This window comes from Solanum pennellii, chromosome 9 (assembly GCF_001406875.1).
Source record: "Solanum pennellii chromosome 9, SPENNV200".
NCBI lineage: Eukaryota > Viridiplantae > Streptophyta > Magnoliopsida > Solanales > Solanaceae > Solanum > Solanum pennellii.
The window spans coordinates 47,334,452-47,406,540 of NC_028645.1; the positions used below are offsets into that span (position 1 = coordinate 47,334,452).

Consider the following 72,089-nt stretch of genomic DNA (forward strand, 5'->3'; position numbering starts at 1 on the left):
AAATACACCAAAATATCCCTGAATAACCGCCAAACTCCTATATGTACATGGGGTGAATTTACCAATTCACCGTCGAAATTTATAGTAAAGTTGCGCAATTGCAGACTCAACCCGCGACTGCCCATCAACAAACCGTTTGTCCACAAACGGACCGTCCTGGTTTCCATCAATGTGATCAGAGAGTTTATTTTGGGAGCTTAATCTCCCTAGTCTAATTCTTGATCAACGGCCACCAACGGCGAGGCGTCAACCAGCCTACTGGCTGTCGAATGCCTCAGTCGATTGGGGGTGGCCAAGAAAGCCTTTGGCTCACACAAAGGGTCCTTCCTCAAGGACCTTTGTTTTGCCCTTGGGGAGTTTTTCCCCGACGTTTCCAAGTCAATTATGTTAGTATACCACTTAAGGACCACCCATATCAATTTCATCAAAAAGGAACACACAAAACTCAACGAAACATGCTAAGACACACAAGGTCGTTTCAAGGAAAACCTTCGAACGTCATGGACGTTCTTGGATGTTTGACGTCCAAACTTCATGAAACATGACACACTGCCTATATTCACTATGATAACCCATTTAAGGACCACACAAGAGCATTAATAATCCATAAACACAAATAAACACATATGAGGCCCATCGGTGACTTAGTCGTCGAACGTATTCATCGTCCCTTGACGTTTGACTTCGAATGCACCTAAATCTTTAGAGAATGCCTCAATATCACATTATACATCATTTTAGGACCATATAGACTTATAAAAACATTACACCAATCGTGACAAAAATGAATAAATGGGGTTAGAACATCACTTTTTTAAGTATGGAATCATATGCACATACAATATAAAAATCATGCCAAAAAGGGACATTTATTCAAAATCATACAAAGTCACTATGTAAAGACCTTATGCACATTCAATAACCAATACAAGTCAATAATCACATATTTCTTTAAGTCAATATCATGTACAACACAAGACCAACAATATCATATATATTCAAGTTAACATGCATATCTGTCACACCCGGAGAGCATACCCCGGATGAGACTGGCATTGCCGTCCTATCAGAGGACTCAGACAATACCTTAACATTCGTCATAACATGTGATCAATAAAATTTGCAGAAAAAATAAAAACTTTTAACATACTAATGAAGTATACTTAGATTTCATACTTAAGATTCATAAAGATATACGATATTCGAAAACTGTCTCACATATATAGAAACCAATCTAAGAGTGCAAATCTGGACTTAGCCAATAATAGTCAATATGCCATATAGTCCTTAATAAAAAAGAATCCAAAGAACATAAATGGAAATATAATACTCTTAAATTCTACTAATGTCTTCATAAAGCAGGAAAATAGAAGATAGAATCCCCGAACATGAGGACCTACCAAGACTTTGAGAAAGAGTTCCAAGCTTCTTCAAATCGACCTTATGCACATACAATATAAAAATCATGCCTAAAAGGGACATTTATTTAAAATAATGCAAAGTCACTATGTAAAGACCTTATGCACATTCAATAACCAATACAAGTCAATAATCACATATTTCTTTAAGTCAATATCATGTACAACACAAGACCAAAATATCATATATATTCAAGTCAACATGCGTATCTGTCACACCCGGAGAGCATACCCTGGATGAGACCGGCGTTGTCGTCCTATCGGAGGACTCAGACAATACCTTAACATTCGTCATAACATGTGATCAATAAAATTTGCAGAAAAAATAAAAACTTTTAACATACTAATGAAGTATACTTAGATTTCATACTTAAGATTCATAAAGATATACGATATTCGAAAACTGTCTCACATATATAGAAACCAATCTAAGAGTGCAAATCTGGACTTAGCCAATAATAGTCAATATGCCATATAGTCCTTAATAAAAAAGAATCCAAAGAACATAAATGGAAATATAATACTCTTAAATTCTACTAATGTCTTCATAAAGCAGGAAAATAGAAGATAGAATCCCCGAACATGAGGACCTACCAAGACTTTGAGAAAGAGTTCCAAGCTTCTTCAAATCGACCTTATGCACATACAATATAAAAATCATGCCTAAAAGGGACATTTATTTAAAATAATGCAAAGTCACTATGTAAAGACCTTATGCACATTCAATAACCAATACAAGTCAATAATCACATATTTCTTTAAGTCAATATCATGTACAACACAAGACCAAAATATCATATATATTCAAGTCAACATGCGTATCTGTCACACCCGGAGAGCATACCCTGGATGAGACCGGCGTTGTCGTCCTATCGGAGGACTCAGACAATACCTTAACATTCGTCATAACATGTGATCAATAAAATTTGCAGAAAAAATAAAAACTTTTAACATACTAATGAAGTATACTTAGATTTCATACTTAAGATTCATAAAGATATACGATATTCGAAAACTGTCTCACATATATAGAAACCATCTAAGAGTGCAAATCTGAACTTAGCCAATAATAGTCAATATGCCATATAGTCCTTGATAAAAAAGAATCCAAAGAACATAAATGGAAATATAATACTCTTAAATTCTACTAATGTCTTCATAAAGCTTAATAGAAGATAGAATCCCCGAACATGAGGACCTACCAAGACTTTGAGAATGAGTTCCAAGCTTCTTCAAATCGACCTCCTTAACTTCAATGGCCGAAACCTACAGTTTTAGTAATATAAAGAAATGGGGTTAGTATGCCACATGTACTATGTATGAGTATATGCACATAACACATAGGGACATGCATTAAAAAGGATCATTTATCATCTCTTTAGAAAACATACTAAGTTCTATGAAAGTCTTCAATGCACATAACATATATCATTTACAAGTTAAGGATTTCATCAAACTTAAATCATGGTCATAATCAAAGACATATGAACCTTTCATATTCATAAGTTCACGTAATATAACATACAAAAAACATTCCAATGATCCCATCCCCAACCTATGAGTGCAATGGTCATGTGAAGCCCTATAACCCCCCACAACCAAGTAGATAAGATAGGAGACCATAAGTAAAGCTTTGCTTCATGTAACTTGTAAAATAAGTAGTCATCACTTCATATAACAATATAACTCAATAACATATTCAGTATAAGCATTAACATTCATATAAGAGTAACATCATGAATCATAAATGTATATTTTTCATGTTATCATATTACATAAAAACAATTTCCTAGGACTTCCCTTAGAGTCAACTTGCGAAATGTCTAGGTAGAGTCTCATACCCCTACCTATACTAAGCAAACTCCTCAAGTTACCCTAGTCAACTATCATTTACTTGTCTTTCATATTAATTGAGAGAACATTCGAATCAACCGACATAGACCATGTGAGCTAAACGTGGGATTCGTGTCATGAAATTCCACACCGAAAGATGTTGGTCTACCGGCAAAAGTAGAACTAACATGACATAGATTTCTAGGTGGATCCACTAGCTAGTATCCAATGGTGACAACATAGTTCAAGAACTAGGAGATTTATTAGAGACTCATAGTTCCACATTACTTGGAAGCCTCAATCTCATGAGAATCATTATGAACCTGCCTTCGAACTAGGGAAGGGATACTTCTCATATCTAGTCCATCGGTTCTTAGCTTAAGTCCCTTTCTTGAATAACCTTTATGTTGTCTTTATCATAAACTTATCATAGGTCATAGGAGATTAACTCCTTGTATAACATGATCATAAGCTCTTTTAGATTAGATGAGAATTTCCTTTCATCATAAAACTTCATATATGAGATTAACATTACATAATCACCTTGTATAAAGCATACAAGGGATATCAGAACTTGCATTTTCATATTCTTATCATGATATCACAATTTAAATGTTCATATCCCAGAATATTCATATAGCAACATCATACATTCCTTTCGTAATCATCGCATCATAATTATAGGCTAACATAAACATTGAGAGCAATCACACTTAGAAGACTAACCTCTTGCTTCAAAGAATCTTATTCATCATCCAATATTAATAATCATACATAGTGAAATAATCAATGGCATAATCATGAACAACTCATCAAATCATGTACAAGATCAATGCATAGCGTAGGAGAAGGTAAACGGGTTGTTAAAGGGTTCATTCAGGTCTTAATTCTAACCCTAACATTTACACATTATCAAATACCATAGAATACCCATTCGAAACAATCACTTAGATAAAGATCATGTATCAAACGACATTCAAACATTATCAATCAATTACTCAATCATTCGTGCGAAATAGGATATAGAAAATGTTTACTTTACATTGAAAATCATAAATCTAGGGTTAGGAAGAAAATCCGTTTTGTAGAGTAGAAACCCTAGTATTTAAAGTTCTTGAAAACTTATCTTGAAAGGAACTCTTGGGGAAAGGAATACCAAGAGTGAAAAATCCATACCTTATAGATGAAGACTCCACGAAATCTGATTGGAAACTTCGAAACCTTCGTCTTCTCCCTGAAGTTTTTCTTGTTCTTCAATGGAGTTTAGAAAAGAGAGTGGTCTTGAGAAATTGAGAGAAATTTCATTTGATCTGATTTGGGACGTGTAAATGTTGTATAAAACTGACCTAATATCATTATATAGTCGTCCGACGAATTATCCAAAAGACCCTCCACTTAAATGTGTCTTTTAATAAGTTAAATTACCAAAACGCCCCTCCGAAATTGCCTAAAAATCGCAGAGCATTTGAGTTAGACAAATTCTGAGAATTAGCTAAGTATCTCGGGTTTGACCATGAATGTAAATTAATTAATTAAGTTGTTAATTTAATTAATTAAGTGACCTAGGTTAATTACTATAGTACCCCTAAGTAAGTAAGACCATAACCAACCCCTTTGGACCATCCTAGGTTATGTACTAAGATGTTTCTTTAGTTAGCTACTCGGCTAGTGTCACCCGGTTAGGTCTTACGATTTCGGGCACACTAGTTAGTTAATTTTAGTTATTCCTAGGTTATTTAGATAGTTAGGTAAGTTAGTTAGAACCTATGATTGATTAGGAAGCTCGGCCCCATATGGCCTGACCCAACGCGTGTCGACCCCCTAACCACCCTAACCAAATCGGTTGGGCTTGGTCGCTTGTCTCTCGGCCGGTAGCACATGTTCTTGCACATGTGTTGGCATGCACTTTCCTAACCATGCACTCTGTAGTTGCATTTGGAAAGTTCACTTCTTGTCCAAGGATCCTCACTATGTCCTTGGGCATTACTTAATTTACATGATCATTTTAAATGATCATGTGCTATGGTAACTAGGCTTGACGCTTGGATGCCTCTTACCTAATGTGTGTAAGCGATGAAAATAATAATTTTAGCTTAGGGTCTTCATTGTAGGTACAATTCCTAAACAAGCTTGGATTGGAGCATTTGAACATCAAAGCGTATTTTAAGTTACTTGTATATATAGAAATTGGCTAACACCCTTAAGCGAATATTCCCTAAAATGCCCAATATTAATCAATATTGGGCATTGGGATGCCTATGTACCTTAATACATATTCTTAAAACCAAATAGACTCCTCACTAGACAAGTACATTTTCTAGAAACATTATTTTAAGCATTATTAAATAGATTAAGTTGTTGTCTAAGTCATGGCATTTCCGGAGTGTTACAATATCAACATAATTGAGAACATAATCAACACAACTATGTCATCAAGTTATAATATCAACAAGCATGCATAAGAGCTTATGACATAATAAATTAAGCAAAACCATTACTCATAAACCCCTATTAAGTCCACTAGCGCAATGACTAGGCAAGACCCCATAACCTTACTCAATCAACCATACAAAACAAGGACCATAAGCAATGTCTAATTTTACATACCATAACATCAAGAATAGTCGTCATCATACCTAGCAATGGGGACCAACAACATATACTTAGGTGAAACAAATATTACATAGTCTCAGTAACATCAAAGATAAACATATACAACACATAAGAACATCCTTTTAAGACTTCCCGCAGGGCTAACTAGTCCAATGTATAGGTAGAGTCTAATACCCTTCCTAGACTAAGCCAAACGCCTTAGGTTGTCCTAGTCGGAGTTCAGTTTATTACTTAATTTTACATTTGCAAACATCTTGACTTAACCGACATATACAACATGAGCTAATGTGGAATCCGGTGTCATGGAACCCTATACTGATAGAAGGTGGAATACTTGCCAAGGTATTAACAAAACATGAACATAGCATCTATGTAGATTCACTAGCTAGTATTCCTATGGGGGAAACATACATCAAGAACTATAAGATGTATTTCGGACCCTCTTCATGATCCATTTCTTATAGTCTCCAACCTCATGAGTACAATAGTGAATTTACCTTCCCAGTGTGGGGAGAAACACTCCTCAATTCTAGTTCACTCGGTGCTAAGCTAGAATCCCTTTTAAAATGCCTTTCATTTATTAGCATAACTTGGTATAGGTCATAGGATACTACTACTTATATCGTCATAATCTTTAGCTCAATAGGAATTACATGAGAACAACTTTTCAACGAAATTCATGCCTGTGAGGTTAGCATATTTACATCACCATATCATAATAAGGCACATAGGAAATTCATCACTAACCTTATATCATTACGTCCTAGCCAACAACTCACAAGCCCTGAATCAAGACATTTCAATTAAACATCATACCAACCATAATCAATCTTATCATAATGGTGTACTTCAATAGATATTCATCACTAAACAGAAGTAATTATAATTGGAGCAAAGGTTAGAGATCACAAGACTTACCCCAATCTCCTTCAGAAGCCATCATCCAAGGTTTTACTATTAAAAATTCAAATTCAACCCAAAAAATGGTTTAATATCATCACAAAATAGTAATTACTACAATAATGAAGTCAATTGAATTACACATCAATTCAGCACTAGTTCATAACCTAGGATTAGGGACTTGTGTCAATTTCATGATCTACTTCACATACTAGGTTAATTAATAGAGAACTAGTATAATTGAATCACAATACATCATCATATAAGTATAATAATCAAAATAAACAATAGAAAATATAATTTAGAAGATCAAATTCATAATAGAAGAAAACTCATGTGAAACTCATCTTTTGAAATAACTTTTTGAAGAACCCTTTGGGAAAGGAATCTCAAAGGTGAAAGTATCCCGTACCTTGACCTAGCCCTTCGATGGAGTTCTTCTTTTTTATAGAGAGAAAGAAGAGAGAAGGAAGAGAAATTGTGTTTTGTAATTATGGGAGTTAGGTTTGTTTAATTAGGCTTATGTCCTTATATAAGTCCTTAAATAACTTAATTAGACTTCCACTAACCACTAATTAATTAAATAACCAAATAATTAATCAAATGAAATATCATAAAACTCACCAGAAATCTCAGGCCTGACCTACGAGACCCCGAGCTACAGTTTATAGGTCAGTCGACGGACCTAGGGACCAACCGTTCTGCAGGTCCATAGTTTGCGACTGAGACTATGTTGTTGACAATTTTTGGAAAATGTATAGGTATTCATCGAAGGAAGCATCGACTTCCTATCAATGGACTTACGCCTCGTCGCCTGCACCTCGTCGATAGCTACTATCTCAAGATAGATTTTAGCTAAAATTGAAGGGTCCTCCTCAAGGATCCTTTAGTTTGTCCTTGGGGAGTCGTACCCGGATTTTTTGACCCTTAACCAACTCTAATACGTGTTAGACACCTTACAACCAAATTTCATCAATTTACAGCTCTTAAAACCCTGTCAAATAGACTAAGGCACACTAGGACCTTTTGCACTAGTCTCCGGACGTTATGGACGTTCCTTGACGTCTTGACTCTTAAACTTCCCAAATGATTTTTATTAATTATTTTTACCTTAAAACAGTGCTACAACCCTTACACACTCATGTGAGTCTCTCTCACCTACCAAAACAGAAGCAAAATTGCACTTGGCTGAAATCGGTTCGCTTCGCGGACTACATCCTTCTTTGACCAAAATTAATTGTCTGCGTCGCGAGCATGTCGCAGACTCTTCTGTATCAAAAATTAATTTAGAAGATCTTGAACTAGCAGCTCCGCGTCGCGGACTTGTTCCCCGACAAAAATCTAAAATTTGGAATTCAAGATAGACTTCATTAAAGGGTCACCTTAAGTGAGGTATCTTTTGGGTATTTCATGGGGAGGCTATATATTGATTTTCAATCAGTTTTACCTCACATTTTCTCACTCAAATCAAATCCCAAAACCAAAACCCAAAAGGTCTTACCTATCTCTACTTTCTCTCTCTATTCAATCTCCATTGAATGAAGGAGAAAGCTTGAAGAAGAAGACCAATTTCTCTAGGATTTTACTTGAATTTTGTGGATCAATATTCCTTAAGTATGAGTTCTTCACTATTGGGATTCTTTTCCCCAAGAGATTATTTCAATGTTTATTTCTAAATCACCCATTTCCAAGGGTTTTCATCTACAAATGGGGTTTTATTCTAAACATGAAATTGATGATTGATTATGTCTAATTGTGATTACCCATGGCTAATTAAGTGACCATTGTTGAGTAACTGATTCTAATTAAGGGTAATTTCGTGAAGATCATGTACCTTCCACAATTTCCCCAAATCTTGGATCTTACTTTTGAATTGATGGGAATCGAAGAATGTGTTGATTGTTAGACTTGTCTTAACTATTCTAATTCATTCATAGACTGACTAGGGTAATTTATTGTTGGGGTTGGATATATTTCTTGAAGAATTCATGATAAACCAGTCCTAGGAGGATGTCGTTATGCCCTTATAAAGTAAATTGCAACATTTCAGAAATTTACATGTCTAGCAAAGAGCCCAATAGGTCTTTAAAAATGTGTATTCGTGGTACATAGGAATCCTAATGCCCAATATTGAGAAATATTGTGCATAATACCGAAAATTAGCTAAGGGGTACTAGCAAATTTCTATATAATACCCAAATAAGCAAAATATTGGGCATATTATAAAATATTGGCTTAAAGGGTGTTAACCAATTTTCTAACATTAATGAGCTTGTCCAAGAAATTTACCTGCAATGATGATGCTAGGATAAAATGCTTTTTCCTTTAACTCACAAATTAGGTAGGAGGGATCCATGTGTCAAGCCTAGGCACCATAGCACATGACCAATTAAAATGATCATGTAGATTTAAGCAGTGCCCAAGGACATTGTGAGGACCCTTGGAGCAAATATCAAACATTCCAAATGAGCTCGATAATAGTTAGTTAGTAAATTACAAGCAACACATGTGCAAGCACATGTGTAACCGGCCACAGAGGGGACTACGCGAACCACCTAACCGAACTCGGTTAGGGCGGTTAGGGGAAGCATCCAAACGGGTCCCTCCATGTGGGGCCTAACTCCCTAACTAACTCTAGACTCTAACTAACTGACTTAACTAGCTAACTAATCTAGGACTAACTGAAATAAACCAACTAGTGCACCCGACAACCTAAGACTTAACCAGGTGACACTAACCTAGTAACTAGTTAAGAGACAACCTATAATCTAACATAGGATGGTCCAAAAGGGTTAGTTATGGTCCCAAAGACTTAGAGATACTTTATTAATTATCCTAGGTCCCTTAATTAATTAAATTAACAACTTAATTAATTAATGATAAATTCAAAATTTTGCCGAGTCCCTAGCCAATTTCAAGATTTTGGTAAATCAAATGTTCTCTTATGTTTAGTCTAATTAGGAGGGGCATTTTAGTAATTAACTAATTAAATTATTTAATTAACTTATTTATCGTATTTGAATGAGTCAAGATCAGTTCCTAAGACTTAGACTCACGTTCAAATACTAGGAAATTCACGATGGAAAATAGTGAGGAAACGAAAACGAAAAAAATAGAAAGTTTCTCTCGATTCTCTTAGGCGATTTCAAGGTTTTCTCCAAGCTATCGCGCAAGGTGATCTTCCTAGATTCAATTCGACATAAGGTATGGATTTTCTCTCCTGGAATCCTTTCTCCAAGAGGCTTTTCAAATGCTTCAAATTCATGAATATCGAAACTAGGGTTTTTCCCAATGACATTGTTAAACATCCATCACCCAAATTATCCTTGTTTTCAATTCTAATAATTATGTAGATGTAAATATAGATTATGATGTTGGGATGTGGTGCTAACTGATCCTTATGTGTAGGTTTCTTGATTTGTTAAATGACTAATGAGGCCTATAGATTGGATTCTAATGATTTGAGTTTTACTTACACAAATTAAGGTATGATATAATGCTTTCTTGTCTTTGCGAAAATGAAGTTACTGTGAATCGCCTATATAGTTTAGTTACCATTTTAAATTTTAAAGTGTCCACTTGTTTATGTTGTGGAATCACTATATTACATTCATGAAACTAATTGATTTGGTTAGTGATAACATAACGAAAATAGTTTAAGTAAAATTTGGTTCATGGCCTTAAATTGATAACGATGTTTTGCCCAAAAAGTTGAATGGAATTGGCTTACAATATTGCTTTCAAATTTTGATGGAAAAAGATTGGTGAATGACTAATGTAAACCAAATTAAGCATGACCAATTTAACTTTCAATTCATAACCAAGGGTACGCCAATCATTGGGACAAGTCCCAACATACCCTTTCCAAAAAAACTTTAAACATAGTAACTACATTGAACAAAGTTCTTAACGTTTATAAAGAATGGTATAAAGCTACCAAAAGACATAAAACGAGTTAAGGTGAGTAATAACATAATAAAAGGTCTTTGAACTATAAAATTGACCAGAATGGTTAAAGGAAGTGAGACAAGTCTCACTTACACCTAAGACAACTATATTAAAGATACTCACATAAGATGGTGTTAATAATCGTGAGACAAGTCTCATTGAAACCAATATAATAATGTAAGGGTTAAATTCACAGTTCATCAAGTAAAGAAAGGGATGACCGGCTATCCAAAGATTTTAGTAAGCCTTATAACTAGAAGCAATCTTCCATAATGTTTGAGTAAACTCGAAAAGATGTAAAGAAAAAGAAGTTGAGGAAAGCACCGATAGACTAGCAATGTGCTTGTGCCGGCACATGTAAGCCTCATGAGATAAGGCTACCACCAAGGTGGATAAGTAGTCTCCGCATGTCTCCTAGTCTTCGAACTATGTTGCCAGCATAGGAACTAGCCAGTGGTTCCACCAAAGAGAGCTAGGTATGATGATGTTCTACTTTGGCTGGTGGAACCACCCCTTTTCGGTGTGGGGCAGACATTAGACTTAATGCTTAGCTCACATGATATATGTCGGCTAATTGCTCAAAGAAAGTATTCGGTTCACTTTAGCCGTGAACCACCTCTTTTCTGTGTGAGGTAGACACTGAACTTGGTTTTTCTTTAGCCGGTGAACCACCTCTTTTCGGTGTGGGGAAGACACTAGATTTCATGTTATTTCACATAATCTAGATTAACTTTGAATGGTGAGTCACCCCTTTTCGGTGTAGGGCAGAAACTGGATTTCATGTTAGCTCGCACGATATTAATGCTAAAGATTTCTTTAAGAATGTAAGAAAGAAAGAAGAAGAAATGTCAGTTTAAAGTTGGCTAAGAAAGTAAGAGCTTAAGAATATCAATTGCTCGTGCTTGATAAGAATGAAGTTTTCAACAAATAATGGGCATAGCCAATAATGACTCCTCATAATATGAAAATGATCAAAGCCAAATGAGATTGGGTTATAATGAATTTATATAATTGGAATGATCATATCCAAATAATATTGACTTATGATGACTTCTTATATTAGGCCAATATCAAATAATAGTCTTAACCAATACATATTGGCTTATAAAGATTTCATGCCCAAATTGTAGTTAAATTATTTCCTTCATCCGTTGGATTGCTTACTTGATACATTGTAGGTATGGGACTACAATGAATCATTGCACTTTTAAGTAAATCATAAGATCGAAGGAGACAATTAAACTAGACAACAAAAAGAAGCAAAAGATCGAGAAAATAAACTAAGTGTTGAAAAGGGAGCTCTCGGGTTAGGGGAGATCAAATTTCAAAATTTTCGTTTTGATTTGTTCTAAAATTATGTTCATTATTCTAAGGTCTTGTGTTCATATAGAAAATGAGTTGTGTATTTCGAATGCATTAAAATATGTCATATTCACACCATGAATTGCAAATAACGAATAAGGAGAGAGTGATTTCAATTTCCAGAAATGGCATGTTGTTTAGGAAGAGCTTTCATTGATCATGCATAGCCTTATGTGTATGTGTGCATACACCCATACTTAGTAAAAGTGTGTACTAACCCTATACTATTACTATTTTTATAGGTGCAGGTCAACGAGGAGATTGAAGACTCATCCCAGCGGTTTGGACTTAGTGTTCTCCAGACCTTTGGTAGGTCTTCTTGATTTCGAGGATGCTGCATCTATCTTTATAGCATTAGTACTTTAGACATAGCTAGATTTTCTTTCAAGACATTTATTCGATGCTTTGTACTAAGGCCACTTTGATGAACTATTATGATATATTATTGATTCTTTCATTTGAATTGATTAATCGATTGTAGATGGTTGTTTAGTTTGAACTTATAGTATATGAATCCAGTAAATTTTATATGAATTCTATGTAGACTTCATTATGTTTTATAAGCTTTAAATTTTCCGCAAATTTAACTATAAGAATGTGATAAAGATAAGAAGAGAAATTTTTAAGACATCTAAGAGGTTAACAATGTCGGTTGCATTAGAATTAAAGAATCCAAGTATGACATAAATGATATGCATATGTTGACTTTACATGTTGATGATACCATATGATGTTGGTGTCACTTATAAACATGTTATTGGTCTATATTGCTAAATATGATGATCAATACTCATGATGTTATGTTATTTGAAGTTAGATATTATTTGTGATCCTTTGGTTTATTAACTTGTTTGAGTGGAGTTATGGGGCTTCACTTTTTCATTGCACTAGTATGTTTGGTAAAGGGTTATGAGTAAGGGTCTAGCATATGTAGTAATATTATGATCTCTTATACATGCTTTGTTGTTATAACATGATGATGGAGTTTCCTTGGTTATTAGTTCTAATATGCTATACACATGTTGACTTTACTTTACTTGATGATGTGGGTCTTGTGTTGTAAATGGTCTTGTCTTAAGGAATGCATGATTATTGGCTTACATGGGTTCTTGGATGTGCATAAGGTGGTTTTGAATAAATGTACTAACCCATATTTCTCCGTTTATCCCAACCATTTTATGTTTCTGTTATGCCTCGTATTTTTATACGTAGTGCGCGTCATGAACTAGTAGATGTAAGTCCGGGGAATGAGATTTTATGTTAAGTTCCAAGTGATTAAAGAAATATTAGGCAAGGATGTTAATTCCAAATGTGATATTAAGTATGATTTGGCTAATGTAAGTGCCATTAACTTTAAGTGAGGGATTAATTAGTGGCTGATTAGGATTAAATTAATCTAGTGGGCCCAACCACTCAAGGCAAATTAAAAGGAATCAGATTGGAAGCTGGCCTTAGTGGGACACGTGTAGAGGGGGGCTGCCTCCACTTCATATTATAAATGAGGTGGTGAAATGCATTGCAACTTATCATCTTCTTCACCACTTGGCTTAGGCAGCCATGGAAATGGAGAAAACCAACCATGCAACTCTTGGCCAGCAGCTGCAAAGAATTTGGTTAGTAATCTCTTTGCTTGGTGTGTTAATTCCTTAGAATACCTTTGTTAATTAGCCATTAATGTTAAGAAGGGGGCGTGACCAGTAGCTTAGGAAGTTTGTTTTAGTTATTGAATGTGCTAAGTATGAACGGAAACCATAATCGGATTATTAGTGGTGTCGTGTTAGTGTTTGGGATGTTTTGATTAAAGCAAACTGCGAGCAATTCTGTTTTGGCGTTATGCATATGTTAATGTGATTATGGGTATATACTCCAAAGGATGAATACGATAATGTAGATGTGTTGCGAATTATAAAACGAGTTATCGCTCGGTGTGTCGTTGCTTCGTTACTATGGTTGCCGAGACGGAACTGTTTTGGGGGGGGCTGTTTAATATGATTCGTTGGGTTATATGTGTTATTGGTATTGCTGTGGATAATTTGGGTCGTTGTCGGATTGGGACGAAGGAAAATAGGGGAAGTGCTGCCAGATTTTCGTTAGATTATTAGCTAGCTTACAATAAGTAGTAAAGCGCGACGTTTATCTAATTGTGGCACGATTATTGCTTGTTATAGATTAATAGCTTGAGCAGTAAATATTGGACGTGCGGCTCGATTATACGATATGTAACGCTATCCTTTCTTTCTTTGTTTGGCATGACTTTTAAAAATGAGCGAATAACGGACAGGTTTGTTACTTACTTCTAGAGCGTTTAGGTGACGTATATTCTTGCTTCCACAACTATTCCTCCATATATAGGCTATGTCTAAAGCTATGATGATTTCTCATATCTATGTAGTGCTTCTTAGAGTCATTGAGATTTTACGTTTCCATATCGTATTAAAGGTTCATAATCTTGATAAAACGTTAATCTTTGGTTATACTCCTTGTTGGTTCACGTTGATTGTTCTATTGAGTTATAAGAAATGATTTTAATTGCATATGGTTGCTCATAATATTCTGCTCGTGCATAGAGTCATTTATCATTTCACCGAGTCCCGGGCCGGGTAATGTTCGTGCGGATTTTCTTGCATATGTCACCGAGTCCCTCACTAGAGGGCTGGGTATGTATATTATATAAATGATTGGTGATGAGGATGGTTATGATGATGATGATGACGGAGATGATGTGATGATTATTTCACCGANATCCACTTGTATGGCGTTGAGGTTGTCTTGATTTGATTAAATTCCATATTGTCTTAGTTTCAGTTGGTTATACTTAGCAGGTTTGTATGTGAGTGTCCAAAACGGGCACTAGTCACGGCCCATCGGGTTAGGTCGTGACAAAGAGTGGTATCAGAGCAGTTCTTCCTCGGAAGTATCTACAGACCGTGTCTAGTAGAGTCTTGTTTATCGGTGTGTTGTGCACCACATCTATAAACAGGAAGCTACAGGATATTTAGGATATCATCCTTTCTTCTTATTCTAGATCGTGCGATAGAGCTATATTAACAGGATAATCCCTCTCTAACGAATCCCTGTGTTTTCAGCTGTGCCTCCAAAGAAAGCGACAGCCGCACAGAAGGGCAAATCGGTAGCAGAAGGTACTAGTTAGACCCGGAGAGTTACTAGGGCCCGTGCCCAGTCTATGCGTGGTATTGTGCTCCAGTCGGAGAGCTCTACTACACCGCCACCGACAGAGGAGCTTAGAGCAGCAGCAACTCCAGTTCGGGGGACACCACCACCAGCCCTCGAGGCCCCAGCACCTGAACCTCCAGCTCCTCAGCCAGGGGCAGAGGATAGGGGCATGAGAGATGCGGTTCAGTTGCTGACTAGATTATTGGCAGGTCAGGCTCGCAGGCATGGACTAGGAGTTGATCATGCGGACAGATCCGATAGCTTAAGGGCTCGTGACTTCTTAAGTTGTAATCCTCCAAAGTTCTTTTGGTCAAGGCCCCAGGATGATCCGCAAGAGTTTATTCGTCAGATGCAGCGTACATTGAGGATAATCAAGGCTTCGGAGACCGAGTCTGTTGAGTTGGCTACGTATCATTTGCGGGATGTAGCTATTAATTGGTATGAGTCTTGGGAGTTATCTAGGGGTGAGGTTGCTCCTCCAGCGGTATGGATGAATTTGTGGAGGCTTTCCAAGGCCACTTCCTGCTTCCAGAGATGAAGCGAGCTAGGGTCGATAGATTCTTGCATTTGAGGCAGAATGGCAGGAGCGTTCGAGAGTGTAGCCTCGAGTTTGATTCATTGGCTAGGCATGCGCCTATTATTGTGGCTGATATTGAAGACAGGGTACATCGTTATGTGATGGGATTGGATCGTTATCTGGTTGACGGTTGTATGGCAGTGACTCTTCAGCCAGGTGTGGACATTGCTCGGGTGCAGGCATATGCACAGGGGGTAGAGGATCAGCACCGGGGATGTCACCCAGATAGAGATTATAATAGAGGCCAGCATAAGAGGGCTAGATCAGCAGGTTATCCTGACGAGTTTCGAGGCGGGCAGTCTCAGCAGCATGTTAGATTTTCTTCCCAGCCAGCACAGAGTGCACCCCCACGTTCCATGGGTAGGGGGTTCCATCGTACGGGATATTCGGAAGCTGGTCAGAGCTCTAGGGCGTCAGGGTCACACATGGGCAGGGGTTTGAGCCAGTCGAGGCCACCTTTGCCTCGGTGTTCTCGCTGTGGTAGGTCCCATCCTGGGGAATGTCGTTGGGCTACATGTGCGTGTTTTTCTTGCGGCAATTAGGGTCATACTATGAGGGAGTGTCACCTTAGAGGTAGTGCAGGTGGTATGGCACAGCCTACTGGGTCCGTTGCTGGTTCATCTTCTTTTGTGGCTATGCGCCCTACGGGGCAAGGTATTCAGGCGCCAGCAGGCCGTGGTAGAGGACGTGGTAGAGCTTCCAGTTCTAGCGGTCCCTCGAATCGTATATATGCGTTGACTAATAGGCAGGATCAGGAGGCGTCACCTAATGAGATCACAGGTATATTATCACTATTCTCCCGAAGTGTGTATGCATTGATAGACCCAGGTTCCACCTTATCATTTATATCTCCCTTCGTTGCTAGTAGGATCGGAATAGAGTCTGAGTTAATAGAACCATTTGAGGTAGCTACACCTGTAGGAGATTCTGTCATAGCTAAGCGAGTATATAAGAATTGTTCAGTGGTTATATATAGTCATCGTACCGTAGCAGATCTAATAGAGTTAAATATGATTGAGTTTGATATTATCATGGGCATGGATTGGTTGGCTGCTTGTTATGCTAATGTTGATTGCAAAGGAAAGATAGTTCGATTTCAATTTCCAGGGGAACCAATTATTGAGTGGAAGGGGAGTACAGTATCGCCAAAAGGTAAGTTCATTTCATACCTTAAGGCCGGGAAGATGGTTAGAAAAGGCTATATTTATCATCTGGTTCGAGTGCATGACATAAATGCAGAGGCACCGACTCTTCAATCAGTCCCGGTAGTTAATGAATTTCCCGATGTATTCCCAGAGGAACTTCCAGGCCTTCCTCCAGAACGAGAGATAGAGTTTACTATAGATGTACTGCCAGATACCCAGCCTATATCTATACCTCCTTATAGAATGGCACCTGCTGAGTTGAAAGAATTGAAAGAGCAATTGAGAGATTTGCTAGAAAAGGGCTTCATCAGGCCTAGTACATCACCTTGGGGAGCACCAGTACTGTTTGTGAGGAAGAAGGATGGGTCGTTGCGGATGTGTATTGATTATAGGCAGCTGAACAAAGTAACAGTAAAGAACAGGTATCCCCTCCCAAGGATTGACGATCTATTTGACCAGTTGCAGGGTGCTAAGTGTTTTTCAAAGATAGACTTGCGGTCAGGTTATCATCAAGTGCGGGTAAGGGAGGCAGATATTCCAAAGACGACATTCCGAACTTGATACGGGCATTATGAGTTTAGAGTGCTGTCTTTTGGGCTGACTAATGCTCCAGCGGTGTTTATGGATTTAATGAATAGAGTGTTTAAACCATTCCTTGATATGTTTTTTATTGTATTTATAGACGATATTCTGGTCTATTCACGTTCAGAAAAGGAGCATGCAGACAATTTAAGGACGGTACTTAGGGTGCTTCAGCACAAGAAGTTGTATGCTAAGTTTTCTAAGTGCGAGTTCTGGTTGACTTCAGTCGCATTCTTGGGGCATATTATTGGAGCTGATGGTATTCGGGTAGACACGCAGAAGATTGAGGCGGTAAAGACTTGGCCCAGACCTACGACACCTACTGACGTACGCAGCTTTCTGGGGTTAGCAGGATATTACAGGAGATTCGTAGAAAAGTTTGCCTCAATTTCAGCGCCTTTGACAAGGCTAACTCAAAAGGCAGCCAAGTTCCAGTGGACTGATGCTTGTGAGCGAAGCTTCCAGCTATTGAAAGACAAATTGACTAAAGCTCCAGTCCTAACTCTTCCGGAGGGACCAGACGGCTATGTTATTTATTGTGATGCTTCGGGTGTTGGGCTAGGATGTGTATTGATGCAGCATGGCAAAGTTATAGCCTATGCCTCCCTACAGCTTAGGAAGCATGAAAGGAATTATCCTACTCACGATCTGGAGTTAGCAGTCGTGGTTCATGCCTTGAAGATATGGAGGAATTATTTATATGGTGTCCATGTGGACATCTATACAAATCATAAGAGTCTCCAATATATCTTTAAACAGAAGGAGCTGAACTTACGACAGATGCGGTGGTTAGAGTTGCTAAAGGATTATGATGTTGATATTTTATATCATCCAGGGAAAGCAAATGTTGTAGCAGATGCTCTTAGCCGTAAGTCCATGGGTAGCTTGACAGATGTACAACCAGAAAGGAGGGAGATGGTTCGGGAGATTCAGCGGCTATCCAGCATTGGAGTCCGTCTGGCTAATTCAGAAGATAGTGGAGTGTCTATTCGAGAGGTTGCTGAGTCCTCAATAATAGATGAGGTAAAGAGACACCAATACGAGGACCCTATTCTGGCACAGTATAGAGATGCAGCTCTTCAAAAGGAAAAGACCCCATTTAAGGTTACACCTGACGGAGTGTTACGATATGAAGGCAGATTGTGTGTACCCGATATTGGGGGGCTACGACGGCAGGTTATGGGAGAGGCACACTCTACCCGTTATTCTATTCACCTAGGGTCAACGAAAATGTATCATGACCTCAGATGCTTATACTGGTGGGATGGCATGAAAAAGGACATAGCGGAGTTTGTTGCTCAGTGCCCGAATTGTCAACAAGTCAAGATCGAACATCAAAAGCCTGGTGGATTATTACAGGAGATAGAGCTCCCGACTTGGAAATGGGAGATGATTAATATGGACTTCATTACAGGCTTACCTCGCACTCAACGGATGTATGACTCTATATGGGTTATTGTAGATAGGCTGACGAAATCGGCCCATTTTCTTCCAGTCAGGACTACTTATTCGGCTGAAGATTATGCGAGGTTGTATGTCAGGGAGAGAGTGAGACTTCATGGGGTTCCCACGTTCATTATATCAAACAGAGGAGCTCAATTTACAGCCAACTTTTGGAGATCGTTTCAGAAGGGATTGGGGACACAGGTGAACCCTAGCACAACATTTCACCCTCAGACTGATGGGCAGGCTGAGCATACTATTTAGACATTAGAAGATATGATGCGGGCCTGTATTATTGACTTCAAAGGTAGCTGGGATGACCACTTGCCGCTCATTGAGTTTGCCTATAATAATAGCTACCATTCTAGTATCCAGATGGCACCGTACGAGGCCTTATATGGGAGGAAGTGCAGGTCACCTATTGGTTGGTTTGATGTTGGCGAGACTAAGTTAATAGGCCCGGATATGATTCAGCAAGATATTGACAAGGTGAAGCTTATTCAAGAAAGATTATTAGCAGCCCAGAGTCGACAGAAGTCATATGCAGATAATCGGCGTCGAGATTTGGAGTTTCAGATTGGTGACTGGGTATTCCTGAAGGTATCACCCATGAAGGGTGTGATGAGATTCGGCAGGAAGGGGAAGCTCAGTCCGAGATACATTGGGCCTTATCAGATTGTTCGTAGGATATGCAAGGTTGCCTATGAGTTGGATCTACCATCTGATTTGGAGGCGGTACATCCAGTCTTCCATGTATCGATGCTATGTAAATGTATTGGTGATCCTTCTAGAGTATTCCCTGTAGATGATGTTTTGGTAACAGAGGAGTTGTCATATGAGGAGAAACCCGTAGCTATACTTGATCGCCAGGTTAGAAGGTTACGTACTAAGGATGTGGCTTCCGTCAAAGTGTTGTGGAAAAATAATAATAGGGAGGAGATGACTTGGGAAGCGGAAGACGAAATGAAGAATAAGTATCCTTACTTGTTCCCCGTACCTGCAGGTAATTCAATTCCTAGCTTGACTATATTGATTGATAAACGAGATTATGTAGTAAGTTGTGACTCTGTGAGGCATCTGCAAGTTACGGAATGCAGGTTGATAGGTATTACTGTTAGAGAGACCTCGCTGGAATTTTCTTTTGTAAAGACGCTAACTTAACATTCGAGGATGAATGTTCCTAAGGGGGGAAGGATGTTATGCCTCGTATTTTTATACGTAGTGCGCGTCATGAACTAGTAGATGTAAGTCCGGGGAATGAGATTTTATTTTAAGTTCCAAGTGATTAAAGAAATATTAGGCAAGGATGTTAATTCCAAATGTGATATTAAGTGTGATTTGGCTAATGTAAGTTCCATTAACTTTAAGTGAGGGATTAATTAGTGGCTGATTAGGATTAAATTAATCTAGTGGGCCCCACCACTCAAGGCAAATTAAAAGGAATCAGATTGGGAGCTGGCCTTAGTGGGACACGTGTAGAGGGGGGCTGCCTCCACTTCATATTATAAATGAGGTGGTGAAATGCATTGCAACTTATCATCTTCTTCACCACTTGGCTTAGGCAGCCATGGAAATGGAGAAAACCAACCATGCAACTCTTGGCCAGCAGCTGCAAAGAATTTGGTTAGTAATCTGTTTGCTTTGTGTGTTAATTCCTTAGAATACCTTTGTTAATTAGCCATTAATGTTAAGAAGGGGGCGTGACCAGTAGCTTAGGAAGTTTGTTTTAGTTATTGAATGTGCTAAGTATAAACGGAAACCATAATCGGATTATTAGTGGTGTCGTGTTAGTGTTTGGGCTGTTTTGATTAAAGCAAACTGCGAGAAATTCTGTTTTGGTGTTATGTATATGTTAATATGATTATGGGTATATGATCCAAAGGATGAATACGATAAGGTAGATGTGTTGCGAATTATAAAACGAGTTATCGCTCGGTGTGTTGTTGCTTCGTTACTATGGTTGCCGAGATGGAACTATTTTGGGGGGGGGGGCTGTTTAATATGATTCGTTGGGTTATATGTGTTATTGGTATTGCTGTGGATAATTTGGGTCGTTGTCGGATTGGGACGAAGGAAAATAAGGGAAGTGCTGCCGGATTTTCGTTAGATTATTAGCTAGCTTACAATAAGTAGTAAAGCGCGACGTTTATCTAACTGTGGCACGATTGTTGCTTGTCATAGATTAATAGCTTGAGCAGTAAATATTGGACGTGCGGCTCGACTATACGGTATGTAACGCTATCCTTTCTTTCTTTGTTTGGCATGAGTTTTAAAAATGAGCGAATAGCGGACAGGTTTGATACTTACTTCTAGAGCGTTTAGGTGACGTAAATTCTTGCTTCCACAACTATTCCTCCATATATCGGCTATGTCTAAGGCTATGATGATTTCTCATATCTATGGTAGTGCTTCTTAGAGTCATTGAGATTTTACGTTTCCATATCGTATTAAAGGTTCATAATCTTGATAAAACGTTAATCTTTGGTAATACTCCTTGCTGGTTCACGTTGATTGTTCTATTGAGTTATAAGAAATGATTTTAATTGCATATGGTTGCTCATAATATTCTGCTCGTGCATAGAGTCATTTATCATTTCACCGAGTCCCGGGCCGGGTAATGTTCGTGCGGAGTTTCTTGCATATGTCACCGAGTCCCTCACTAGAGGGCCGGGTATGTATATTATATATATGATTGGTGATGAGGATGGTTATGATGATGATGATGACGGAGATGATGTGATGACTATTTCACCGAGTCCCTCACTAGAGGGCCGGGTACGTATGATGTATATATATGATGATTATTTTGCCGAGTCCCTTACTAGGGAAGCTGGGCACCTTATATGTTAAAGATATGCATGATTTTCACTTAAAAGATACATGTGTAGCGATATCTTGTTTCGACTTATCATGTTGGTATCCTGTCATCTTTACCTTGTGCTTTACATACTCAGTACATTATCCGTACTGAGCCCCTTTCCTCGGGGGCTGCGTTTCATGCCCGCAGGTGTAGACGCACAGTTCGGTGATCCTCCCGCCTAGGATATCTACTCTGCTGATTGGGAGAGCTCCACTATTCCGGAGCCCAGTCGTTTTGGTACATAACTTTTTGTGTAGTCTTTTGCTTGTCTATGGGTATGGCGGGGCCCTGGCCCGTCGATTTTCACTACTATACTCTTAGAGGTCTGTAGACATTATGTGGGTTGCGTATATATGTTTTAGATAATGGTCTGGACATGGTTTGTTTGGGATGTCCACTTGTATAGGGGCAGCCTTGTCGGCTGCGTACATCATTGTGTATTGTGTAGTGGCAGCCTTGTCGGCTTGCGCATGCTATTATGCTTTGGATAGTGGCGGCCTTGTCGGCTCGCGTATGTTGTTACGGTTGAATGGTTATGACTCCTTATGAGACAGGTCCACTTTATATATATATGGCGTTGAGGTTGTCTTGATTTGATTAAATTCCATATTGTCTTAGTTTCAATTGGTTATACTTAGCAGGTTTGTATGTGATTGTCCAAAACGGGCACTAGTCACGGCCCATCGGGTTGGGTCGTGACAGTTTCGGCCATTGAAGGGTTCCTGGCCTATTTGCAAGGAAGACTTGGATCGTTTCTACAAGTGCGAGTATGTACTCAAGATCCGAGGATGATGCCTTTTCTCATTCTACCAATGTGATTTGCTATAGTCTAATGACAGTCATTTCACTCTTATTGACATTGTTGTAATCCCTAAGTGGCAATTATACATTTTTGTAAGGGCTATGCCCGAATTGTTCTATTCCGACTTAGATGGTTTTATATGAGACATCTCTATTAGACTCTATATTGTGTATATTATATATGTGACATAAAAGTATAAGAATAAGGAAACTTCTTATGCGAGGAGTCTATGTAAATTCTATGTATAGATTATGTTTAAGCGAGAGGTCTTTGTAAACCTCATGATGTTAATGTAGATGAAAAGTTTCTGCGCTTTTTAACCTATGATATGTAATGACAATCCTAGGTTCAAGAAGTGGTTTTCTAAACAAGTTCCTTCTAAATTTCCAAAGGCTCGTGATAATAGGATGTCTAACCCTAAATTTCAAAAGATAAGAGGTACTAGCTCACCAAGCAAGAAGCCAACTTGTGGAAAGTGTGGCAAGAAGCATTAAGGTGATTTCCTTGTTAGGACGGACAATTTCTTCAGGTGTGGAAAGAGTGGACACAAGGTTAGGGTTTTTCCTAATTTTAAGGGGCACGAAAAAGGTGGTAGGCAAGCTTAAGCTAGTAGTTCTAATGTGGATCCTCCAAAGAAGAATGGTTGTTATGCACTTCACTCTACGGATGAACAAGAGATCTCTCCTGATGTGGTAACCTGTATGTTACAAGTCTTGTCTATTGATATGTATATGCTTTACTTGAACCAGGTGCTATATTATCTTTTGTTTCACATCCAGGAGCACTCCTTAGACGTAATTGGCATTGTCGTCCTCGAAGACGACTAGACTAGCCTTTTAGCTTACATCATTACATTCATAGGTTAAAAATGCGGAAAATTTAAAACTTTTTGATTACTTCTTCATTGAGGTTTACTTAGACCTCTCGCTTACACACAATATATATATTTATCGAGTATATATAGACCCTCATATAAGAACAATACAGAGTCTTCTACTTTTATTTCACATACATAGTATAGGAACATAATCTCATAGGAATGCCTATAATACGTCTCATATTAAACCATCTACAACAAATTCCACAATTGCTTAACCCATACTCAATACAACAAAGATCCTCAAATAGGATAAACATCTATCGTCTTGAAATGAAAAGGAATGAACTAGAAGTCTTATAACTAGAAAAACATCAAAAGCTTGATAATCACGTTGTTCTCAGAAAGTGAAGACCTACCGAACTCTTGGGGAATATACAATTAGTCTTCAAAGCGCTTCTATAAGCTCAACTATCGGATCCTACATTTGTAGTAAACATAAAATATTGGTTAGTACAAACTTGTACTAAGTATGATGCACATAAGACAAGTGAAATCATGCTAAAAAGGACATTTCACTAAAGCATTTTATTTTACATTTGGAAAGCCTTATGCACATTCAATAACCAATAAAAGTCATTAATGCATATTTATGAAATAAATACCCCTTAATCACATGACCATCCATACTAAATCTAGCCCAGTCTATCATGCATACCAACATACTTGAAAACATAACAAAGACAAAATTATCATCAAGTTATGATATCAACAAGCATATATAAGAGTTAATTACATCATAACCAATGAAACACAATTACTTATGAACCCTCATTAAATCCACTAGCTCAATGACTAATCAAAGCCCCATAACCTTACTCAATCAAGTAAACCTAACAAGAACCACAACCAATGTCCAACATCACATATCATGTGATTAAGAGTACATAACATCATACTTTAGCAATTGAGACCAAACAAATATTCATATGTGAATTCAACATCATACGGTTCCATCAACATGCAAACAGACATAGGAACATCCTCATAAGACTCCCTTCAAGGCTAACTAGTCCAATGTATAGGTAGAGTCCCATACCCCTAATTAGACTAATCTAAACACCTTAGGTCATCCTAGTTTAGAGTTCATTAAGTACATTCATTTTACCTTTTCAGAACATCTTGCCTTAACCGACATAGACCACATGAGCTAATGTGGAATGCGGTATTGTAAAACCTTACACCGATGGAAGGTGGTCTACCGGCCAAAGTAGGACCAAACATGAACATAGCATCTATATGGATCTACTATCTATTATTTCTAGGGTGGAACATAGTTTCTAGAGCTTAGGGGCTGTCATGGAAACATCACTTTATACCCTTCTTGGACTATGAGGCTATCCACCCAGTGAGGACTATGGTGAACCCAACCTTCCCACGTTGAGAAGGTGCCACCCCGCAACTACAAGTTCACTCTGTTCTAAGTTAGAGTCCCTTTTGAAATGTCTTTAATTCCTTTATTAATGATCATAGCTTAGTTTTGTTCATAGGGTCTATCCCTTATATAATCATCATCATCATAGCTCAAGTATATATTGCATGAGTATGGCCCTTTCATTACAATTCATACATGTGAGGTTAGAACACTTACATAGTCACATCGTAATAAGGCACATTGGTAAGTTATCACAATCCTTATAACATTTACATCTTTGCTTAAATCTCACAAACCATAGTCAAGACATTTCAATTCAACATCATACAAACCCTATCAATCTTAATATAAGGTATACTTTAATATTACTTCATCACTAAACACAAGTAATCATAATTGAAGTAAAGTTTAAGATCATAAAGACTTAACAATCTCCTTGAAAAGCCATCATCCATGGTTTTACCATCAACCATCCAATTCAACCTAACAATGGGTGTAATACCATCACACAAGAGTAATTACTACATTAGCTAAGTCAATTGCATCACCACTATCCAAATTCACTTCAATTCATAGCCTAGGGTTAGGGTAATAGGGTTCATCAAGAATTATTCAAGAAATAGATCCAATCACACCAATATGTTAACCTAGGAAGTCCATGAATGAATTAGAATAGATAAAACTAGTCTAACAGTCAATACATTCTTCACTTCACGTCAATTCATAAGCAAGATCAAAGATTTGAGGAATTTGGGGAAATGGACATGATATACATGAAATTGCATCAATTAACATCAATTAAAAAACAATCTACACTTAATCATTCATAGGCAATCACAATTTATCATCAATTTGAAGTTTAAAAGAAAACCCATTAGAATTTGAAAGCTCCATAGAATTGGGTTATTCAGAAATCAACTTTGGAAGGACCTCTTGGGGAAAGTAATCCCAAGAGTGACGAACCCATTACTTATTGAAGATTGATTCATGAAATAGAAGTGAAATTCTAGAGAAATTGGTCTTCTTTTTCAAGCTTTGTTTTTCCTTCAATGGAGGATTTCGGGAGAGAGAAAGTGGAGAGAGATGAGAGTTTTAGTTTTTGTTTAGGGAATTTTCTTTGGTTTAGTGAAAAATGACCCTTACACTACAACATTTTATGTCTCCAACCACCCTAGAGAAGTGTGGCCTAAACTATGAAAAAGTGTAGCCTTTGGTAAAAGGCCACACTTTTTGACTTTAAGCCACACTTTTTCAGGTGTGGCCGAAAGCAGCGAAACCTTAGAGTTTAGGCGATTATCAGCTACGCTTAAAAGCGTAGCCAAAAGGAAAAAAGGCCACGCTTTGTACCTACGCTTAGAAGTGTCGCCATATGAGCAACACTTTTAAGTGTAGCCTCAAATTCAAAAAGGCCACACTTTGTAGCTACGCATAAAAGTGTTGCCTTATCAGCTACACTTTCAAGCGTAGCCTAAAAGGAAAAAAGTCACGCTTTTGCTGCTACGTTTAAAAGTGTTGCCTTATCAGCTACACTTGAAGCGTGGCCTTTGCTACCATATTGCCCACACTTATCAAGTGTTGCCTTTTCTATCTAATGTATGACAACACTTTGAAGTGTTGTCCTTGCTCAAGTGCATACACAATTTACAGTCCTATGCCATAATTTCTAATTAAAATACTCCAATATTATATTGCAATAAATAATCTCTAGCGCTAATAAGTAATTCATATTTATAGATTTCCCATAAAGTACTTTAAAAGATAGTATGTGTTGTGTACACACCCATACTTATACATCAATATTCTAAATGTGTACACCATAAATCAAATATGTATTTAAACTTTTACAATAGTTCAAAAACTCTTCATCATCCACTTCAAATTTGATCACCTCCATTTCCCTACACAAATAAGATATTGGCAGTTATATAGAAGAGGTAAGAAGTTTAGATTGCAACAATATAGAGAGGCAAGAAATCCAGCAGTTACAGAAAATTAGATTGCATCTTTTGATGTTCAAAGTAGATGCCTACTTGTCTTTTGATGTTCAAAGTAGATGATCTTCCCTTAAGTGTCTAGAATTCCAAATGAGTTCAACAACAATGAATAATTGCATTAGGGTTCAAACTTCATAAGAAACAATATAAAATATTTGGTGTTATATAATAACCATGATGCACGCAAACTAACACGAACACTAAAAAAAGGAATTAATGAGGAGACACAAACAATTAGATTCTCCTAATAATTATTTGTTTATTTGTTTGTAGTTATGGAAGCATGCCTTCTACTAGGATGTCAAAAGTTATGGTAATAACATGGATATTTTATATAATAAGAAAGAAAATAGACTTTACTGACAGAAATACTTATATATAGAACCACAAAAGGCATAGTGAAAACATTAACAAAAGTTACAGATTGCAGCAGCAGTTATGGTAATAACATGGATATTCTACAGATTGCAGCAGCAGTTACAGAAAACATTAACAACAAATCTGCAGATTGTAGATTCCATTCCATGCAAAAGTTTATTTGCAGAGGTTTAGACAGACCAGTTTGCAAGCTAGTACAGACCTATAGCATGTTGTAATGTTCTATACAAATGCCAAAAAAACAGTGAAACAAAAGATGGAAAACCTAAGCTCACTTTAAACCAAATACATTAACAACAACTAAAGAGACAAAAGTCCAGATTGTAGATTACAGCATCAACAAAAATTAAAGAAAATTAGATTAGTTTCCTTGTGTAGTTAATATGTTCCACATGATCAAACAAGGAAACTAAATCTGACATAGCAAATAGATTAGTTTCCTTGTATATGGACATGAATACAATACTTCATCCATATCGTCAAATACACGAGAAATGTAAACTACATATTGCCAATTAGAAGCAATATTTAACCTAATTTCTCAAGAGCATACCTAAAAACTAGTATGATGTTTTAAAAATTGAGCATTGATGAACTTTCATTAGTTAGGTTAACCATTCCTTTTATTTCAGTTACACCACTATTTGGCTGGATGACAAGGTCAAAAGAAAATTTTGTTTAGCAGTCCATAAGCATCAAATTAACTTCTCTAGTATCCCTTCTCTAAAAATTTTACAATTAGTCATAACTTATGGAAGGAGCATATAAAATAAGTCTCACCTTAACTCTAACTTTGACAAACACCATACTTTCATTCTTCAGGTCATAAAGCAGACATAATGGAGTATGAGCATTTGAAGTTTATTAATACATAAGGCTTACCTCACCAGCATTAACAGCGATCACATGCGGTGTATAATTTGCACTTGCACCGACAGAGTATGCCATCCCCTTCCCTAAGGAAATACAAAGTTAAGTATTAGCTCAAACAAAGTTAAACCTTCAAGACACAGGGAACTGAACTTTTGAATATAATATCGTTTTTCAACAAGTAAAATTCATAAGCATGATATTTCGATAGTATTATATTGAAACAAAACACAAAGAGAGCAAGTTTAACCAGCTTCAATGGAAAATTTGAGAAAACTATACGATACTAAGTTTCAAAATGGTACACTGGTCAAGTCTATTAATGGATTGAATTTTTTTATTTTTATAACTTATTAATAGATTCACTGAGACACTTCATTTTTGCATGATTATATATGAATCATGACGACAATATTACATATGTTGATATACTGTCATTAACAAAGTTAAGCTTGTAAAACCTGCAAACTGAACCATGATTCTGCAAAAAACCTGGTAAAACTATAGAGAAAACTTGGCAGCTGCTGAACCTATAAGCACACAAGTTAAGACGACCATATTCTAGTGAAAAATGATTCTAAAAAATTTCACTTACGAGAAATAAAATGGCTTCATAGTGGCTGATTTCTTCTTTGTTTTCATAACGATAAAGTACAATTACTTAGATTAGAAAATCACTTTAGCTCTTCAAACTTCACTTAAACATAAGTTTCTATTAGAATACCACATTATTCAAATATCATTTAAAATTTTTTTGAGAACAAAATTTTTCGATTATGAAGAGCTTCGAGAAATGATATGTTAAACATATATGTACTCATTGATTTTACAAGTTTGTACCCACATCAAAGAAACAGTATTCCTATTAGCATACGGATCATTCCTATCAATGCCATCCAATCTCTGAGGGAACTGAACATACCTAACTGTCTTCCCAAGCGTTGGATCTATCATGAAACACATAACTTCCCTACTAGCTTTGTTGTTGTTAATAGTGATCATAGTCCAAATTTAATATATAAGTAACATTAGTGAGCACAACAGAAACCCTGACCTGTCAAATAGATTTTAAGCTCATAAGCAGAAATATCGCGTATATATAGAGCAAAAGTAAAAACTTTATGCATTACAAACCAGAGCACTCATTGCACCAGCTTTCTTGTGATGTTTAAATCCACGTCTTTTTTCTCTAGATACATATACTAGTCGAGGTAATTCTTTACCATTAGTATCTAGCCCCCCATTCTAGCCTAACAAGACGTGGAAATGATAACAATAAGAATGAATTACTAATGCTAAAATGAAAAAAATAGCCAATATTAGTAATGACATCCAAATTTCAGCACCTGAATCTTTCCAGGATGATCTATAACATTATTCCCAGTCCAAGGAGTCCCATCCTGCATCCAACTTCCCTCGGGAACCTTTTGCACCTTAGCAACCAAGGCATTTATGCATACTTTAAATTCCTCATAATCTCTCAGCAATATCAGGTGATCCCAAAACAACTAAGCAATATTGAACTAAGGTTTATGATCTATACTTGAAAATGCACTAGAGAAACAACGAAATAACTTCTAGACACTTCAAGACTATAGTCGAAAAAAAGAAAAAATTTACCAGCAAATAGCTACAAGACAGAATCATTGTGGTTAACAAAGGAACAAACCAAGCTTAACGCGAGCACAACCATGAACTCAGGAAGACTAAAAAAACAGTGACAACATATTAAAACAGACATTAAAACCTTCTCAAAATTCATGTAGAGTAGCTACTTACACTTGACAAAATCTATATAAGGGACAAAATGTCGAAGGTATCGCCAGATTTTACACTTCAGTTCTTCGAAGAGAGACGACTTAGCTTCAGCTCAGTTCTTCAGATAAAAGTGACTTAGCTTCAGCTGCTACATTCAACATTCAAGAGAAATAACTAGTGTATCAAAGGTAATCTGCCCATTTATACGTAATACAACTACAAACTAAACTCCCAAAATCAACAAAATTCGTCTCAACAAAACAAGAACATAAAAACCCTAACTTAAATTTTTGACTGACACACAAGAATATTAAAATCTTAAAGCTATAATTTAGACTTTTGATGATGAAATTTTACCTGATAAACTCTATTCCAACAACCCTAAAGCTTTAAGACATGAGGCAAGTTGATTTGTGAAGCATTTTCTTTCAATTTTCAATAGGAAATCTGTTGGAACGGCAGTTTACTGAGGAATCTTTGAAGAAAATCGTGTTCTTCAGCTCTCCAATCTTCAACAACGAAGCTCTGAGAGGAAAATCGTCTTCTTCAGTTCATCTTCAAAGAAATCGCACTGCTCTTCGATTCTTCAGCTGAAAATGATGTTCTTCAGCTGAAGTTTGACAGAAATGTGATGAAAATCATAGTACAAATCGATTTCTTCCGTTCTTCGATCCTCTTCTTCAGTTCTTGCAAATTGAGTTCTTCAGCTTAAGTTTTAGGAAATGTTATCTTTTTCGTTCTTTAGGTGAAAATAATATTTTTTAATGTATTTTTTTTGGCCCAATAAAAATGGGAGGAAGATCAAATTTTAATGAAAAATTGTTGGAGGGAATATAAAATTTTGGTGAAAACACTAAGGCCACATTTTTAATGTGTTGTATTTATAATTAAAAAAAACACACTTTAAAAGTGTGGCTATTTATGTAAGTAATTGTTGCCAACTATAACAACACTTATAAAGTGTAGGTTATCCCATTAAATAATACACTTTAGAAGTGTTGCTAATATTAGTGTAGCTAAAAGTCAAAATCTTGGGCTACACTTTAAAAGCGTTCCCAAAAGTATTTTAGGCAACACTTTATAAGCGTTGTCCAGATTTAGTGTGGCCGTAGACCTAAAATGGTGTAGTGTTAGGCTATATATAATCACCCCCTAAATTACCTAAAATACCCCTCACTTATATTAGTCCTTTTGTGAAGTCAAATCGTATAAAATACGATTCCTACGATCTGGGAAGTGGCTCGTGTCGCGAGGCTGATTTCATATTTTATTTTCGAAATCTTATTTAAGGCAGTCGACTCGTGGGGTGCATGCATCATGAGGCTAAATTTGCCAGGCTGCGTGTCAGCTGCGCGTGGCGCAGTGAATGCCAAATCTAGGCTGCCGCAAAACTGTTTTGGCAGCCTGCCTATTCATGTTGGGGTCCTCCTCAAGGACACTTCGAGTGGTCCTTCCGACGTCTTTATTGAACTTTAGACACTCTATAATACATTTTGCCTATTCAAAGTCTTTTTAAAAGTTCTAGACTTCATTTGACCCCCCCCCCCTAATTCTGGACCAGACTTGGGGACATCAACTAGTTCAATTTAGCTAGTTTCCGGACATCAAGGACGTTCCTTGATGTCTTGACTCTAAAACTTATTGGATGACTTTTACACATTTATTTAGGTCTTAAATAAGTATTACCAACATAAGATACACTTGAGGCTCTATATTATATCATGACTTTTCGGAGTGTTACATTATACCCCCCTTAGGAACATTCCTCCTCGAATGACACTAAACTTTTAAAAAAAGAAATGATAGAGTCAAGACTAGCAGCCTAGCACAACAAACAATAGAAAAAATCAAAATTAGTAACTATTCAAGAAGTGCTTCACAACTCCATTCAATACATAATAATGGAATTTTCACAAGCAACTCAAAACATCATTTTCATACATAAGAGCTCAAAATTACAACATGAGGAATTTCCTTCTCACAACAACATGAGATCGACATATCATTTAAGAGTCAACTATGCCAAAATTCCTTTCTCAACATATCAACATTCTCAATATCATTTTATGAAGGAAACAACATGCCAAATTCACAAATAGTGAAAATTAAGCAAAAGAGCATTTTTCATGAGACTCATTTTGGCAAAAAATATATTTACCAGAAATATGTATATCTTTGAAAAACAAGTCAAATTCAAAGAAACTCAAATTTAGTTATTAATTTCATTATTAGTAAGAATAATTTACCTTCGTTAGGAAAGATATGACGATAATCGGACTTCATTTCGACTTTGTCCTCCCATGCTGCTCCCTCAACTAAGTGTTTCTCCTTAACACTTTTTTACGGAGGCCAACTCTTTGTTCCTCAACCTCTTCACTTTACGATCAAGGATTTCAACTAGAACCACCTCATAGGAGAGGTTCTCTATCACACCAAGACCCTCAATAGGAAGAATGTACTCGGGATTACCAATGCAATTCTTAAACACGGAAACATAGAAAACTGGATAAACCGAAGATAGTGCACTAGGGAGTTTAAATTAATATTCAACCTTTCCAACATTTTGAAAAATTTCATAGGGACCCACATAAAAAGGAATTAACTTCCCATTTCTTACCAAATCTAACTACCCCTTTCGTAGGCGAAATTTTAAAATTCACCTTATCACCTTCTTCAAACTCTAAATCTCTTCTCCTATGATCGGCATAAGACTTTTGCTTACTATAGGCTGTTTGAAAATGGTTCCTTATGATATGAACTTTCTCTAAGGTCTTATAGATCAAATTGGGATCAAGAAGCGAAGACTCGCCAACCTCAAACAATCCAATAGGAGATCTACACCCACTACCATACAATGCATAGAAAGGAGCCATAGATATGGATGAATGATAATTTTTCTTATATGAGAAATCCACCCATGGCAAGTGCTCATCTCGATTTCCCTTGAGGTAGATGATACATGATCTAAGCATATCTTCAAGAGTTTGAATAGTCAGCTTCGATTGACCATCTGTTTGAGGACGAAAAGCGGTGCTTAACTTCACTTGAGTGCCCAAACCTCTTTGAAATGATCTCAAAAATCTAGATGTAAATTTAGAACCTCTATCCGATATTATGGAAAAAGGAACCCCATGAAGACTCACTATTTTGTAAATATAGATACTTGCATAATCTTCCGTCGTATAAGCAGTCTAAATGGGAATAAAGTGAGCGGATTTGGTCAATCTATCCACTAACACCCATGTAGAGTCATATTGCTTTCGAGTCCGAGGCAGTCCTACTATGAAATCTATGTTAACATCTTCCTACTTCTAAGTAGAAATTTGGATTTCTTGTAGTAAACCACTAAACTTTTGGTGCTCGGCCTTCACTTGTTAGCAATTGGGACACTTTGCAACAAACTCCACAATGTCCATTTTTAGGCTATCCAACCAAAATAACTCTCTAAGATCATGGTACATCTTTGTAGAAACCGATTGAATGGAGTACCAGTTTCATAAGCTTCCTCAAGGATCATATAACTCAAATAATCCACATTAGGAACACACAATCTCTCTTGGTACCTAAGAACATCCCCCCTTGGGAGAATTACTCATTCCTTTTTCTAAGAACCGATTCTTTCAACTCCATCAATAATGGATCAAGGTGTTTCTTAGACTTCACCTCAACCACCAAATACGAATCGGAGTTATGATGTACAACCACACCTGTATTGACCCGACTATACCCACTAGAAGTTAGGGCATTCTCTAATCGCAACATGGAGTACTTGACCTCTCGGAGGTCTTGTACAAGCCCTTTTACACGTTCGTTTCATAAATGTATGAAAAGTAGTGTGGAATTAAAACTTTTCACACAAATTAGTAATACTTCAAAATATATATTATATGGAAAAATATAATGAAAGGCTAAGTCTCAAAGTCACCATCTTAGACATAAAAATATTTCGGGAAATGACCCATACATCATCATATTGAAAATAGCTAATCCTATTACAATACTTTCATTAAGGATACCCAAACATGAAGATGTTCTAAAATATACTGAGGACGTACAACCTCTTTGCGTGAACAAACATTAATCCAAGCTTCCACTTTGAGACTCCTCACAAATGCCACCTACACCTTTCGATATACACAAAATATATGGAATTACTACAAACACTTGTACTAAGTATGGCATAATGCATAAAATCGTGATAAACAAACTTTTGTATCAAACATGCTCTTTTTTAGAAAACCTTTTAAGACAAGTATAATAGCCACTTAAAAGTTAACAAATATGCATATAAGTCACATTCAACAATATTGCATCAACATCATTTCAACCCATATAAACGTATACACCTCCCACCAAAGGTTATCCTAAGACTTACTTAAGTAAGAAAAGAAGAGACCATCCATACACACTCTTCAAGCCCACCTAAATAATCATTATGACTACCTAACAATATGATTGTTCCCTTTTCCTTTCATTTACTACTCACCTAAGTTTACTCAAAGATTCACCTAAGTAGGACACGAAGAGACCGCCCATACACCCTCTTTAAGCTTACCTAAGCAACCCTCAATTCTACCCTAGATAGATCACATTCTTGTCAACATACATTAGCTAAAGCCATAATCATTCATTAAGTGAATTAGAAGACATTTCATTCATTAAGGACTTCACATGATGGTCTTAGAAAGACAAAGAGAACCTACACACTAGCACCACCAAAGCCTACTCGTGCCATTTCTAGATAGCGTCCCATTCCACTATGTAAACATTGTAGAACTTATCAAATACTAGAATGTATACCACATGATGAGAATAGGAAATAACCGACATTATCATACTAGCTAGGCATTGAATCCGGAGTCTACCCTACTCTAATGGAGGGTGTTCTACTTGCCAAGGGTAGAACTAGAACACCTCCCATGTAGGCACATGGTTCACGAATATCAAGGTCTTTAATGCACTCTAGTCTCCTTGTCAAGTAGAGATATATTGTACTCTAGTCTCCTTCTTAAGTAGAGCTACAACCCATAAAATATTCACTCGGTTCTAGCATTTGTACTCATAGAGTTAGTTCAATAAAAAGGGACATATGAAAAGGTACCATCTCTTATTCATTAGCTATTCATAATGCACCTACCAATGATGTGTCCACTAGGGATGCCACTCAATGGTCTATATGGATAGCTTTAACCTTCTTTCTATATTGAACGATACACATATTAGTTATTCTTAGAAGCACGCCATCTTAGGTCTACCGATCCTAGACTTTCATTAAACTGTCATCCATACACATACAAGACAAAGCTTCCTATGCCTACTATGTCAAGATGTTTATATTCATAATGTACATGTATCAAGTGAGGGACACAATTCTACCAAGACAAGACACACACACATCTTCACATATAGCATATCATTTTATAAGGACATAGGCATAACCAACATCATCTATAGGTCACCCTATTTGCTACTATCATATCATCAATATAACCATCATAAGACTCACACAATCAAGTAGAAAGAATCATGCATCGACTTGCTAAGACTACACACCTAAGGACATAGTCATTGTCTAACATGATTGCCTAATAATATCAATAGAAGAACACATACATTCACCTTAATCACAAGAAGATGGATATGATATACGTAATATAAATCAACTACAAAAAATCATCATAACATATCTCAAGAGTTCCGACAAGGCTATGTTCATTATATTACATAAGGTAACGCAAATGACAGAACGTATTACATAAGGTAACGCAAATGACACAACGTAATTCACAAGTAAAGCACATAGAACCGCCACCATAAGTGGAAAATACCAATAACAACATAATTCAATACCTATATTACATAAAAAAGAGAATTAGGGCAGCGTACCACCAATCCATTCTCACCACTTCAATCCATAGCTAAATCATCTAATACAATACTCAAAGGTCTTTACCCATGACCATGATCATCAATTCAATATAAAAATCATAATACTAAATTAATCTAAATCAATTCAATATAGGTTTATCAATCCAAGACAGCCTATGCATAAAGCCAATGCAATTCTTACATCATTTTATAGCCCAATGAAAACTACACTAGAATTCATAAGCATTGAGACATGATCACATCACCCATAATATAGTAAAAATAAGGATTGCATGATTTGCATGGGTTCATAGTTATTATAGCTTTAAAACATTTCATTAACTTCAATTCAGTCTTAAAAGATTTATTCAAAACCTTTCATGCAAGAACCCATGGCTAGAAGTTTAAAATAGAAGTTTTCATGTTTTGATCATCTTTAATAAAACAATTGGAATTGACTCCTTGAAGAAAGAGATATCAAGGATGAACAAACCATACCATAATTATGATGAAAATACCTCAACATTGATGGATAGAAACTTGAGAAATCTATCTTTTTCCTTGGAGCTCCCAAGCTTTAACAATGGAGGTTTTGGAGAGAACAATGTAGAGGTTTTGTTTTGATTTGAGGGTTTAGCTTTGATTGGTGAGTTTATGGGTTTAAAAAGGTCTAATAAACTTCAATAATCCACCCATAAATTACCCAAAGGACCCCTTAACTTATTGGACAATTTAACCAAATCAAATTTAACTTGAAAACGACGCAACAAAATCTGGGAGTTTACTGTGTGTTGCGGAGGCATTTTTAAATCTTGTTTTTGGAAAATTTGGGGACATAATGGTTCATGACATCCCCGCGTCTCAGAGAATGAAATTTTCCCTTTAAGTATCAGCGGCGCGACGTGCAGCCACTACCAAAATCTGGCTAGCGCAGCAGCTTGATTGTCCCTTGTTTGGGTCCTTTATGGGGACCCTTTTGTTGGTCCGCAGGGTGTCGTTCTAAGAATTTATGACCTTTTGTATATCAGGATACGTGTAGGAATCCTCGGTACTGAATTTCACTTTCAAATCATTTCCCAAAACAACACTACAAAACACGTCGACACACTAGTTAAACATCGACTAGTTTCTGAACGTCTTAGACGTTGTTGGACATATGACTTCCAAACACTTCCAAAATTTATATACTGCGTAAGAACACTATTATTAACAATTTTATTGCATTAAAACATCATGAAAAAAGTTTTAGGCTCTTGTTCAACCTAGCTCATTTTAAGGGACGTTACAATCTCCCCCACTTGGACAGCATTCGTCCTCGAATGGCACTTGCAACACTTTGAACATTTTTAAGAGTTAAGACTCAAATACTAGCAGCTCATTACCATACCACACATTATACAATACAAATATGTAGGAGAACATTAATTTCGCTTATTTTAAGAGACTTAAAAACAACAAGAAGATAGACACTACTTCTACAACTTATCATACAATAATACATATATATTCATTTCATATAGGAGGAACTTCCTACTCCACATATTATGATTCTCATATACAATAGTTCTATACACATCATAACCATTTTTCTTGAAAGAACAATTTAGTCAGAATTTCAATATCTTTATAGTGAGCAACAATTTCTTTACAGTGAAACATTCTTAATTTTCAAAAAAATGCATCTCTTAAGCAATTTATGATGGAAGCATGAAAATATGAGATATTAAAGCATATAAACTCATTTTAAAACAAAATCATAACTTCATGAAATGCACAATTCAAGGAATCAATGAACATTAATTTCAACTAGACTCCTAAACACAATGCAACATGCAACATGCTACCATGACATTCTACCTCTCAAGCTTGAGTTGAATTGAAGAGATGATACAAAAAATCACCATTTTACTACTCACCATACTTCCCCACTTAGAAGGAATTCATATAACTAAAGAGAGAGAACTATAACTTACCGGCATCATCATCATGATCCAGTTTTTTACTTTGGCTCAGAGAAATAGAAGTGATTCCTCTTTGGAGCAACATCATTTTGTACATTAGGAGGAACTTGCTTGGTCTCTCTTCCCCTAGAAACAATAGAAGGACAATCTCCCACCTTGTCATCATCCTTACCACAACTATTGCACCCATTAGTACCGGATGGACACTTCCCAAAGTGCTTCTTCTCAAAAGTAGCACAAGAAGTCTTAACTACTTGGGAACCACCACCTCTCTCATAATTTGCCTTAGGAGCACTAGAACCATCTTGATATGAAGCCCTCTTGTTAAACTTAGGTTGATATTTCTCATCGGTTCTTCACCTCTTAGCATCTCTACTTCTCCTCCCATGTTTAGACTCTTCAATGGATTGAGCATACTCCATAAGCCTAGATAGAGTCATGTTATTATGGAGCATAGTTGTACGACATTCTTCCTTCACAATATCCGAAACACTGGTCAATAACCTACTCATCTCATCCATAGTGTTAGACACCAAGGATGGAGATACTTAGACAATAGGATAAACTTGAAGGAATATTCCTCAACACTCGTGCTACCTTGCCTAAGATTTATAAATTCCTCAATCTTAACCTTCGTCTTCTCACGAGGAAAGCACCATTCTAAGAATACTTCCTTAAACTCTTCTCACTCTAAGGGGACCGATTCAACTAGTCTATTATCCTTCCATTGAGTAAACCATACATGATCAACACCTTTCAATTAATACGAAGTTAACTCTGCTTTCTCCCTAGAAGTCACTCCTATAGCATGCATTATCTTATACATCGAATCCAAGAAAGGTTAGGGATCTTCTTCCACCTTAAAATAAAAGAATATAGGAGGATTCATCCTCACAAAGTCCCTTACTCTAGAGGTCACAGAACTCTACATAGATTTCACCTTACAACCAATGTCTCTATTCACTTGAGTTGTCATAACCTTGTCTAGGGTAAGGATAGCCTCTCTAATATCACTATTATCCTTAACTAGAGGAACCACCGGAAACTCATTACCTCCACCCACAATAGGAAAATGATCACCATGGGGAGGATCTTGAGCACCTTGATGATCTTGTTCCACTTGCTGAACTTGCTCAACTTGGGGAGGAACAATCCTAATCACCATCTCCTCATCAACCCTCCTAGCCGGTGTCCTTATCATATTCATATCCTATAAATATAAAAGAAAAAATTAAGAAAGGACACTTATAACTTTTAAATAAACTGCACGATACAAGAGTAAAGAAGGGAAACACTATCGTCCTATATCCTCTCGCTAATGGATGTGTCGCGCTAACACAAACGAACAAGACACTACTAGACGTGGCTTTTTTGAGACTTTTTTATCTTTAAGAATACTTTTGTAACCTATGCTTTGATACAAAGTTTGTAATGACCCGAGAGTATCCCCTAGAAGTTAGGGCATTCTCGAATCACAAAATGACATCCTTGACCTCTCGGAGGTCTTGTACAAGCCATTTTACATAGTTCATTGCATACATGTACGAAAAATAGTCCGTAAGTAAAACTTTTCACACGAATTAAAAATACTTCAAAATATATCTTTATAGAAAACATAATTAAAGGCTAAGTCGCAAAGTCACCATCTTAGACAAACGAATATATCGGGACACGAGTCATACTTCATCATATAGAAAATAGCTAAGTCTATTACAATACTTTCAATAAGGAAATCTAAACATCAAGATGTCATCGGATCTAGTGAGGACATACCAACTCTTTTATTGAATTAACACTAATCCAAGCTTCCACTTCGAGACTCCTCTCAAATGCATCCTACACCTTTGGAGATAGACAAAATGTATGGAATTAGTACAAATACATGTACTAAGTATGACATAATGCATGAAATCATGATAAACAGACTTTTCTATCAAAGATACTCTTTTTGAGAAACCTTTTAAGACAAGTAAAATAGTCACTTACAAGTCAACATATATGCACATAATTCACATTCCACAATATAGCATCAACATCACTTAAACCCATATAATCGTATACACCTCCCACCAAAGATTATCCTAGGACTTACATAAGTAAGACAAGAAGATACCACCCATACACCCTGTTCAAGTCTATCTAAACAATCCATAAGACTACCTAAGATAAGTTTCACGACCCAACAGTACCCCCTAGAAGTTAGAGAGAACCCATGGGTCAACAAAATTGAATACTTGACCTTTCGGAGGTATTGTACAAGCCATAGCTATCATTAATTACATATGACATGAAAAGTAGTGTCGAATTTAAAACTTTTCATGAATAACATAATAAAAGGAACATCTTTCATAAAAGCTAGGAATAATCTCGTCTTCACAAGACAACTTAAAGACATGACATAAATAATCTTAGGGAAACGACCCTTCACATTTTAAAAGAAATACAAGTTAAGTCTTAAAGATAGAAACTAAGAAAATAGGACTATGCCCTCGGATATATGAGTACATACTTCTTCTTGAGAGGTAGATACCCAAGTTTCGCCTTCTAGTCTTCAAAAGTCTTCAACCAATACTAATTAAGTATACAAAAGTATGGGGTTAGTACAAAACAATGTACTAAGTATGGCATATGCAAAAACATGCAAAAGGGGACATCTTAATAAAATAAGCTTTCATGCCAAATAAGTAAAGAATTCGTGAAGTTATAACTAAAACAATATAAGAGAAGGATTTCCATAATTTTCGCAAAAAGGACCATTTTACAGAAAACCCTCCAATACTTGCTGTGAGCCATTTTGAACATTACAGTGAACTTATTCATTCCCAAAATAGTGAACTCCCAAATTCAAGCAAGAGGAAGTGAACTCATTTCCGTAGTAGTTTCCCCAACCAAGGTTATGCTAAGACTCTCCAAAGTAAGAGATGAGGGAAACTCCCATACACCTCCTTCAATACACACATAAGAGATCCTTAGGACTACCTACTATAAGCTTACTCCACTTGGGACAACAAGTCACCGCTCAATAACAAGACGTTAGAAGAACACTCAAATAAGATATACCGAGACTTTCCTTTCGAAATGCCTACTTAGTGCACAGGGTAGATGGAATCCCATTCCACCACCAAACTTATGTAGTACACTCTTTTAGAAGACTTGGATCATTCAATTCATATAAAACTCACTAAGACTCCCTTTTCGGAATGCCTACTTAGTGCAATGTATTGATAGCGCCCCATTCCACTACCTACCCTAAGTAGTACACTCTGTTACAAGACTTAGTACATTCATTTCTTTTGTGGGGGTTAACTTAACAGATATAGACGATGAGAGTTAGACATGGAATCCCAATATTAACCCTTATCGGATGAGGGATCCTTAGTTTCCTAGAGTAAGGTCATTCTCTTAGCTATTACATGGCTTTCCCAATAGATACATCTATTCGGACGCATATTTAAGGGATAAGGATATTGCTACTAAGTTACTCATTCTCTACTAACAAGGAGTACTCATCTCAAGAGATGTATTAGAATACAACATCTCAACTCACGAAGTGTAACCACCCCTTCTTCATATCCTCTCGGTGCTAAGCATAATTCCTCACGGATTGTCAACATTATATTCTATAGGTTAAGGATAACTAGTGAACACCACATATCAACTCTCAAAGGGCATTCATCCTCTGACCTATAATAGAAAGCTCTTAGGATGTAGTGAGGTTGCTACTAAACCCTTTATCTCAACTCACGAAGAGTGTTCACCCAAAACTCCCACTTTGACTCAACTTAGATTCATTCATTCATTCAAGTGTATGTGTATGTGAACACACCTTGAATATAAGCATCATATCACTTACATTAAATTCTATACATGCTTAGACCTTCATTCATCACATTTCACACTTCAACATGCTCAACATATACATTACTTCATTTAGGCATAATCTCAGCAAAAAATATAATTCAAGCTTCTTAATGCACATTACAAGAACCATCTTCCGTACCCCTTCATTTAACACATTAGGCCTTCAAAGACATACTCACAATACATGCCAAATATATCAAAATACATCAAGTAAACACCGCCACCAATAAGGTGGACCATATCACTCAAGAGCAATTCAAAAAAAGAATTATACAATAAAACGAACTTAACATTTAACCAATCTTTCACCACCTATAATAAATTCTAAATTATTTCATCATAATAAGGACCATAAAGCAGTAGCTAATTCATAATGACAACATAAGGAAACCTACGTTCCTACCCCACACAAACATGTTCATTTAACCCATTTCTTAAGCTAAAAGTTAGAAATATGCATCAACATGAGTTCACCGGGTTTTGATATTAAAATCATCAATTAATACTAGAAGAACATATTTGAATCATTATAACACTTTTACATGAAGAGACCCATGCTTAGAATCAAAAATAGAAGAGGGTAGAGTTTGAAAACCTTTTCTGAAATCTTTTACAAATGACTCCTTGAATGGAAGAGGTTTAATGATGACTATGATACCTCAATGAGAAGGAAACCCACCAATTTTGATGAATATACACGTCCAACCATCCCTCCTAGTTCTTCCTTGAGTTTTATCTCCACTGCTGACTTTGAGAGAGTTTGTTTTTAGAGAGAGAGTTCGAATATAAAGTGAGAGATCTTTTCTAGGTATAGGACATAAAACTAATTTAATATACCCTAAAATCACTAAAAATATGGTACTAGGTTCATAAAATAATTGGGGTTAATTTACAAAACACCCCAAGCCAAAGCTGCAAAACATGACAGCCTTTGGGCAGTCCTCACAGACGGCTTTAACCAACGGACCACTTGTCCATCGAAGGCCAATTTGTGGAGGCTCATTGGTTGGGACTTAGAATAATTCAAGAGATGTCTTTCAAGTCCAGACGACACCTATGGTCGACGGACCGTTTGTTGACAAACGGACCGTCCCTTGGGTCGTCGTTTGGTCACTGCTTAGCAGATACATGCCAAGAGATGGGGTTCTCTTCTAGGTCCCATCGTAGGTCCTAGGTGGTGTCATACATGTACGTTAAACCTTTAAACAAAGTCGTCAAGGTCTTAGGAACATCTTACATAATTTCGATTAAAGCAAACACGTAAAACATACTCAAACACATTAATACACATGTAACACTTTCTAAGACACACCTTCCGAACATCATGGATGTTCTTGAACGTTTGACCTCCAAACTTAACCAAACTTCGTACACTGCCTAAGGACACTAATATAACTCATTTTATTACAAAATTAACTCATGAAACAATTATGAAGCTCTAGTTCACCTTAGTTCGTTTTAGGGTGTTACAATAAGATTGTTCCCTTTTCCTTTCATTTACTCCCCACCTAAGGTTACTCCAAGATTCACCTAAGTAGGACAACAAGAGACCGCCCATACACCCTCTTCAATATTACCTAAGAAACCCTCAAAGCTATTCTAGATACATCATATTCCAGTAAACATACATTACCTTAAGTCATAATCATTCATTAAGTCAATTAGAAGATATTGAATTAATTGACTACTTGACATGATTGTCATAGAACGACCTAGAAACCTACACACTAGCACCGTCAAATCCTATCCATGTCATGTCTAGATAGCGTCTCATTCCACTACCTAAATGTTGTAGAACTTATCAAATACTAGAATGTATTCCAGATGATGTGAATAGGCAATAACCGACATAAACCATACTATCTAAGCACGGAATGCGGAGTCTACCCTACTCCAAAAGAGGGTGTTCTACTTGCCAATGGTAGAACTAGGACACATCCCATGTAGGAACATGGTCACGGAATATGAAGGTCTTTTATGCACTCTAGTATCCTTCTCAAGTCGACATATATTCTACTCTAGTATCCTTGTTAAGGAGAGATACAACCCGTAACATATTCACTCAGTGCTAGTCTTTGTTCTCATAGAGTGAGTTTAATATAAAGGAGCATATGAAAAGATACCATAGCTTATTCATTACCTAGTCATATGTACCTACCAACGAAGGGTCCACTAGGGCTGACACTAAATAGTCTATAAGGATAGCTTGTTCTTAACCTTCTTTCTATATAGAAAGCTCCACATATTAGTCATGCTTAGTAGGGCACCATCTTAGGTCTATCGATCTTACACTTTCATTCAACATTCATCCATACACATACAAGACACAGGTGCCTAAGCCTACTTGGTAAAGATGTTCATACTCATAATGTACATGTATCAAGTGAGGGAGACAAGTCTACCAAGACAAGTGACACACACATCTTCACATACAGCATATCATTCTATATGCATATAGGCATAACCAACATCATCTATAGGTCACCCTATTCACTAATATCATATCATCAATATAATCATAATTACACTAATATAATCAAGAAGAAAGAATCATAAATCAACTCTAAGACTACACACCTAAGGAAATAGTCATAGTCTAACATGCCAACATCAATAGAAGAACACATACGTTCACCTTAATCACAAGTAGATGGATATGATCATACTGAATATAAATCAACTACAAAAAAACAATCATAATATATATCAAGTAGAGCCGACAAGTTTATAATCATTATACTACATAAAGTAACGCCACCGAGGCCACATCATTCACAAGTAAAGTACATAGCACCGCCACCATAAGTGGACCATACCAATCACAACATAATTCAAGACCTACATTACATAAAATAAAGATTATTAGGGTAGCGTACCACTAATCCATTCGCACCAGTTCAATCCATAGCTAAATCATCCAATACAATACTCAAAGGCCCTTACCCATGGTCATAATCATAAATTCAATACAAAAATCATAATAGTCAATGAATCTAAATCAATTCAATATAGGTTTATCAATCTAAGATAGCCTATGCATCAATCCAATATAATTCTTATATCATTCTATAGCCCAAAGAAAACTACAGTAGAATTCATAGGCATTGAGACATGATCAAATCACCCATAACATAGTCTAAATAAGGATTGCATGATTTTCATAGGTTCATAGGATGTATAGATTTAAGACATTAAATTAACATTAATTCAATTCTAAAAAATTGATTCTAAACCTTTTATGGAAGAACCCATGGATAGAAGATTTCATGTTTTGATCATCTTTTAAAAAATCATTGAAATCGACTCCTTGAAGAAAGAAACTTCAAGGATGAAGAAACCATACCTTAATTGTGATGAAAATCTCACATGATTGATGGTGAAAAACATGAGAAATCTATCTTCTTCCTTGGAGCTCCCAAATCTTCAAAAATGGAGGTTCTAGAGAGGAGAATGGAGAGGATTTGTTTTGAGTTGAAATTTTAGCAGATTGGTGAGTTTTGGGGTTTAAAAAAATCTAACCATCAATAATCCACCTCTAAATAACCTAAAATACCCCTGAAGCTATTGGACAAATTAACAAACTCAAATTTGACTTAAAAATAACACAACAAAAAGTTGAAGTTTACTGCGCGTCGCAGAGGCATTTTAGAATCTTGTCTATGGAAAATTTTGGATCTAAGGCGGGAGATGATCCAAAATAAATTATTGATGGTGTGTATAAGGTGTAGAGTATCATGGGTGTAACTTCTAAGGAGAAAGCGGAGTTAGCTTCGTAACAATTAAGGGATGTTTCTTAAGTGTGGTACACTCAATGGAAAGATAATAGGTCGGTTGAGTCAGGTCCCATAGAGTGGGAAGAGTTTAAGAAGGCTTTCTTAGAGAAGTATTTTCCTCATGTGAGGAGGAAGGTCAAGGTTGAGGTGTTCATTAACCTAAGAAAGGAAATATGAGTGTTGAAGAGTATTCTTTGTAGTTTACTATGTTGTCTACGTATTCTCCATCTGTCATGATCGGAATCTAGACCACAGACGAGACCGGCGTCGTTCACCTCTCAGAGGTCGCAAACAAGCCTATACACGTCATCGTTACATCATCTATGTTAATTTTAACGGAAAAATTTAAAATTTTAGTTACTTGAAGTGTACATAGACTTCGTAGGAGGATACTTTATACTCTAAGATTAATCTACATCAGTTCATAATCGTTCACAACAACCATCTAATACCAAGATACTCAACCGAATGAAAGAGTCATATCTGTATAAAATATATAGTTCCCAAAATGGCACCAATACAATGTCTAAAAATACTTTAGTATGAAACTCTAGTGGAACATATTCCACTAACTCAAACCTATATCTAAGCTAGAATATAATGGGCAAACGTCCTCGAAAGCATGAGGGCCTACCAAATCCGAATGAATGCTCCATGTCTTGATAGCTGCAACGTCTTACTGTAAGCTCTAATGTTCACCTGTGCCTACACCTAGAAATAGATATTGTATGGGATTAACACACACTTGTACTAAGTATGGGTATATGCAAGCGCACACAAAGGACATGCATGAGTAAGAATAGCTCTTCCCATAACAATATGATTTATGGGAAGTCAAGTCAGTGGACATGCAAAATTTTGATTAGGAAAGTTAGTGGATTTGCTAAATTTGGATTAGGAAAGTCATGCTATGAGGGTAACATGCATCATCATACTTATCATTTTGCAAGCAGAAGATAACGTATTGCACATATCATATCACATAGTTTACATTATACTTTCATATGCCATGAGACCTTGGAATCATGGACGTGACATTAGGACTTCCCAAAATGAGGGCTCAACATATGGGACCTCAACTAGGGAGCGTTCTTTAGCAAACACATAGTCTGCTTCATTCATTCATATGTACTTCATTTTTATTCATTCATATACTAGTGCAATCACTAGTCATACCTAGGATGTAGTTTAAGACTCTCATCGGGTTTGCTTTGCAATGACCAACAATAACCTAGTGTCATTACTTGAGTCTAGCTCACCTCTTGATTATCCTATCCTAACATCTTTGGTATCGTTCATTTCATTATGTGCATTCGTTGAGCCTGGCCTCATTCCTTCTTTGGTAACTTTAACCTTAACTGACATAGATCATGTGAGCATCATGAAATCCGTGTGTAATCCTTACACCTAAAAGAGGTGGAATCACCGTCCAAAGTGAACCAAAACATGCAAGCGTATATATGGAATCAAACCCTGCTAGATCCCTATATTGGCATTATAGGTTCAAAGACTAGGAGATATAAGAAAACCATACCCGGCATGCCAGACAGTCTCATCTCATGAGAGTTATGTGAACCTCCGCCCTTCTAAAAGGAAGGCATCACCACTCATAGCTAGCCTATCAGTGCTCAGTATAAAGTTCCATTACATTCAACTCATACGTCATGGAAGTTGGATTCTTGCATGAGGACATCATAGCGCATTAGATGATTTCCCATCTCATCATTAGTATTAAGTATGCATTAACTTCAATACTTTCATTAGAGTGTTCATAGAGACTGGTCTCTTCATTAGCTTTACACTCTCATAGGTGAGTACATTTTGGTAACATTTACTTAGGCTCATTTGAGATTGCTATCATCTTTCCCATTAGCCTCTTATCATATTGTCACCTCATTCATTAACTTTAACACATTTTCTTTTCATAAATACTAACCCATTCACTTGAATGTTCATTTCATCAACTGCCAATGAACTTGTCCATTTAGTGTATTTCACACTCTTACTTAACCCTTCTATGGTTACATTATTTTAGAGTTATGTGATTCATGTTTACCTAAGATTATGTGGTACAAGACTTATGCATCTTGGAGATATGCCAAGGTAATGATTTCGATCTTTAGGGGCAGCATTCATTAAATATTTGTTTACGTATGACTGATGTGTCAATACAGAATTGGTAAAGAGAACCCCATTTCGAATCCCTTGAACAACACTTAATATTATATTAAACTTGATAATTGCATTTTTCAGATTTGGGAGACCCTAGTTCGATTCCCATCAACCCCATAATATTTCTTTCTTGTTCTCCTGTCCTTTTTCGTTTTAAGGCAAGGAGGTTGTGGGTTCAATCCCCCACAAGCTCATTATTTTTCTTTTAATCTATCTCTTAACTTTCTCACCTATCTAAGAGGTTGTGGGATCTATCCCCACTCACCACATTTATTTTTCTCCTTTATTTTTCTCCTAACATTCTCATCTATTAAAGAAGTTGTGGGTTCAATCCCCACTCACCACATTTATTTTTCTCCTAACTCTCTCATCCATTCATCTTAGACTCTTATCATGTTGTCACAGTTCTCATTAGCATCATAGTATAATTTAATTACTCACCTCATGACGTGAATGTTCATTTAATAATCTTACCATTTACTCATGTTCCTACCCAATTCGGGTTATTCATAATTGACTAAGTGTTTCATGACAATCTAAGTATATGTTATGTAAGACTTAGGCATTTTACACATGCAGCCAAGGGACCCAAGTTCAATCTTAGTGGATGCATTTTATTTCATCTTAATGTGTCTCACAATTTCAATCAAGGGACCCAAGTTCGAATCCCTAAGGCATCACTTTATTTTTAATTATTTAGAGTGCTAGATGGCTTCACTCATTCATCCAAGAGGATCTGAGATCAAATACCAGTGGCCTCAATTTTTATTATCTTATTTAGGTGTGAGATGTATGTATCTCACACCCTTGTCCAAGGAGCCGAGTTCGAATCCCCCTTCCGTTACTATTTTCTTTTTCTTTTATTTCCAAGCTTCTTTCAACCTGACCAAGCTCGAATCCCCTCTCTCACCCCATTTTATTTTCTTTTATTTTAAGGCTAAATCTCTTAGTATTAGGACCTTAAGGTCTCGATTTCCACCATCAATTGTACCATATACTTTTCTTCATTATTACTAGAGAATAGCCAACTATACTCCATTAACATATTCCTTTCATTCACTTTCTTTACATTTAGCTTAGGCGTTTTAGCTTAGAGTTTTACATAAACTTTCAACAAATTTGTTAAGGAATTTACATTCATTTTCTTGTTCAAGAACATCATGATTTCATCATCATATGTTAATAACACAACAAATGCATAGAACCTAATTCACCACTTTCTTGAAAACAATCTGTAATATGCTTCTCATGATAACTAGCATTATTGTGTACATAAAACATAAATACAGTCGGACACATATAAAATGATCATACGCTTTCCGGAAACATCACATTACACACAATTAAAAACGTTCCTAAGATTTTCTACCACCAAACATACCAACTCATGCATCACTTTTCTGAGGATCTAATGACAGCGGCATGCAACGGGGACAACCTTAGTTTTTTGATTGGTATACGTACTGAACCATAGGGAACTCTTCGGAAAGGGACCAAGAGAGAAGAAAACCCATACCTTTTTAGCCTTTACAACCAGCCACAACCATACGTTTCCACTCGCACACAAACCTTCCTTCCGAGCTTGATTCTTGTTCCCATGTGAAGTTCTTTACGTGATTTCTTAAAGAACTTAGGCATACAATATTTTTTCTTTTTGTTTTTTATGAATGCCTCCTAAAAATCTTTAGAATCAGTAAGCTTATTTTATTTTTCTTTTTTTGAATTGTAAAATAAAGCTGAAAAACGTTTGTAGAAGAGATAATGAATTAAGAGTACACATTTAGTGGAGGTCGTGTATCTCTTCCTTGGGAGTTTTTTGTGACTTATTCAACAAAATTTAAAGGATAGAATCATATTATAATCTATATATTACGTTATTTGATGCCCCTCCTTATTTTTATTCTTTAGTGAATGAACGTGAATGTGCAAAGAACAGAATACTTCATGATTGATTATCGTGGCTTAGGATTAGGTGAAGTAGTTTAGACTTAGTCAACTAGGACTCTTTCAAACTTTGAAAATTTGATTTAATTAGTTTAGTGAAATTAACATAATGCCCTTAAAAAATCAGACTATAAACCTCAAATTAATCAACTTAAATGTTGCTTCCATCGGGGTTCGAACCCGTGACATCCCCATCGCAAAAATGGGTCCCTCCGGGTCAAACCGACCCAAACCGCCCCATTAATTAATTAATTAATTAATAATCTGATTTTCCTTTTACATAAATCAGTATTTAAATAATAATTACTTAAATTAATTCACCAATATAAATAATCAAGTTAGATCATTGCTCCCACCTAGGTTCGAACCCGGGTGGAGCAAGATTTTGCTCAATGGGAAATTTAGGCCCTTTCTACCCAAAATGCCCCTCCACCTTATAAATTAAATAATTAATTACATATTTAGGGTAATTACGATACTACCCTTACCCTGGAAAAAGATCATTTTACCCCTAGACCCTCCAAACATAAGATTTCCCCTTTTTAAGTCGGGTAAAGACTCATCCAAGTAAATCTTCATATTCGGGAGCCCTACATGGCTGGACCCAACCTTTCGTAGCTTAAATAACTCACCAAGTTAGTAGGCTTTGTTGTTGAATGGGTTCAGAGGTTTGGTTCTATGCGCATCAATCCGTGTGAACCCGGTCTAATATAGACATTCATTCTAGAAACATTAGGCATTACTTAGAATAGTAATTTTAGGGTTGTTACATTATCCCCCCCCCCTTAGGAACATTCGTCCTCGAATGACACTACTCTTTACTAGCAACATGTAAGTCATCTATAGAACATATGCATATATTGGAAATTCAATATTCCTCATTGGTGAATATCTGATTCACATATTAACATGATGGTGCACATCCTTGAATCTACTAGCAGATTCACATTAATAGACTAGGGAAATCTTTCCCAAAATAATCTCATCAAAGCATACAACATAAGTAAACACATAAGTCACACAAATCAGCACCCAACATGATGACTCAACCACATTAACTTCATACTAGTGCATAAAAGCATACATAGTTAAACACTGAAAAACTAATTAAGTCTACGCACTTGAGACATCATCAAGAGTGCCTTCACTTGCACCCCTAGACTTGAGTGCGAAGAATCATTGCCTCCTTGGAGCCTCTTCACTTAGACTATTAGGCTGAACATTCTCCGTCCCTTTTTCTTGACCTCTCCTATTAAGACAATCCTTCATCATGTGACCCGGTTTTCCACAACTTTAACAAGCGTTAGAGCCCATCATACACTCTCCTCCATGTATTTTTCCACACTTCCTACAAGGTGGCCTCCTCTGAGGTGTATCTACTTCAATATTTCTCTTAACTCTAGCCTCTCATCTTTCTGAAATCCCATAGTTGATGTTAGATACACTCTTAACACCAAGAAATCAAAGCTTTATAAGGCACGATGAGATTAGAAGAAGGAAAATTTCTTAAGCATTATGAAATCTCTAATTCAGGAGAGTGGTGCAATTCACTACCATGACATAGAAACTACTCAATGTGGTTGATGATAACTTATTACCCTCAGAATTTAAATTAAAGCTATGATATAAACTTTGTCACGGCCGGAATCTAGACCCCAGACGAGACCAGCGTTGCTGACCTATTAGAGGTCACAGACAAGCCTACATACGTCATCTTTACATCTACTAGGTTAATTTTAGCGAAAAATTTGAAACTTTTAGATACTTGAAGTATACATAGACTTCATAGTAGGATACATTATACTCATATAAGATTTATCTATATCAGTTCATAATCTTTCACAACAACCATCTAATACAAATATACTAAACTGAATGAAAAAGTCATATCTGTATAAAATATAAAGTTGCCAGAATGGCACAAATACAATGTCTGAAAATACTTGAGAAAGAAATGCTAGTGTAACATACTCCACTAACTCAAACCTATATCTAAACTAGAATATAATGGACAAGCATCCTTGAAGCATGAGGGCCTACAAAATTGGATGAATGCTCCAAGTCCAGATAGCTACAACGTCGTACTGTAAGCTCTAACATCCACCTGTGCCTGCACCTAGAAGTAGATATTATATTGGATTAGTACACACTTATACTAAGTATGGGTATATACAAGCACACACCAAGTACATGCATGAGTAAGAATTGCTCTTTTCTAACAACATGATTTATGGGACGTCAAGTCAGTGGACTTGCAATATTTTGATTAGGAAAGTCAGTGGACTTGCCAAATTTGGATTAGGAAAGTCATGCCATGAGGGTAACATGCATCATCATACTTATCGTTTTGCAAGCAGCACATAACGTATTGCACATATCATATCACGTAGTTCACATCATTCTTTCATATGCCATGAGACCTTGAAATAATTGACTTGACATTAGGACATCCCAAAATGAGGGCTCAACATATGGGAATTAAACTAGAGAGCCTTCTTTAGCAAACACAGAGTATGCTTCATTCATGCATACGTACTTCATTTTCATTCAATCATATACTAGTGCAATCACTAGTCATACCTGGGATGTAGTTTAAGACTCTCATCGGGTTGGTTGTGCAATGACCAAGAATAACCTAGTGTTATTACTTGAGTCTAGCTCACCTCTTGATTATAATATCCTAACGGCTTTGGCACCGTTCATTTCATTTTGTGCATTAGTTGAGGCTGGCCTCATTCTTTCTTTGGGAACTTTAACCTTAACCGACATAGATCATGTGATCATCATGAAATAGAGTGCATAATCCCAACACCGAAAAGAGGTGGAATCACCAGCCAAAGTGAACCAAAACATGCTAGCGCATATAGGGAATCGAACCCTGCTATATCTCTCTATTGGAAGAATAGGTTCAAAGTCTAGGAGATATAAGGAGACCCATACCCGGCATGCCGGACAGTCTCATCTCCTGAGACTTACGTTAACCTCCGCCCTTCCCGAAAGAAGGTATCACTGCTCATAGCTAGTCTATCAGTGCGCAGTATAAAGTTCCATTATATTCAACTCATACATCATGGAAGTTGGCTTCTATCATGAGGAAATCATATCTCATTAGACGATTTCTCATCTCATCATTAGTATTAAGTATGCATTAACTTCAATTCCTTCATTAGAGTGTTAATAGAGACTGGTCTCTTTATTAGCTTTACACTCTCACAGGTGAGTATGTTTTGGTAACATTTACTTAGGTTCATTTGACATTGCTATCATCTTTCCCATTAGCCTCTTATCATATTGTCACCTCATTCATTAACTTTAACACATTTGCTTTTCAGAACTACTCACCCCTTCACGTGAATGTTCATTTCATCATATGCAGATACACTTGGCCATTTAGTGTGTTTGACACTCTTACTTAACCCTTCTAGGGTTACCTAATTTTATCACATACATCTTAAGCTCACTTACTTTTAAACGTATGCTAGACTTATGAGTCCACACATACAAGCCATGAGGATTCATTCATAGTTTGTCTAAGTGATTCAGGTTTACCCTAGATTATGTGGTACAAGACTTATGCATCTTATAGATATGCCAAGGTATTGATTTCGATCTTTAGAGGCACCATTCATTAAATATTTGTTTACGTATGACTTATGTGTCAATACAAAATTGGGCAAGGGAACCCTATTTCGAATCCCTTGAACAACACTTAATCTTAATTTAAACTTGATAATTGCATTTTTCATATTTGGGAGACCCTACTTTGATTCCCATCAACCCCCGTAATATTTCTTTCTTATTCTCCTCTCCTTTTCGTTTTAAGGCAAGCAGGTTGTGGGTTCAATCCCCCACAAGCTCATTATTTTTCTTTTAATTTATATCTTAACTTTCTCACCTATCCAAGAGGTTGTGGGTTCAATCCCCACTCACCACATTTATTTTTCTCCTATATTTTTCTCCTAACTCTCTCATCTATTCAAGAGTTTGTGGATTCAATCCCCACTCACCACATTTATTTTTCTCCTTTATTTTTGTCCTAACTCTCTCATCCATTCATCTTAGCCTCTTATCATGTTGTCACTATTTTCGTCAGCAACATAGTATAATGTAATTACTCACCTCATTAAGTGAATGTTCATTTAATAATCTAACCATTTACTCATGTTCTTACCCAATTCGGGTTACTCATAATTTACTAAGGCTTTCAGGATAATTGAAGTATTTGTTATGTAAGACTTATGCATTTTACACATGCAGCCAAGGGACCCAAGTTCAATCCTTAGTGGCTGCATTTTATTTCATTTTAATGTGTCTCACAATTTCAGTCAAGGGACCCAAGTTCGAATCCCTTAGGCAACACTTTAGTTTTAATTATTTGGAGTGCTAGATGGCTTCACTCATTTGGCCAAGAGGATCTGGGATCAAATACCAGTGGCCTCAATTTTTATTATTTTATTTAGGTTTGAGATTTATGTATCTCACACTCTTGGCCAAGGATCCGAGTTCGAATCCCCCTTCCCTCACTATTTTCTTTTTCTTTTATTTCCAAGATTTTTTGAACCCGACCAAGCTCGAATCCCCTCTCTCACCCCATTTTCTTTTCTTTTATTTTAAAGCTTAATATCTTAGTATTAGGACCTCATGGTCTCGAGTTCAACGCTAAATGGCAGCATATACTTTTCTTCATTTTTGCAAGAGAATAGCCGAACCTATACTCCATTAACATATGCCTTTAGTTTACATTCTTTGCATTTAGCTTAGGCGTTTTAGCTTAGAGTTTTACATAAACTTTTATCCAATTCGTCAAGGAATTTACTTTTATTTTGTTGTTCATGAACATCATGATTTCTTCATCATACGTTAATAACACAACAAATGCATAGAACCTAATTCACCACTTTCTTGAAAACAATGTGTAATATGCTTCTCATCATAACAAGCATTATTGTGTACATAAAACATACATACATTCGGACACACATAAATGATTATACGCTGTCTGGAAACATCACATTACACACAATTAAAAACGTTCCTTAGATTGTCTACCAGCAAACATAACAACGCATTCATCACTTTTCGGAGGATCTAATGACAGGGGCATGCAACGGGGACAACCTTAGTTTTTCAATTGGAATACGTACTGAACCTTATGAAACTCTTGGGAAAGGGACCAAGAGAGAAGAAAACCCATACCTTTTCAGCCTTTACAGCCAGCCAGAACCACACGTTTCCACCCGCACACAAACCTTTCTTCCGAGCTTTGACTCTTGTTCCCAGGTGAAGTTCTTTACGTGATTTCTTAAAGAACATAGGCGTACAATTTTCTTTTCATTTTTTTTGTTGAATGCCGCCTAGAAATCTTTAGAATCAGTAAGCTTATTTTTTTTCTGTTTTTGAATTGTAAAATAATGCTGAAAAACGTTTTTAGAATAGATAATGAATTAAGAGTGCACATTTAGTACACTCCTAGTGGAGATCGTTTACCTCTTTCCTTGGGAGTTTGTTGTTGACTTATTCAACACAATTTAAATGATAAAATCAGATTTTAATCTATATATTAAATTTCTTTAATGCCACTCCTTATTTTTATTCTTTAGTGAATGAACGTTAATGTGCAAAGAACAGAATACTTTATTAGTGATTATCGTTGCTTAGGATTAGGTGAAGTAGTTTAGACTTAGTCAACTAGGACTATTTCAAACTTTGAAAATCTGATTTAATTAATGTAGTGACATGACCATAATGCCCTTAAAAAATCAGATTATAAACCTTGATTTACTTCACTTAAATGTTGCTTCTATCGGGGTTCGAACCTGTGACGTCCCCATCGCGAAAATGGGTCCCTTCGGGTCGACCCGACCCAAACCGCCCCATTAATTAATTAATTAATAATAATAAACTTATTTTCCTTTTTCTTATATCAGTATTTAAATATTAATTACTTAAATTAATTCACCAATATAAATAATCGAGTTAGATCATTGCTCCCACCTAGGTTCGAACCCGGGTGGAGCAAGATTTTGCTCAATGGGAAATTTAGGCCCTTTCTACCCAAAATGAACCCCCACCTTATTAATTAAATAATTATTTACATATTTAGGGTAATTACGTTACTACCCTTATCCTGGAAAAAGACTATTTTTCCCCTAGACCCCCCAAACATAAGATTACCCCTTTTTAAGTCTGGTAAAGACTCATTCGAGTAAATCTTCATATTTGGGAGACTGACATGGCTGGACCCAACCTTTTGTAGCTCAACTAACTCCCCAAGTTATTTTTCTTGGCTGTCGCAAGGGTTTAGAGGTCTGGTTCTATGCTTATCAATCCGTGTGAACCCAGTCTAATCTAGGCATTCCAAATACATTAGGCATTACTTAGCATAGTAATTTTAGGGTTGTTACACTATCCTTGGTGTCTAACACAAGGAATGAGATGAGTAGGTTTGTAACCGGTGTTGCCGACCTAGTGAAAGAAGAGTGTCGTATAGTCATGCTCCATAGTGACATAAACTTTTATAGGCTTATGGTGTACGCTCAATCCATTGAAGAGTCAAAACTTTGTATGATTACTGGGAATTTGAAAAGGGGTGGATCCAATGAGCAAAACCAACCTAGGTTCAAGAATAGGGATCCAATTCGAGATGTACCTAGGTATACTAAGGTGAAACTTGATAAGGTTAGTGGTTCTCAAGGTGTTAAGCCTACTTGTCTTACTTGTGAGAAGAAGCACTATGGGAAATGTATAGTTAGTACCGGGGATTGATTTGATTGTGGTAAATAAGGTCATAAGGTGCGGGATTTTCCTTCTATTGTGGATAGAGGAAAAGAGCTAAGCCAGTTCCTCCAAGTGTTCCGGATGGGGATGTTCCAAGAAAGAATCGCTTCTATGCAATGTTTGCTAAAGGAAAAAAGGCGGATGACGATGAGTATGTTGGTAAGTTATAGCTTCTTTATTTAGTTATTATGAGTTCCTTCTAAGTGGGGGAATATGGTAAGTAATAGTGTTGTCATGTGTTGTCTATTCTCTTTTTTTTATTTCAAGCTTGAGAGATAGAATGTCATAGTTGCATGTCGCATTATCTTTAGGAGTCTTGTTGGGATTGAATTTCACTGTTTCCTTGCGTTGTGCATTTAGGAAGTTATGATTATGTTATGAATGAGTTTATAAGGTTTTATATTTTATATTGTACTGCTTTCATAATTAATTTCTTAAGAGTTACATTTTTAAAAAATTGAGCATAGTTCACTGTAAGGCCTTAACAGTTCCTTGTGAAGATTTTGGGAAATGACTAAATTTTTCTTTTGTTTAAAATGGTTTTAATATGTATAGAATTTTTGTATATAAGCATGATAATGTGTGGAGAAGGAGTTCCTCCTAATTGAAATGAAGAATGTGAGCCACATTTGCATAATGAGTCGTAGATTAGTTTCTATCCTATTGTTGTGTTTTGAGTCTCTTGATTATGTGAAATTTGGTATTCCTCCTAAATATTGTATTGTGTATAGTGTGGGATAGTTATGTTATGCTAGGATTGAGTTAATCATATCTTGAAAGTGCCTAAATTGAAGCAACTGTCATTCGAGGACGAATGTTGTCCAAGTGGGGGAAATGTAAAACCTCTAAAACAACGTAGGTGAAACTAGAGCCTAAAACCTATGTCATATGGTTCTAAAGTTTTAAAAAAGGTATATAATGAGGTTGATAGGAAGTGTGTAAAGTTTTGTGAAGTTTGGAGGTAAAACGTCCAACAACGTCCATGACATTCGGAAGGTTCGCCTTGAAACATCTTTGTGTTTCTTAGTGTGTTTCGTCAAGTTTTACATATTTGTTTTGGATTAAATTAATGTGAGGGGTCCTTAACGTGTGTTCAAACATAATTGGGTTAGATTACTATGATGATTATTGGTATGGTCCACTTATGGTGGCGGTGCTTATGTGCTATACTTGTGAATTATGTGTCCTCATCGACATTACTTTATGAATTGTGAAACAATGTGGCCTCGTCTGTATTACATTAAGTATTATGTTATTACCATTTTATGACTTGACTATGTTATAATTTAAGGCTTACATTGAGCTATGTGTATATAAAAAGTGAAGTATGGTTTAACTTAGTAGAATATAGGTGATCATAATAGGCTATAGGGATGCCATATGTGTGAATGCTTTCTATTGAAAGTGTGAACCTTCTTTATTGGATATATGAGTGTTTTGATGGATTATATTGATGTTCTATAGTAGTGTGTAGGGTGACTTGTAAATATTCCTATTTGAGCCTACATTCTACTTTAATGATATTGTATATGTGTAAAGATGATGATGAAGTGTGTCTTGTATTGGTAGACTTTCGTCCCTTATTTGATACATAAAGAGTGTAAATATGAAACCTTGACCTAGTAACCAAAAGAACCTTTGTCATGAATGTATTTTAATAAATGAAATATGATCTCAAAGATAGAAAAGGTCATTATATGGAACCTTTTAAGAAGGAAGGTTAAGATATCCTTGAAGTTGAAAGTCGTAATGGTATCCTTCTTGTGTGAATGGTGGACTTAAGGTTGGCTGTCTGGAATTGCATGAAATCATACTTAGGAATGTCATTGAGATATCCTCTTCGACATTGTAGGCAGCCCTAGGGGACCCTCTTTGGTAGGGTGTGTTATGACTTGGTTATGAACAAGATATGGGACCTCTTCATACACTCCTTTTATTGAAATATTCTATGAGAACAAAGGCTAGCACCGAGTGAGTATTCTTGGTAGTAGCTCTAATTAAGAAGGAAGATAAAGTACATAGAAACCCTTGATATTCCTTAATCATGTGCCTACATGGGATTTATCCTCGTTCTACCATTGGCAAGTAGAACAACCTCCATTGGAGTAGGTTCTTCACTCCATATTCCATGCCTAGCTAGTATGTTCTATGTCATTTATAGCCTATTCTCATCATATGGGACACCTACTAGGGTTGGAGAAGTTCTATCAAGCTTAGGTTGTGGTATGAGACGCTATCTAGATATTGCACTATTAAGCTTTGAAGATGTTAGTGTGTGTGAGTTCCCTATGTCTTTTCCAAGACCATTACATGAAGTCCTCTAAATGCTTAAATGAACTCTAATTGACTTAATAATGATTATGACTTTTGTTAATGAAGATTGAATGAAAAGTATACCTATCTAGGGAAAATTTGAGGGTTGCTTAGGTAGACTTGAAGAAGATGTATGGGCGGTTTCTTCAAGTTCCACTCAAGTGAATCTTAGGGCAACCTTAAGTGGGAAGTTGAATGTTCGGAAGGTTATAATCCTGTCTTAGGTAGTCTTACAGGTCATTTGGGTGTGCTTGAAGAGGGTGTATGGGTGGTCTCTTCTTGTCTTACTTAAGTGAGTCTTACGATAACCTTGTATGGGAAGCTTGTATATCATTTAGTTCGCTGTTGTCACGACCAGAATCTAGACCGTAGACGAGACCAGCATCGTTGACCTCACAGAGGTCGCAGACAAGCCTACATACGTCATCTGTACTTCATCTAGGTTAATTTTTTCGAAAAACTTAAACTTTGTTATTGAGCATTCGTATAAGACATTCTACTTAAACTCATAAATGTTCACAATCAACCATCTAACATTAAGATCATCAAATGAAAGAAATAGTTCATATCTGCATTAAATGTGTACTTGCCAAAACGGCACCAATAAAAAATCTGAAAAGAAGTGGGAAATGAAACACTAGTGGAGCATGCTCCACTAGCTAAAGCCTACATCTAAGCTAGATAATAACAGTTGACAGCCTCGAAGGCATGAGGGCCTACAATGTCCGGATGAAAGTTCCACATTCGGATAGTTGTAACGTTGTACCGTACAATCTAACGCCCACCTGTGCCTGCACCAAAAAATAGATATTTGTATGGAATTAGTACACACTTGTACTAAGTATGGGTATATGCAACCACATACCAAGGACATGCATGAGAAAATATATCTCTTTCCTAACAACATTTTTATGGAAAGTCAAGTCAGTGGACTTGCCAAATTTGGATTAGGAAAGTCAATGGACCTGCCAAATTTGGAATTGGAAAGTCATGCCATGAGTGTAACATGCATCATCAAACTTATCATTTTGAAAAAAGGAGATAACATATTTCACATATCATATCACGTAATTCATATCATTCTTTAATATGCCATGAGAGTCTGCTTCATTCATTCACACGTACTTCATTTTTCATTCTTTCATATACTAGTGCAATAACCAGTCATACCTAGGATGTAGTTTAAGACTATCATCGGGTTTGCTCTGCAATGACCAAGAATAACCTAGCGTCATTATTTAAGTCTAGCTCACCTCTTGATTATCCTATCCTTACACATTGGTATCGTTCATTCCATTATGTGCATCATTTGAGGCTGGCCTCATTCATTCTTTGGGAACTTTAACTTTAACCAACATAGATCAAGTGAGCATCATGAAATCCACTGTCATGAAACCCCACACTGAAAAGAGGTGGAATCACCGGCCAAAGTGACCCAAAACATGCTAGCGTACATGGGAATTGAACCCCGCTAGATCCCTATATTGGAAGTATAGGTTCGAAGACTATGATAGATAAGGAGACCCATACCCGGCATACCGAACAGTCTCATCTCAATAGAGTTACGTTAACCTCCGCCCTTCCCGAAAGAAGGCATCACCGCTCATATCTAGTCTATCCGTGCTAAGTATAAAGTTCCATTACATTCAACTCATACGTCATGGAAGCTGGCTTATAGTTTGAGGACATCATAGATCAATAGATGATTTTCTCACCTCATCATTAGTATTAAGTGTGTTAATCCCAATACTTTCATTAGAGTGTTCATAAAGACTTGAAACTTACACTCTCATAGGTGAGTACATTTTGATAACATTTACTTAGGCTCATTAGATATTGCTCTCATCTTTTACATTAGCCTCATATCATGTTGTCACCACATCCATTTACATTAGCACAATTGCTATATATATTACTCACCCCTTTTTACAAGAATGTTCATTTCATCATATGCGAATGCACTTGGCCATTTAGTGTGTTTTACACTCGTACTTAACCCTTCTAGGTTTACTTAATTTCATTTCATACATCTTAGGTTCACTTAACCCTTCTAGGTTTACTTAATTTCATTTCATACATCTTAGGTTCACTTATTTTTGAAAGTATGCTAGACTTATGTGTCTATACATACAAGATATGAGGCTTCATTCATAGTCGTTAGTTGACTTATATCTTCCTAAGATTATGCGGTACAAGACTTATGTATCTTGTATGTATGCCAATATCTCGATTTCGATCTAAGTAGGTGGCATTATTCTTTAACATTTAATTAACGTATAATTTATGTATCAATACAGAAATTTGTGCAAGGGAACCCAAGTTCGAATCCCTTGGACAACTCTTACATTATTTAATGATTTTATTTATAGTCCCCATGACATTGGGACCCTAGATCGAGCCCAAACACCTTCAATTTATTTTTCCCTTAGTATTTCTCTTCATTTTTCTCTCAATGGGATTGAGTGGATGTGGGATCGAATCTCCACAACCTCATTTTCTTTTAATCACTTTTTCTTTAAATTCTCTCCTTTTAGTCGAGGGGTTGTGGGTTCGAATACCCACATCCCTTTTATGTCTTTATTTATTTCTCCTTGACTATCTCGCATTGACAATGAGGTTGTGGGATCAAACCCCCACAACCTCACTTTATTTTTTATTGTAATTCTCCTTTACTATTTAGAGGTGGTGAGTTAAATTTCCACGCCTCACATTTCTTTTATTTGCATTTTTCATTCTCCTTAAATCTTCCTAAGAGGTCGTTGGGTTCGAATCCCACGCCTCACATTCCTTTTCTTTTCATTTTTCCTTTATCATTTACTGCCCGAGAGGTTTTGGGTTCGAATCCCACTCCTGTCATTTCTTTTCTTTTTCATTTTTTTTCTTTCTCCTTTACTATCTGAGAGGTTGTGGGTTCGAATTGAACTCCTCTCATTTCTTTACTTTTCATTTTTTCGTTTTCCAGACAAGGTCATAGGTTTGAGTCCCACATGCCAGATTCCCTTTTTCTCCCCTTATATCATTGATTTTAAAAATGATGAGGTCACGGGTTCAATCCCCAGTGATCTCACATATTTTGATTCTTTTTTTCAAAGCATGAAATTCTCCTTATCTTGTCCTACACTCATTAACAAGCTGCTGGAATTTTTTGCAGCGTATTTTCTCATTTATTTCACATTAATTGTTTAGAAGTTTTAAGTAGTTTTTTTGTGAATTCTTTAGGTGCATTTTTGAGATTTCATTCGATAAAGAATTGCACTCAAATCAGCATATTTATATCACTTATAAACATCATGATTAATATAAGTTTCTGCACGTAGGAACACAACCGTAACATGTTATTTTTGAACCTCAAACCAAAGGAGTCACGACTACATTGTACACACATACACATCTTTTCGGAAAAACATAGGTTGTCATCAATACGACTCCAAACAACATTCATGAACATATTCAACACGAAAACACATTACATGCTTAATATCTACCAGCAAACATACCCAACCTACGAATCAATGGGAGCTAGTGACAGGGACATGCAATGCGAACATTGAGGCGCTCAACGGACCTTTTAACCTTTTAGAAACCTTTTTGGGCTTAGGATTGATCCATCCTAGTTTTTCAGATTAGAATTGACTGAATCTTAAGGGATCTCTTGGCAAAGGGACCAAGAGAGAAGAAAACCCATACCTTTTTGACGTTCAAACCTCGACTTACTGCCCAAAGAACTCCTCCAAACACACGTTCAACACCAAAAGTTCAACACCAAACTCGATGGAAAACCTTCTCTTTGCCTACGGATTGATTAACATTTGTTTTTCTTATTTTTTTATCGTGTGAGTTCTTCAAGTGTGAAGAACTTTGGTTTACCTACTGTTTTTGGAGTTATTTTGGAAGAAAAAACGTGAATGAGAGTGATAGAGACGTGAGAGAGAGAGATGAGCGTGGGAGAGAAGAGTTGTCTTGGGCTTAGGAGTCTAGTTTAGGACTTAGTCAAATAAAGTTTTATTTAATTACTAAAAATTTGATTTCCTTTTATTTTAAATCATCTAATAACTAATAAATATAAATTAATTACATTAATTTACCAACTTAAATTAAAAACAATTTAATTCATTGCTTCCACCTAGGTTTGAACCCGGGTGGAGCAAGACTTCACTTCAAGAGCCCAATTTCGGCATCTCTCCCCAAAGTACCCCTACATATTATTAATTAAACAATTCATTATATATTTAGGATAATTATGATACTACTCTTACCCTGGAAAAAGACCATTTTACCCCTAGACCCTCCAAACCTAAGATTTTCCCTTTTTAAGTCCGATAAAGACTCCTTCAAGTATATCTTCGTATTCGAGAGCAATACATGGTTGGACCCAACCTTTCCAAGCTCAACTAACTCCGGAAGCTAGTTGGCTTGGCTGTAGAAAGGGTTCCGAGGTCTTGTTTACGCGCATCAATCCATGTGAACCCTAGTCTAATCATAGGCATTCTTGACACATTAAGCACTTCTTATCTTATCCATTTTTAGGGTTGTTACATTATCCCCCCCCCTAGGAACATTCGTCCAAGAATGACACTACTCTTTACTAACAATAAGTAAGTCATCTATAGAACATACGCAGGCATAGGTAATCCAATACTCTATAGAACATACGCAGGCATAGGTAATCCAATACTCCCCATTGGGGAATATCATATTCATATATTAACATGATGGTGCACATCCTTGAAACCTACTAGTAGTTTCACATTAATAGACTAAGGAACTCTTTCCTAAACTAGTCTAATCAAAGCATACAACATAAGTAAACATATAAATATTACAAATCAGCAACCAACATGATGTCTCGAACATATTAAACTCATACTGGTGCATACACACCATACACAGTTAAATACTTAAAGGACTAATTAAGGCTACTCACCCGAACTTCACCAGAGGTGCCTTTCCTAGAACCCCCAAACTTGAGTGAGAAGAATCGTTGCCACCTTGGAGACTCTTCACTTGGACCATTAGACTAAACTCTCTCCTTCCCTTGTTCTTGACTTCTCCTAATCGGACAATCCTTCACCATGTGACCCGGTTTGCCACGACTGTAACAAGCGTTAGTGCCCATCATACACTCTCCTCCATGTATTTTGCCACACTTCCTGCAAGGTGGTCTCTCCTGAGTTGTAAAGTTTTACGAACTTCAGGGAGTAATTCCTGACTGACATCGAGCCATGCATAAGGCTGATGAATTCCTCAACCTTAGCCTCATTCATTTATCTGGGAAATAACCACTATAGAAAAGCTATCTTGAAAAGATCCCAAGAAATAGGACCTCCTTCTAAGGCCCTGCTATCCTACCACATTATATACCAGGATTGAGCTACATCCCTTAAATGGTAGGATGCCAACTTAGACTTCTCCACACCAATCAAACCAAATAGCCTGAGCTTTTAAAGTGTTATCTTGGGCCATCTGTACCAACGTTGTCCTTAATTTTCTATCTGTCAACCCAGCTGGGTTAACAGGCATCTCTATTCCAAGAGCTGGAGCTGGGAAGGAACCTGAATTACCCCAGCAGCTGCTCCTCCAATCTCTTCGCCTTGTTTTCTCTTTGTATTCATCTTTTGTAAACTTCAAGAGTTGATGTTAGTTACGCTCTTAACACAAAGAAATCCGACATTAGAGAAGGCACGATAAGATTAAAATTTTATGCATCATGCAGTCTCTAATCCAAGATAGTGATGCACTTCACTACCATGACTTAGAAACTACTCGATGTGGTTGATGTGAAGTTGTTATCCTCAGAATATACCCTAGCGCTCTGATACCAACTTTGTCACGATCGGAATCTAGACCCCAGACGAAACCGGCGTTGTTGACCTCTCAAAGGTCGCAGACAAGCCTACATACATCATCTTTACTTCTTCTAGGTTAACTTTTGTGGAAAATTTGAACTTTGTTATTTAATATTCATATGAGACATTCTACTTAAACTCATAAATGTTCACAATCAACCATCTAACATTAAGATCATCACATGAAAGAAATAGTTCATATTTGCATTAAATGTGTACATGCAAAAAGGGCACCAATACAAAATCTGATATAAAGTGGGAAATGAAACACTAGTTCAACATGCTCAACTAGCTAAGGCCTACATCTAAGCTAGATAATAACAATAGACAACCTCGAAGCATGAGGGCTACCAAGTCCGGATGAAAGCTCCACGTCCGGATAGCTGTAACGTTGTACCGGACGATCTAACATCCACCTGTGCCTGCACCTAAAAATAGATAATTGTATGGAATTAGTATACACTTGTACTAAGTATTGGTATATGCAAACCACCAAGGATATGCATGAGAAAGAATAGCTCTTTCCTAACAATATGTTTTATAGAAAGTAAAAGTCGGTGGACTTGCCAAATTTTGATTAGGAAAGTCAATGGACCAGTCAAATTTGGATTTGGAAAGTCATGCCATAAGTGCAACATGCATCATCAAACTTATCATTTTGCAAACAGCACATAAGATATTTCTCATATCATATCACGTAATTCATATCATTCTTTCATATGTCATGTGACATTGGGATCACGGACTTGACGTTAGGACTTCCCAAAATGACGGCTCAACATATTGGAGATCAACTAGGGAGCCTTCTTTAGCAAACACAGACTCTGCTTCATTCATTCATACGTACTTCATTTTTCATTCTTTCATATACTAGTGCAATCATTAGTGATACCTAGGATGTAGTCTAAGACTCTCATTGGGTTTGCTGTGCAATGACCAAAAATAACCTAGAGTCATTACTTAAGTCTTGCTCACCTCTTGATTATCCTATCCTTACACCTTTGGTATCATTCATTTCATTATATGCATCATTTGAGGCTGGCCTCATTCATTCTTTGGGAACTTTAACTTTAACCGACATATATCATGTGAGCATCATGAAATCCAGTGTCATGAAACCCCACACAGGAAAGAGGTGGACTCACCGGCCAAACTGACCCAAAACATGCTAGCGTACATGGGAATTGAACCCCGCCAGATCCCTATTTTGGCAGTATAGGTTCGAAGACTAGGAGATATAAGGAGACCCATACCCGCCATTCCGGAGAGTCTCATCTCATTAGAGTTACGTGAACCTCCAACCTTCCCAAAAGAAGGCATCACCGCTCATAGCTAGTCTATCGGTGCTCAGTACAAAGTTCCATTACATTCAACTCATATGTCATGGAAGCTGGATTCTAGTATGAGGACATCATAGATCAATAGATGTTTTCTCATCTCATCATTACTATTAAGTGTGTTAATCTAAATACTTTTATTTGAGTGTTCATAGAGAATGGTCTCTTCATTAACTTACACTCTCATAGGTGAGTACGTTTTGGTAACATTTACTTAGGCTCATTTAAGATTGCTCTCATCTTTTACATAATCTCATATCATGTTGTCACCACATTCATTAACATTAGCACAATTGCTCTTCATAATTACTCACCCCTTTTTACGTGAATGTTTATTTCATCATATGCCAATGCACTTGGCCATTTAGTGTGTTTTACACTCGTACATAAACCTTCTAGGGTTACTTCATTTCATTACATACATCTTAGGTTCACTTATTTTCAAACGTATGCTAGACTTATGGGTCTATACATACAAGCCATGAGTCTTCATTCATAGTTCGTCAGGTGACTCATATCTTCCTAAGATTATGTGGTACAAGACTTATGTATCTTGTATGTATGGCAAGATCTCGATTTTGATCTAAGTAGGTGGCATTACTCTTGAACATTTAATTCATGTATGATTTATGTATCAATACGGAAATTTGTACAAGGGAACCCAAGTTCGAATCCCTTGGACAACTATTACATTTTTCATCGATTTTATTTATAGTCCTCATGACATTGGGACCCTAGATCGAGCCCAAACACCTTAATTTTATTTTTCCCTTAGTTGTTTTCTTCATTTTTCGCTCAATGGGATTGAGAGGAAGTGGGCTCGAACCACCACAACCTCATTTTCTTTTAATTTCTTTTTCTTTAAACTATCTCCTTTTGTCTGAGGGGTTGTGGGTTCGAAACCCCACAACCCCTTTTATTTCTTTATTTATTTCTCCTTGACTATCTTGCATTGACAATGAGGTTGTGGGATCAAACCCCCACAACCTCACTTTATTTTTTATTGTAATTCTCCTTTACTGCCTAGAGGTCGTGGGTTCAATTCCCACGCCTCACATTTCTTTTATTTGCATTTTTAATTCTCCTTAAATATTCCTAAGAGGTCGTGGGTTCGAATCCCATGCCTCACATTCCTTTTGTTTTCATTTTTCCTTTATCCTTTACTGCTTTAGAGGTTGTGGGTTCGAATCCCACTCCTCTCATTTATTTTCTTTTTAATTTTTTTATTTCCCTTTATTGTCTGAGAGGTTGTGGGTTCGAAATTCACTCCTCTCATTTCTTTTCTTTTCCTTTTTTCATTTTCCAGCCAAGGTCATAGGTTCGAGTCCCACATGCCACATTCCCTTTTTCTCACTTTATTTCATTGATTTTCAACCTGGTGAGGTCACGGGTTCAATCCCCGTGATCTCACATACTCTAATTCTTTTTTTCAAAGCATGAAATTCTCCTTATCTTGGCCGAAATTCATTAACAAGCTGCTGGAATTTTTTGCAGCCTATTTTCTCATTTCTTTCACATTAATTGTTTAGACGTTTTAAGTAGTTTTTTTTAGTGAATTCTTTAGGTGCATTTTTGAGATTTCATTCGATAAAGAATTGTACTCAAATCAGCATATTTACATCACTTATAAACATCATGACTAATATAAGTTTGTGCACGTAGGAACACAACCGTAACATGTTATTTTTAAACCTCAAACCAAAGTAGTCACGACTACATTGTACACACATACACATCTTTTCGGAAAAACATAGGTTGTCATCCATACGACTCCAAACATTATTAATGAACATATTCAACACGAAAACACATTACATGCTTAATATCTACCAGCAAACATACCCAACCTACGAATCAACGGGAGCTAGTTACAGGGACATGCAACGCGAACATTGAGGCGCTCAACGGACCTTTTAACCTTTTAAAAACCTTTTTGGGCTTAGGATTGATCCATCCTAGTTTTTCAGATTAGATTTGACTGAATCTTAAGGGGTCTCTTGGGAAAGGGACCAAGAGAGAAGAAAACCCATATCTTTTTGACGTTCAAACCTCGACTTACTGCCCAAAGAACTCCTCCAAACACACGTTCAACACCAAAAGTTCAACACCAAACTCGACGAAAAACCTTCTCTTTGCCTACGGATTGATTAACATTTGTTTTTCTTATTTTTTTATCGTCTGAGTTCTTCAAGTGTGAAGAACTTTGGTTTACCTACTGTTTTTGGAGTTATTTTGGCAGACAAAACGTGAATGAGAGTGATAGAGACGTGAGAGATAGAGATGAGCGTGGGAGAGAAGAGTTGTCTTGGGCTTAGGAGTCTAGTTTAGGACTTAGTCAAATAAAGTTTTATTTAATTACTAAAAGGTTGATTTCGTTTTATTTTAAATCATCTAATAACAAATAAATATAAATTAATTACATTAATTTACCAACTTAAATTAAAAACAATTTAATTCATTGCTTCCACCTAGGTTTGAACCCGGGTGGAGCAAGATTTCACTTCAAGAGCCCAATTTCGGCCCTCTCTCCCCAAAGTACCCATACATATTATTAATTAAACAATTAATCATATATTTAGGATAATTATGATACTACTCTTACCTGGAAAAAGACCATTTTACCCCTAGACCCTCCAAACCTAAGATTTTCCTTTTTTAAGTCCGAATAAGACTCCTTCAAGTATATCTTCGTATTCGAGAGCCCTACATGGTTGGACCCAACCTTTCCAAGCTCAACTAACTCCGGAAGTTAGTTGGCTTGGCTGTAGAAACGGTTCCGAGGTCTTGTTTACGCGCATCAATCCATGTGAACCCTAGTCTAATCATAGGCATTCTTGACAGATTAAGCACTTCTTATCTTATCCATTTTTAGGGTTGTTACATTATCCCCCCCCCCTTAGGAACATTCGTCCAAGATTGACATTACTCTTTACTAACAATAAGTAAGTCATCTATAGAACATACGCATGCATAGGTAATCCAATACTCCCCATTGGGGAATATCATATTCATATATTAACATGATGGTGCTCATCCTTGAAACCTACTAGCAGTTTCACATTAATAGACTAAGGAACTCTTTTCTAAACTAGTCTAATCAAAGCATACAACATAAGTAAATATATAAATCATACAAATCAGCAACCAACATGATGTCTCGAACATATTAAACTCATACTAGTGCATACACACCATACACAGTTAAATACTTAAAGGACTAATTAAGGCTACTCACCCGAGACTTCACCAGAGGTGCCTTCCCTAGAACCCCCAAACATGAGTGCGAAAAATCGTTGCCTCCTTGGAGACTCTTTACTTGGACCATTAGACTAAACTCTCTCCTTCCCTTGTTCTTGATTTCTCCTAGTCGGACAATCCTTCACCATGTGACCCGGTTTGCCACGACTGTAACAAGCGTTACTGCCCATCATACACTCTCCTCCATGTATTTTGCCACACTTCCTGCAAGGTGGTCTCTCCTGAGTTGTAAAGTTTTACGAACTTCAGGGAGTAATTCCTGACTGACATCGAGCCCTGCATAAGGCTGATGAATTCCTCAACCTTAGCCTCATTCATTTATCTGGGAAATAACCACTGTAGAAAAGCTATCTTGAAAAGATCCCAAGAAATAGGACCTCCTTCTAAGGCCCTGCTATCCTACCACATTATATACCAGGATTGAGCTACATCCCTTAAATGGTAGGATGCCAACTTAGACTTCTCCACACCAATCAAACCAAATAGCCTGAGCTTTTAAAGTGTTATCTTGGGCCATCTGTACCAACGTTGTCCTTAATTTTCTATCTGTCAACCCAGCTGGGTTAACAGGCATCTCTATTCCAAGAGCTGGAGCTGGGAAGGAACCTGAATTACCCCAGCAGCTGCTCCTCCAATCTCTTCGCCTTGTTTTCTCTTTGTATTCATCTTTTGTAAACTTCAAGAGTTGATGTTAGTTACGCTCTTAACACAAAGAAATCCGACATTAGAGAAGGCACGATAAGATTAAAATTTTATGCATCATGCAGTCTCTAATCCAAGATAGTGANCATCCGTCAACCCAGCTGGGTTAACAGGCCTCTCTATTCCAACAGCTGGAGTTGGGAAGGAACCCGAGTCACCCCAACAGCTGCTCCTCCAATCTCTTCACCTTGTTTTCTCCTTGTATTCATCCTTTGGAAACTTCAAGAGTTGATGTTCGATACGCTCTTAACACCAAGAAATCCGACATTAGAGAAGGCACGATAAGATTAGAAGAAGGGAAATTTTTCCTATGCATCATGCAGTCTCTAATCCAAGATAGTGATGCACTTCACTACCATGACTTAGAAACTACTCGATGTGGTTGATGTGAAGTTATTATCCTCAGAATATACCCTAGCGCTCTGATACCAACTTTGTCACGACCAGAATCTAGACCCCAGGCGTGACCGGCGTTGTTGACCTCTCAAAGGTCGTAGACAAGCCTACATACATCATCTTTACTTCTTCTAGGTTAATTTTTGTGGAAAATTTGAACTTTGTTATTTAACATTCGTATGAGACATTCTACTTAAACTCATAAATGTTCACAATCAACCATCTAACATTAAGATCATCACATGAAATAAATTGTTCATATTTGCATTAAATGTGTACATGCAAAAACGGCACCAATACAAAATCTGAAATAAAGTGGGAAATGAAACACTAGTTAAACATGCTCAACTAGCTAAGGCCTACATCTAAGCTAGATAATAACAGTAGACAACCTCGAAGCATGAGGGCTACCAAGTCCGGATGAAAGCTCCACGTCCGGATAGTTGTAACGTTGTACCGTACGATCTAACATCCACCTGTGCCTGCACCTAAAAATAGATAATTGTATGGAATTAGTACACACTTGTACTAAGTATTGGTATATGCAAACCACCAAGGATATGCATGATAAAGAATAGCTCTTTCCTAACAATATGTTTTATAGAAAGTAAAGTCAGTGGACTTGCCAAATTTTGATTAGGAAAGTCAATGGACCAGCAAAATTTGAATTTGGAAAGTCATGCCATGAGTGTAACATGCATCATCAAACTTATCATTTTTCAAATAGCACATAACATAGTTCACATATCATATCACGTAATTCATATCATTCTTTCATATGTCATGAGACCATTGGATCATGGACTTGACGTTAGGACTCCCAAAATGAGGGCTCAACAAATGGGAACTCAACTAGGGAGCTTTATTTAGCAAACACAGAGTCTGCTTCATTAATTCATACGTACTTCATTTTTTATTCTTTCACATACTAGTGCAATCACCAGTCATACCTAGGATGTAGATTAAGACTCTCATTGGGTTTGTTGTGCACTGACCAAGAATAACCTAGCGTCATTATTTAAGTCTAGATCACCTCTTTATTATCCTATCCTTACACCTTGGGTATCATTCATTTCATTATGTGCATCATTTGAGGTTGGCCTCATTCATTCTATGGGAACTTTAACTTTAACCGACATACATCATGTGAGAATCATGAAATCCAGTGTCATGAAACCCCACACCGAAAAGAGGTGGAATCACCGGCAAAAGTGACTCAAAACATGTTAGCGTACAATCAAATGAATGATGCTCACATGATCTATGTCGGTTAAAGTTAAAGTTCCCATGAATGAATGAGGTCACCCTCAAATGATGCACATAATCAAATGAATGATACCAAAGGTTGTAGGATAGGATAATCAAAAGGTGATCTAGACTTCAGTAATGACACTAGGTCATTCTTGATCATTGCATAGCGAACCCGATGAAAATCATAAACTACATCCTATGTATAGCTAGTGTTTACACTAGCTTATGAATGTATGAAGTGAAGTATGTATTAATGAATGAAGCAGACTCTGTGTTTTCTAAAGAAGGCTCCTTAGTTGAGGTCCCATATGTTGAGCCCTCATTTAGGGAAGTCTTGATGTCAAGTCTATGATTCCAAAGTCTCATGGCCTATGAACGAGTGATATGAAAGATGTTATGTGTTATATGCAATATGTTATGTGCTATGTGTAAGACGTTATGTTATGTGTGCAATATGATACTTATGATGATGCATGTTACTCTTATGGCATGATTTTCCTAATCCGAATTTGGCAGGTCCACTAACATTCCTAATCCAAATTTGGCAAGTCTACTGACTTGACTTTCTGTAAATCATGTTGTTAGGAAAGAGTTATTCTTACTCATGCATGTCCTTGGTGTGTGCTTGCATATACCCATACATAGTACAAGTGTGTACTAATCCCATACAACTGTATATTTTTTGGTGTAGGCACAAGTGGAAGTTGGAGCTTACAGTATG

General features: G+C 36.7%; 1 protein-coding gene and 2 long non-coding RNA genes across 4 annotated transcripts; 1 reads left to right on the forward strand and 2 right to left on the reverse strand.

The window, feature by feature from the left end:
* Positions 1 to 16,376: 16,376 nt before the first annotated feature.
* Positions 16,377 to 19,259, forward strand: LOC114074037. The gene is made up of 5 exons (XM_027911958.1): positions 16,377 to 16,605; positions 16,906 to 16,977; positions 17,653 to 18,090; positions 18,409 to 18,728; positions 18,912 to 19,259. Exons 1-5 carry the CDS (start codon positions 16,377 to 16,379, stop codon positions 19,257 to 19,259), a joined length of 1,407 nt encoding a protein of 468 aa, XP_027767759.1.
* An 8,669-nt stretch (positions 19,260 to 27,928) lies between these two features.
* On the reverse strand, positions 27,929 to 30,659 carry LOC114073992. Of its 2 annotated transcripts, none has more exons than XR_003574518.1 (4): positions 30,267 to 30,659; positions 29,931 to 30,054; positions 29,074 to 29,205; positions 27,929 to 28,237 (listed from the first exon to the last, which is right to left on the reverse strand). It is a non-coding gene; the product is annotated as an uncharacterized LOC114073992 (long non-coding RNA). The 2 variants fall into 2 exon arrangements; XR_003574517.1 differs by having other exon boundaries at positions 28,996 to 29,205.
* Positions 30,660 to 51,286: 20,627 nt separating this feature from the next.
* On the reverse strand, positions 51,287 to 54,994 carry LOC114078620. The gene is made up of 2 exons (XR_003580271.1): positions 54,685 to 54,994; positions 51,287 to 51,604 (listed from the first exon to the last, which is right to left on the reverse strand). It is a non-coding gene; the product is annotated as an uncharacterized LOC114078620 (long non-coding RNA).
* Between the last annotated feature and the right edge of the window lie 17,095 nt (positions 54,995 to 72,089).

Bases quoted from the DNA above. Each gene is read 5' to 3' on its own strand.
- LOC114074037 (XM_027911958.1), top strand. From the start codon at position 16,377: ATGAGGGAGTGTCACCTTAGAGGTAGTGCAGGTGGTATGGCACAGCCT. The intron at 16,978-17,652 runs GTAAGTTCATTT...TTGTATTTATAG, and splicing joins GAGTACAGTATCGCCAAAAG to ACGATATTCTGGTCTATTCA. The intron at 18,091-18,408 runs GTGATGCTTCGG...ATGTTGTAGCAG, and splicing joins AGACGGCTATGTTATTTATT to ATGCTCTTAGCCGTAAGTCC.